This window comes from Aegilops tauschii, chromosome 3, assembly GCF_002575655.3.
Source record: "Aegilops tauschii subsp. strangulata cultivar AL8/78 chromosome 3, Aet v6.0, whole genome shotgun sequence".
Taxonomy (NCBI): domain Eukaryota; kingdom Viridiplantae; phylum Streptophyta; class Magnoliopsida; order Poales; family Poaceae; genus Aegilops; species Aegilops tauschii.
This window is the reverse complement of record NC_053037.3, coordinates 607,686,620-607,758,708: the sequence shown is the minus strand read 5'-3', so window position 1 is coordinate 607,758,708 and position 72,089 is coordinate 607,686,620.

Below are 72,089 nucleotides of genomic sequence, written 5' to 3'. Positions count from 1 at the left end.
GGCTAGCATGCCGCCAAATCTTGCGTAGGCGGCCTCTCACAAGTCTGGAAGTGTTGTGGCGGGTGCAAATGCCCGGCACGCGTCTCCGGGGTGCCCCCCTCACAGACGGCGCCGCCGCCGGCACCTGGATGGGGGAAACGGACGCGTCGGGTCTACACGGAGGGGATCTTGCTGTGGGTCTGGCCCGGATGTTGGTCCAAAGTGTTCCTATGGGCTTACCTAACACAACCGGGTGGATAGGTCCACTGCTCAAAGCCCGTCCGTGCAAAGTCAAAGGGCTAGATTCCGTGGTTAAACGCTACAGGGTTTGGCGGGACGAGGGGCCTGGGGGGGTAGCAATGCCACTCGAGCGTCGCACCGGGCCCTCATACATGCGGAGTGGTGTGGTGGCATGTCCGAAGAGGCGGCATGCGTCTCCGGGGTGTGCCCCCCCTCACGAACGGCGATGACATGGTAGTAGACGTTCTACGGTAACGATACGGCGTGAATATTATTAAATACTCGGAGCGCGATAAAATCATGAGATTTTTACACGACGCGGGCACATGTGTTGTAGGACTGATGGTAATTTTTCATAATTGTTCGTGATGGAGTAGTATCTGAACAATTCCCTCTATGCGGATTGCTCTTCGCGTGTCTACGACTGTGGCCGGCAGCCTCCGGGGGCTAGCATGCCGCCAAATCTTGCGTAGGCGGCCTCTCACAAGTCTGGAAGTGTTGTGGCGGGTGCAAACGCCCGGCACGCGTCTCCGGGGTGTGCCCCCCCTCACGGACGGCGCCGCCGCCGGCACCTGGAGGGGGGAAACGGACGCGTCGGGTCTACACGGAGGGGATCTTGCTGTGGGTATGGCCCGGATGTTGCTCCAAAGTGTACCTATGGGCTTACCTAACACAACCGGGTGGATAGGTCCACTGCTCAAAGCCCGTCCGTGCAAAGTCAAAGGGCTAGATTCCGTGGTCAAACGCTACAGGGTTTGGCGGGACGAGGGGCCTGGGGGGGTAGCAATGCCACTCGAGCGTGGCACCGGGCCCTCATACATGCGGAGTGGTGTGGTGGCATGTCCGAAGAGGCGGCATGCGTCTCCGAGGTGTGCCCCCCCTCACGAACGGCGATGACACGGTAGTAGACGTTCTGCGGTAACGATGCGGCGTGAATATTATTAAATACTCGGAGCGCGATAAAATCATGAGTTTTTTACACGACGCGGGCACATGTGCTGTAGGACTGATGGTAATTTTCATAATTGTTCCTGATGGAGTAGTATATGAACAATTCTCTCTACGCGGATTGCTCTTCGCGTGTCTACGACTGTGGCCGGCGGCCTCCGGGGGCTAGCATGCCGCCAAAGCTTGCGTAGGCGGCCTCTCACAAGTCTGGAAGTGTTGTGGCGGGTGCAAATGCCCGGCACGCGTCTCCGGGGTGTGCCCCCCTCACGGACGGCGCCGCCGCCGGCACCTGGAGGGGGGAAACGGACGCGTCGGGTCTACACGGAGGGGATCTTGCTGTGGGTCTGGCCCGGATGTTGGTCCAAAGTGGTCCTATGGGCTTACCAAACACAACCGGGTGGATTGGTCCACTGCTCAAAGCCCGTCCGTCCAAAGTCAGAGGGCTAGATTCCGTGGTCAAACGCTACAGGGTTTGGCGGGACGAGGGGCCTGGGGGGGTAGCAATGCCACTCGAGCGTGGCACCGGGCCCTCATACATGCGGAGTGGTGTGGTGGCATGTCCGAAGAGGCGGCATGCGTCTCCGAGGTGTGCCCCCCCTCACGAACGGCGATGACACGGTAGTAGACGTTCTGCGGTAACGATGCGGCGTGAATATTATTAAATACTCAGAGCGGGATAAAATCATGAGTTTTTTACATGACGCGGGCACATGTGCTGTAGGACTGATGGTAATTTTTCATAATTGTTCGTGATGGAGTAGTATCTGAACAATTCCCTCTATGCGGATTGCTCTTCGCGTGTCTACGACTGTGGCCGGCAGCCTCCGGGGGCTTGCATGCCGCCAAATCTTGCGTAGGCGGCCTCTCACAAGTCTGGAAGTGTTGTGGCGGGTGCAAACGCCCTGCACGCGTCTCCGGGGTGTGCCCCCCCTCACGGACGGCGCCGCCGCCGGCACCTGGAGGGGGGAAACGGACGCGTCGGGTCTACACGGAGGGGATCTTGCTGTGGGTCTGGCCCGGATGTTCCTCCAAAGTGTTCCTATGGGCTGACCAAACACAACCGGGTGGATAGGTCCACTGCTCAAAGCCCGTCCGTGCAAAGTCAAAGGGCTAGATCCCGTGGTCAAACGCTACAGGGATATGCGGGACGGGGGCCCTGGGGTGGTAGCAATGCCACCCGAGCATCGCACCGGCCCCCATACATGCGGGGTGGTGTGGTGGCATGTCTGAAGAGGCGGCACGCGTCTCCGGTGTGTGCCTCCCCTCACGAACGGCGATGACACGGTAGTAGACGTTCTGCGGTCACGATGCGGCGTGAATATTATTAAATACTCGGAGCGCGCTAAAATCATGAGTTTTTTACACGACGCGGGCACATGTGCTGCAGGACTGATGGTAATTTTTCATAATTGTTCGTGATGGAGTAGTATATGAACAATTCTCTCTACGCGGATTGCTCTTCGCGTGTCTACGACTTTGGCCGGCGGCCTCCGGGGGCTAGCATGCCGCCAAATCTTGCGTAGGCGGCCTCTCACAAGTCTGGAAGTGTTGTGGCGGGTGCAAACGCCCGGCACGCGTCTCCGGGGTGTGCCCCCCCTCACGGACGGCGGCGCCGCCGGCACCTGGATGGGGGAAACGGACGCGTCGGGTCTACACGGAGGGGATCTTGCTGTGGGTCTGGCCCGGATGTTGCTCCAAAGTGTTCCTATGGGCTGACCAAACACAACCGGGTGGATAGGTCCACTGCTCAAAGCCCGTCCGTGCAAAGTCAAAGGGCTAGATCCCGTGGTCTAACGCTACAGGGTTTGGCGGGACGAGGGGCCTGGGGGGGTAGCAATGCCACTCGAGCGTCGCACCGGGCCCTCATACATGCGGAGTTGTGTGGTGGCATGTCCGAAGAGGCGGCATGCGTCTCCGGGGTGTGCCCCCCCTCACGAACGGCGATGACACGGTAGTAGACGTTCTGCGGTAACGATGCGGCGTGAATATTATTAAATACTCGGAGCGCGATAAAATCATGAGTTTTTTACACGACGCGGGCACATGTTCTGTAGGACTGATGGTAATTTTTCATAATTGTTCGTGATGGAGTAGTATCTGAACAATTCCCTCTATGCGGATTGCTCTTCGCGTGTCTACGACTGTGGCCGGCAGCCTCCGGGGGCTAGCATGCCGCCAAATCTTGCGTAGGCGGCCTCTCACAAGTCTGGAAGTGTTGTGGCGGGTGCAAACGCCCGGCACGCGTCTTCGGGGTGTGCCCCCCCTCACGGACGGCGCCGCCGCCGGCACCTGGAGGGGGGAAACGGACGCGTCGGGTCTACACGGAGGGGATCTTGCTGTGGGTCTGGCCCGGATGTTGCTCCAAAGTGTTCCTATGGGCTTACCTAACACAACCGGGTGGATAGGTCCACTGCTCAAAGCCCATCCGTGCAAAGTCAAAGGGCTAGATTCCGTGGTCAAACGCTACAGGGTTTGGCGGGACGAGGGGCCTGGGGGGAGGGGGTAGCAATGCCACACGAGCGTCGCACCGGGCCCTCATACATGCGGAGTGGTGTGGTGGCATGTCCGAAGAGGCGGCATGCGTCTCCGGGGTGTGCCCCCCCTCACGAACGGCGATGACACGGTAGTAAACGTTCTGCGGTAACGATGCGGCGTGAATATTATTAAATACTAGGAGCGCGATAAAATCATGAGTTTATTACACGACGCGGGCACATGTGCTGTAGGACTGATGGTAATTTTCATAATTGTTCGTGATGGAGTAGTATATGAACAATTCTCTCTACGCGGATTGCTCTTCGCGTGTCTACGACTGTTGCCGGCGGCCTCCGGGGGCTAGCATGCCGCCAAATCTTGCGTAGGCGGCCTCTCACAAGTCTGGAAGTGTTCTGGCGGGTGCAAATGCCCAGCACGTGTCTCCGGGGTGTGCCCCCCTCACGGACGGCGCCGCCGCCGGCACCTGGAGCGGGGAAACGGACGCGTCGGGTCTACACGGAGGGGATCTTGCTGTGGGTCTGGCCCGGATGTTGGTCCAAAGTGTTCCTATGGGCTTACCTAACACAATCGGGTGGATAGGTCCACTGCTCAAAGCCCGTCCGTGCAAAGTCAAAGGGCTAGATTCCGTGGTCAAACGCTACAGGGTTTGGCGGGACGAGGGGCCTGGGGGGTAGCAATGCCACTCGAGCATCGCACCGGGCCCCCATACATGCGGGGTGGTGCGGTGGCATGTCCGACGAGGCGGCACGCGTCTCCGGGGTGTGCCCCCCCCCTCACGAACGGCGATGACACGGTAGTAGACGTTCTGCGGTAACGATGCGGCCTGAATATTATTAAATACTCGGAGCGCGATAAAATCATGAGTTTTTTACACGACGCGGGCACATGTGCTGCAGGACTGATGGTAATTTTTCATAATTGTTCGTGATGGAGTAGTATATGAACAATTCTCTCTACGCGGATTGCTCTTCGCGTGTCTACGACTGTGGCCGGCGGCCTCCGGGGGCTAGCATGCCGCCAAATCTTGCGTAGGCGGCCTCTCACAAGTCTGGAAGTGTTGTGGCGGGTGCAAACGCCCGGCACGCGTCTCCGGGGTGTGCCCCCCCTCACGGACGGCGGCGCCGCCGGCACCTGGATGGGGGAAACGGACGCGTCGGGTCTACACGGAGGGGATCTTGCTGTGGGTCTGGCCCGGATGTTGCTCCAAAGTGTTCCTATGGGCTTACCTAACACAACCGGGTGGATAGGTCCACTGCTCAAAGCCCGTCCGTGCAAAGTCAAAGGGCTAGATTCCGTGGTCAAACGCTACAGGGTTTGGCGGGACGAGGGGCCTGGGGGGGTAGCAATGCCACTCGAGCGTCGCACCGGGCCCTCATACATGCGGAGTGGTGTGGTGGCATGTCCGAAGAGGCGGCATGCGTCTCCGGGGTGTGCCCCCCCTCACGAACGGCGATGACACGGTAGTAGACGTTCTGCGGTAACGATGCGGCGTGAATATTATTAAATACTCGGAGCGCGATAAAATCATGAGTTTTTTACACGACGAGGGCACATGTGCTGTAGGACTGATGGTAATTTTTCATAATTGTTCGTGATGGAGTAGTATCTGAACAATTCCCTCTATGCGGATTGCTCTTCGCGTGTCTACGACTGTGGCCGGCAGCCTCCGGGGGCTAGCATGCCGCCAAATCATGCGTAGGCGGCCTCTCACAAGTCTGGAAGTGTTGTGGCGGGTGCAAACGCCCGGCACGCGTCTTCGGGGTGTGCCCCCCCTCACGGACGGCGCCGCCGCCGGCACCTGGAGGGGGGAAACGGACGCGTCGGGTCTACACGGAGGGGATCTTGCTGTGGGTCTGGCCCGGATGTTGCTCCAAAGTGTTCCTATGGGCTTACCTAACACAACCGGGTGGATAGGTCCACTGCTCAAAGCCCATCCGTGCAAAGTCAAAGGGCTAGATTCCGTGGTCAAACGCTACAGGGTTTGGCGGGACGAGGGGCCTGGGGGGAGGGGGTAGCAATGCCACACGAGCGTCGCACCGGGCCCTCATACATGCGGAGTGGTGTGGTGGCATGTCCGAAGAGGCGGCATGCGTCTCCGGGGTGTGCCCCCCCTCACGAACGGCGATGACACGGTAGTAAACGTTCTGCGGTAACGATGCGGCGTGAATATTATTAAATACTCGGAGCGCGATAAAATCATGAGTTTATTACACGACGCGGGCACATGTGTTGTAGGACTGATGGTAATTTTCATAATTGTTCGTGATGGAGTAGTATATGAACAATTCTCTCTACGCGGATTGCTCTTCGCGTGTCTACGACTGTTGCCGGCGGCCTCCGGGGGCTAGCATGCCGCCAAATCTTGCGTAGGCGGCCTCTCACAAGTCTGGAAGTGTTCTCGCGGGTGCAAATGCCCAGCACGTGTCTCCGGGGTGTGCCCCCCTCACGGACGGCGCCGCCGCCGGCACCTGGAGCGGGGAAACGGACGCGTCGGGTCTACACGGAGGGGATCTTGCTGTGGGTCTGGCCCGGATGTTGGTCCAAAGTGTTCCTATGGGCTTACCTAACACAATCGGGTGGATAGGTCCACTGCTCAAAGCCCGTCCGTGCAAAGTCAAAGGGCTAGATTCCGTGGTCAAACGCTACAGGGTTTGGCGGGACGAGGGGCCTGGGGGGTAGCAATCCCACTCGAGCGTCGCACCGGGCCCTCATACATGCGGAGTGGTGTGGTGGCATGTCCGAAGAGGCGGCATGCGTCTCCGGGGTCTGCCCCCCCTCACGAACGGCGATGACACGGTAGTAGACGTTCTGCGGTCACGATGCGGCGTGAATATTATTAAATACTCGGAGCGCGCTAAAATCATGAGTTTTTTACACGACGCGGGCACATGTGCTGTAGGACTGATGGTAATTTTTCATAATTGTTCGTGATGGAGTAGTATATGAACAATTCTCTCTACGCGGATTGCTCTTCGCGTGTCTACGACTGTGGCCGGCGGCCTCCGGGGGCTAGCATGCCTCCAAATCTTGCGTAGGCCGCCTCTCACAAGTCTGGAAGTGTTGTGGCGGGTGCAAACGCCCGGCACGCGTCTCCGGGGTGTGCCCCCCCTCACGGACGGCGGCGCCGCCGGCACCTGGATGGGGGAAACGGACGCGTCGGGTCTACACGGAGGGGATCTTGCTGTGGGTCTGGCCCGGATGTTGCTCCAAAGTGTTCCTATGGGCTTACCTAACACAACCGGGTGGATAGGTCCACTGCTCAAAGCCCGTCCGTGCAAAGTCAAAGGGCTAGATTCCTTGGTCAAACGCTACAGGGTTTGGCAGGATGAGGGGCCTGGGGGGGGTAGCAATGCCACTCGAGCGTCGCACCGGGCCCTCATACATGCGGAGTGGTGTGGTGGCATGTCCGAAGAGGCGGCATGCGTCTCCGGGGTGTGCCCCCCTCACGAACGGCGATGACACGGTAGTAGACATTCTGCGGTAACGATGCGGCGTGAATATTATTAAATACTCGGAGCGCGATAAAATCATGAGTTTTTTACACGACGCGGGCACATGTGCTGTAGGACTGATGGTAATTTTTCATAATTGTTCGTGATGGAGTAGTATCTGAACAATTCCCTCTATGCGGATTGCTCTTCGCGTGTCTACGACTGTGGCCGGCAGCCTCCGGGGGCTAGCATGCCGCCAAATCTTGCGTAGGCGGCCTCTCACAAGTCTGGAAGTGTTGTGGCGGGTGCAAACGCCCGGCACGCGTCTTCGGGGTGTGCCCCCCCTCACGGACGGCGCCGCCGCCGGCACCTGGAGGGGGGAAACGGACGCGTCGGGTCTACACGGAGGGGATCTTGCAGTGGGTCTGCCCCGGATGTTGCTCCAAAGTGTTCCTATGGGTTGACCTAACACAACCGGGTGGATAGGTCCACTACTCAAAGCCCGTCCGTGCAAAGTCAAAGGGCTAGATCCCGTGGTAAAACGCTACAGGGTTAGGCGGGACGGGGGCCCTGGGGTAGCAATGCCACCCGAGGGTCGCACCGGGCCCCCATACATGCGGGGTGGTGCGGTGGCATGTCCGAAGAGGCGGCACGCGTCTCCGGGGTGTGCCCCCCCCTCACGAACGGCGATGACACGGTAGTAGACGTTCTGCGGTAACGATGCGGCCTGAATATTATTAAATACTCGGAGCGCGATAAAATCATGAGTTTTTTACACGACGCGGGCACATGTGCTGTAGGACTGATGGTAATTTTTCATAACTGTTCGTGATGGAGCAGTATCTGAACAATTCTCTCTACGCGGATTGCTCTTCGCGTGTCTACGACTGTTGCCGGCGGCCTCCGGGGGCTAGCATGCCTCCAAATCTTGCGTAGGCGGCCTCTCACAAGTCTGGAAGTGTTGTGGCGGGTGCAAATGCCCGGCACGTGTCTCCGGGGTGTGCCCCCCTCACGGACGGCGCCGCCGCCGGCACCTGGAGCGGGGAAACGGACGCGTCGGGTCTACACGGAGGGGATCTTACTGTGGGTCTGGCCCGGATGTTGGTCCAAAGTGTTCCTATGGGCTTACCTAACACAATCGGGTGGATAGGTCCACTGCTCAAAGCCCGTCCGTGCAAAGTGAAAGGGCTAGATTCCGTGGTCAAACGCTACAGGGTTTGGCGGGACGAGGGGCCTGGGGGGGTAGCAATGCCACTCGAGCGTCGCACCGGGCCCTCATACATGCGGAGTGGTGTGGTGGCATGTCCGAAGAGGCCGCATGCGTCTCCGGGGTCTGCCCCCCCTCACGAACGGCGATGACACGGTAGTAGACGTTCTGCGGTCACGATGCGGCGTGAATATTATTAAATACTCGGAGCGCGCTAAAATCATGAGTTTTTTACACGACGCGGGCACATGTGCTGCAGGACTGATGGTAATTTTTCATAATTGTTCGTGATGGAGTAGTATATGAACAATTCTCTCTACGCGGATTGCTCTTCGCGTGTCTACGACTGTGGCCGGCGGCCTCCGGGGGCTAGCATGCCTCCAAATCTTGCGTAGGCCGCCTCTCACAAGTCTGGAAGTGTTGTGGCGGGTGCAAACGCCCGGCACGCGTCTCCGGGGTGTGCCCCCCCTCACGGACGGCGGCGCCGCCGGCACCTGGATGGGGGAAACGGACGCGTCGGGTCTACACGGAGGGGATCTTGCTGTGGGTCTGGCCCGGATGTTGCTCCAAAGTGTTGCTATGGGCTTACCTAACACAACCGGGTGGATAGGTCCACTGCTCAAAGCCCGTCCGGGCAAAGTCAAAGGGCTAGATTCCGTGGTCAAACGCTACAGGGTTTGGCGGGATGAGGGGCCTGGGGGGGGTAGCAATGCCACTCGAGCGTCGCACCGGGCCCTCATACATGCGGAGTGGTGTGGTGGCATGTCCGAAGAGGCGGCATGCGTCTCCGGGGTGTGCCCCCCCTCACGAACGGCGATGACACGGTAGTAGACGTTCTGCGGTAACGATGCGGCGTGAATATTATTAAATACTCGGAGCGCGATAAAATCATGAGTTTTTTACACGACGCGGGCACATGTGCTGTAGGACTGATGGTAATTTTTCATAATTGTTCGTGATGGAGTAGTATCTGAACAATTCCCTCTATGCGGATTGCTCTTCACGTGTCTACGACTGTGGCCGGCAGCCTCCGGGGGCTAGCATGCCGCCAAATCTTGCGTAGGCGGCCTCTCACAAGTCTGGAAGTGTTGTGGCGGGTGCAAACGCCCGGCACGCGTCTTCGGGGTGTGCCCCCCCTCACGGACGGCGCCGCCGCTGGCACCTGGAGGGGGGAAACGGACGCGTCGGGTCTACACGGAGGGGATCTTGCTGTGGGTCTGGCCCGGATGTTGCTCCAAAGTGTTCCTATGGGCTGACCTAACACAACCGGGTGGATAGGTCCACTACTCAAAGCCCGTCCGTGCAAAGTCAAATGGCTAGATCCCGTGGTAAAACGCTACAGGGTTAGGCGGGACGGGGGCCCTGGGGTAGCAATGCCACCCGAGCGTCGCACCGGGCCCCCATACATGCGGGGTGGTGCGGTGGCATGTCCGAAGAGGCGGCACGCCTCTCCGGGGTGTGCCCCCCCCTCACGAACGGCGATGACACGGTAGTAGACGTTCTGCGGTAACGATGCGGCGTGAATATTATTAAATACTCGGAGCGCGATAAAATCATGAGTTTTTTACACGACGCGGGCACATGTGTTGTAGGACTGATGGTAATTTTTCATAACTGTTCGTGATGGAGCAGTATCTGAACAATTCCCTCTATGCGGATTGCTCTTCGCGTGTCTACGACTGTGGCCGGCGGCCTCCGGGGGCTAGCATGCCGCCAAATCTTGCGTAGGCGGCCTCTCACAAGTCTGGAAGTGTTGTGGCGGGTGCAAACGCCCGGCACGCGTCTTCGGGGTGTGCCCCCCCTCACGGACGGCGCCGCCGCCGGCACCTGGAGGGGGGAAACGGACGCGTCGGGTCTACACGGAGGGGATCTTGCTGTGGGTCTGGCCCGGATGTTGCTCCAAAGTGTTCCTATGGGCTTACCTAACACAACCGGGTGGATAGGTCCACTGCTCAAAGCCCATCCGTGCAAAGTCAAAGGGCTAGATTCCGTGGTCAAACGCTACAGGGTTTGGCGGGACGAGGGGCCTGGGGGGAGGGGGTAGCAATGCCACACGAGCGTCGCACCGGGCCCTCATACATGCGGAGTGGTGTGGTGGCATGTCCGAAGAGGCGGCATGCGTCTCCGGGGTGTGCCCCCCCTCACGAACGGCGATGACACGGTAGTAAACGTTCTGCGGTAACGATGCGGCGTGAATATTATTAAATACTAGGAGCGCGATAAAATCATGAGTTTATTACACGACGCGGGCACATGTGCTGTAGGACTGATGGTAATTTTCATAATTGTTCGTGATGGAGTAGTATATGAACAATTCTCTCTACGCGGATTGCTCTTCGCGTGTCTACGACTGTTGCCGGCGGCCTCCGGGGGCTAGCATGCCGCCAAATCTTGCGTAGGCGGCCTCTCACAAGTCTGGAAGTGTTCTGGCGGGTGCAAATGCCCAGCACGTGTCTCCGGGGTGTGCCCCCCTCACGGACGGCGCCGCCGCCGGCACCTGGAGCGGGGAAACGGACGCGTCGGGTCTACACGGAGGGGATCTTGCTGTGGGTCTGGCCCGGATGTTGGTCCAAAGTGTTCCTATGGGCTTACCTAACACAATCGGGTGGATAGGTCCACTGCTCAAAGCCCGTCCGTGCAAAGTCAAAGGGCTAGATTCCGTGGTCAAACGCTACAGGGTTTGGCGGGACGAGGGGCCTGGGGGGTAGCAATGCCACTCGAGCATCGCACCGGGCCCCCATACATGCGGGGTGGTGCGGTGGCATGTCCGACGAGGCGGCACGCGTCTCCGGGGTGTGCCCCCCCCCTCACGAACGGCGATGACACGGTAGTAGACGTTCTGCGGTAACGATGCGGCCTGAATATTATTAAATACTCGGAGCGCGATAAAATCATGAGTTTTTTACACGACGCGGGCACATGTGCTGCAGGACTGATGGTAATTTTTCATAATTGTTCGTGATGGAGTAGTATATGAACAATTCTCTCTACGCGGATTGCTCTTCGCGTGTCTACGACTGTGGCCGGCGGCCTCCGGGGGCTAGCATGCCGCCAAATCTTGCGTAGGCGGCCTCTCACAAGTCTGGAAGTGTTGTGGCGGGTGCAAACGCCCGGCACGCGTCTCCGGGGTGTGCCCCCCCTCACGGACGGCGGCGCCGCCGGCACCTGGATGGGGGAAACGGACGCGTCGGGTCTACACGGAGGGGATCTTGCTGTGGGTCTGGCCCGGATGTTGCTCCAAAGTGTTCCTATGGGCTTACCTAACACAACCGGGTGGATAGGTCCACTGCTCAAAGCCCGTCCGTGCAAAGTCAAAGGGCTAGATTCCGTGGTCAAACGCTACAGGGTTTGGCGGGACGAGGGGCCTGGGGGGGTAGCAATGCCACTCGAGCGTCGCACCGGGCCCTCATACATGCGGAGTGGTGTGGTGGCATGTCCGAAGAGGCGGCATGCGTCTCCGGGGTGTGCCCCCCCTCACGAACGGCGATGACACGGTAGTAGACGTTCTGCGGTAACGATGCGGCGTGAATATTATTAAATACTCGGAGCGCGATAAAATCATGAGTTTTTTACACGACGAGGGCACATGTGCTGTAGGACTGATGGTAATTTTTCATAATTGTTCGTGATGGAGTAGTATCTGAACAATTCCCTCTATGCGGATTGCTCTTCGCGTGTCTACGACTGTGGCCGGCAGCCTCCGGGGGCTAGCATGCCGCCAAATCATGCGTAGGCGGCCTCTCACAAGTCTGGAAGTGTTGTGGCGGGTGCAAACGCCCGGCACGCGTCTTCGGGGTGTGCCCCCCCTCACGGACGGCGCCGCCGCCGGCACCTGGAGGGGGGAAACGGACGCGTCGGGTCTACACGGAGGGGATCTTGCTGTGGGTCTGGCCCGGATGTTGCTCCAAAGTGTTCCTATGGGCTTACCTAACACAACCGGGTGGATAGGTCCACTGCTCAAAGCCCATCCGTGCAAAGTCAAAGGGCTAGATTCCGTGGTCAAACGCTACAGGGTTTGGCGGGACGAGGGGCCTGGGGGGAGGGGGTAGCAATGCCACACGAGCGTCGCACCGGGCCCTCATACATGCGGAGTGGTGTGGTGGCATGTCCGAAGAGGCGGCATGCGTCTCCGGGGTGTGCCCCCCCTCACGAACGGCGATGACACGGTAGTAAACGTTCTGCGGTAACGATGCGGCGTGAATATTATTAAATACTCGGAGCGCGATAAAATCATGAGTTTATTACATGACGCGGGCACATGTGTTGTAGGACTGATGTTAATTTTCATAATTGTTCGTGATGGAGTAGTATATGAACAATTCTCTCTACGCGGATTGCTCTTCGCGTGTCTACGACTGTTGCCGGCGGCCTCCGGGGGCTAGCATGCCGCCAAATCTTGCGTAGGCGGCCTCTCACAAGTCTGGAAGTGTTCTCGCGGGTGCAAATGCCCAGCACGTGTCTCCGGGGTGTGCCCCCCTCACGGACGGCGCCGCCGCCGGCACCTGGAGCGGGGAAACGGACGCGTCGGGTCTACACGGAGGGGATCTTGCTGTGGGTCTGGCCCGGATGTTGGTCCAAAGTGTTCCTATGGGCTTACCTAACACAATCGGGTGGATAGGTCCACTGCTCAAAGCCCGTCCGTGCAAAGTCAAAGGGCTAGATTCCGTGGTCAAACGCTACAGGGTTTGGCGGGACGAGGGGCCTGGGGGGTAGCAATCCCACTCGAGCGTCGCACCGGGCCCTCATACATGCGGAGTGGTGTGGTGGCATGTCCGAAGAGGCGGCATGCGTCTCCGGGGTCTGCCCCCCCTCACGAACGGCGATGACACGGTAGTAGACGTTCTGCGGTCACGATGCGGCGTGAATATTATTAAATACTCGGAGCGCGCTAAAATCATGAGTTTTTTACACGACGCGGGCACATGTGCTGTAGGACTGATGGTAATTTTTCATAATTGTTCGTGATGGAGTAGTATATGAACAATTCTCTCTACGCGGATTGCTCTTCGCGTGTCTACGACTGTGGCCGGCGGCCTCCGGGGGCTAGCATGCCTCCAAATCTTGCGTAGGCCGCCTCTCACAAGTCTGGAAGTGTTGTGGCGGGTGCAAACGCCCGGCACGCGTCTCCGGGGTGTGCCCCCCCTCACGGACGGCGGCGCCGCCGGCACCTGGATGGGGGAAACGGACGCATCGGGTCTACACGGAGGGGATCTTGCTGTGGGTCTGGCCCGGATGTTGCTCCAAAGTGTTCCTATGGGCTTACCTAACACAACCGGGTGGATAGGTCCACTGCTCAAAGCCCGTCCGTGCAAAGTCAAAGGGCTAGATTCCTTGGTCAAACGCTACAGGGTTTGGCGGGATGAGGGGCCTGGGGGGGGGTAGCAATGCCACTCGAGCGTCGCACCGGGCCCTCATACATGCGGAGTGGTGTGGTGGCATGTCCGAAGAGGCGGCATGCGTCTCCGGGGTGTGCCCCCCCTCACGAACGGCGATGACACGGTAGTAGACATTCTGCGGTAACGATGCGGCGTGAATATTATTAAATACTCGGAGCGCGATAAAATCATGAGTTTTTTACACGACGCGGGCACATGTGCTGTAGGACTGATGGTAATTTTTCATAATTGTTCGTGATGGAGTAGTATCTGAACAATTCCCTCTATGCGGATTGCTCTTCGCGTGTCTACGACTGTGGCCGGCAGCCTCCGGGGGCTAGCATGCCGCCAAATCTTGCGTAGGCGGCCTCTCACAAGTCTGGAAGTGTTGTGGCGGGTGCAAACGCCCGGCACGCGTCTTCGGGGTGTGCCCCCCCTCACGGACGGCGCCGCCGCCGGCACCTGGAGGGGGGAAACGGACGCGTCGGGTCTACACGGAGGGGATCTTGCAGTGGGTCTGCCCCGGATGTTGCTCCAAAGTGTTCCTATGGGTTGACCTAACACAACCGGGTGGATAGGTCCACTACTCAAAGCCCGTCCGTGCAAAGTCAAAGGGCTAGATCCCGTGGTAAAACGCTACAGGGTTAGGCGGGACGGGGGCCCTGGGGTAGCAATGCCACCCGAGGGTCGCACCGGGCCCCCATACATGCGGGGTGGTGCGGTGGCATGTCCGAAGAGGCGGCACGCGTCTCCGGGATGTGCCCCCCCCTCACGAACGGCGATGACACGGTAGTAGACGTTCTGCGGTAACGATGCGGCCTGAATATTATTAAATACTCGGAGCGCGATAAAATCATGAGTTTTTTACACGACGCGGGCACATGTGCTGTAGGACTGATGGTAATTTTTCATAACTGTTCGTGATGGAGCAGTATCTGAACAATTCTCTCTACGCGGATTGCTCTTCGCGTGTCTACGACTGTTGCCGGCGGCCTCCGGGGGCTAGCATGCCTCCAAATCTTGCGTAGGCGGCCTCTCACAAGTCTGGAAGTGTTGTGGCGGGTGCAAATGCCCGGCACGTGTCTCCGGGGTGTGCCCCCCTCACGGACGGCGCCGCCGCCGGCACCTGGAGCGGGGAAACGGACGCGTCGGGTCTACACGGAGGGGATCTTACTGTGGGTCTGGCCCGGATGTTGGTCCAAAGTGTTCCTATGGGCTTACCTAACACAATCGGGTGGATAGGTCCACTGCTCAAAGCCCGTCCGTGCAAAGTGAAAGGGCTAGATTCCGTGGTCAAACGCTACAGGGTTTGGCGGGACGAGGGGCCTGGGGGGGTAGCAATGCCACTCGAGCGTCGCACCGGGCCCTCATACATGCGGAGTGGTGTGGTGGCATGTCCGAAGAGGCCGCATGCGTCTCCGGGGTCTGCCCCCCCTCACGAACGGCGATGACACGGTAGTAGACGTTCTGCGGTCACGATGCGGCGTGAATATTATTAAATACTCGGAGCGCGCTAAAATCATGAGTTTTTTACACGACGCGGGCACATGTGCTGCAGGACTGATGGTAATTTTTCATAATTGTTCGTGATGGAGTAGTATATGAACAATTCTCTCTACGCGGATTGCTCTTCGCGTGTCTACGACTGTGGCCGGCGGCCTCCGGGGGCTAGCATGCCTCCAAATCTTGCGTAGGCCGCCTCTCACAAGTCTGGAAGTGTTGTGGCGGGTGCAAACGCCCGGCACGCGTCTCCGGGGTGTGCCCCCCCTCACGGACGGCGGCGCCGCCGGCACCTGGATGGGGGAAACGGACGCGTCGGGTCTACACGGAGGGGATCTTGCTGTGGGTCTGGCCCGGATGTTGCTCCAAAGTGTTGCTATGGGCTTACCTAACACAACCGGGTGGATAGGTCCACTGCTCAAAGCCCGTCCGGGCAAAGTCAAAGGGCTAGATTCCGTGGTCAAACGCTACAGGGTTTGGCGGGATGAGGGGCCTGGGGGGGTAGCAATGCCACTCGAGCGTCGCACCGGGCCCTCATACATGCGGAGTGGTGTGGTGGCATGTCCGAAGAGGCGGCATGCGTCTCCGGGGTGTGCCCCCCCTCACGAACGGCGATGACACGGTAGTAGACGTTCTGCGGTAACGATGCGGCGTGAATATTATTAAATACTCGGAGCGCGATAAAATCATGAGTTTTTTACACGACGCGGGCACATGTGCTGTAGGACTGATGGTAATTTTTCATAATTGTTCGTGATGGAGTAGTATCTGAACAATTCCCTCTATGCGGACTGCTCTTCACGTGTCTACGACTGTGGCCGGCAGCCTCCGGGGGCTAGCATGCCGCCAAATCTTGCGTAGGCGGCCTCTCACAAGTCTGGAAGTGTTGTGGCGGGTGCAAACGCCCGGCACGCGTCTTCGGGGTGTGCCCCCCCTCACGGACGGCGCCGCCGCTGGCACCTGGAGGGGGGAAACGGACGCGTCGGGTCTACACGGAGGGGATCTTGCTGTGGGTCTGGCCCGGATGTTGCTCCAAAGTGTTCCTATGGGCTGACCTAACACAACCGGGTGGATAGGTCCACTACTCAAAGCCCGTCCGTGCAAAGTCAAATGGCTAGATCCCGTGGTAAAACGCTACAGGGTTAGGCGGGACGGGGGCCCTGGGGTAGCAATGCCACCCGAGCGTCGCACCGGGCCCCCATACATGCGGGGTGGTGCGGTGGCATGTCCGAAGAGGCGGCACGCCTCTCCGGGGTGTGCCCCCCCCCCCTACGAACGGCGATGACACGGTAGTAGACGTTCTGCGGTAACGATGCGGCGTGAATATTATTAAATACTCGGAGCGCGATAAAATCATGAGTTTTTTACACGACGCGGGCACATGTGTTGTAGGACTGATGGTAATTTTTCATAACTGTTCGTGATGGAGCAGTATCTGAACAATTCCCTCTATGCGGATTGCTCTTCGCGTGTCTACGACTGTGGCCGGCGGCCTCCGGGGGCTAGCATGCCGCCAAATCTTGCGTAGGCGGCCTCTCACAAGTCTGGAAGTGTTGTCGCGGGTGCAAATGCCCGGCACGCGTCTTCGGGGTGTGCCCCCCTCACGGACGGCGCCGCCGCCGGCACCTGGATGGGGCAAACGGACGCGTCGGGTCTACACGGAGGGGATCTTGGTGTGGGTCTGGCCCGGATGTTGGTCCAAAGTGTTCCTCTGGGCTTACCTAACACAACCGGGTGGATAGGTCCACTGCTCAAAGCCCGTCCGAGCAAAGTCAAAGGGCTAGATTCCGTGGTCAAACGCTACAGGGTTTGGCGGGACGAGGGGCCTGGGGGGGGGGTAGCAATGCCACTCGAGCATCGCACCGGGCCCTCATACATGCGGAGTGGTGTGGTGGCATGTCCGAAGAGGCCGCATGCGTCTCCGGGGTCTGCCCCCCCTCACGAACGGCGATGACACGGTAGTAGACGTTCTGCGGTCACGATGCGGCGTGAATATTATTAAATACTCGGAGCGCGCTAAAATCATGAGTTTTTTACACGACGCGGGCACATGTGCTGCAGGACTGATGGTAATTTTTCATAATTGTTCGTGATGGAGTAGTATATGAACAATTCTCTCTACGCGGATTGCTCTTCGCGTGTCTACGACTATGGCCGGCGGCCTCCGGGGGCTAGCATGCCTCCAAATCTTGCGTAGGCCGCCTCTCACAAGTCTGGAAGTGTTGTGGCGGGTGCAAACGCCCGGCACGCGTCTCCGGGGTGTGCCCCCCCTCATGGACGGCGGCGCCGCCGGCACCTGGATGGGGGAAACGGACGCGTCGGGTCTACACGGAGGGGATCTTGCTGTGGGTCTGGCCCGGATGTTGCTCCAAAGTGTTCCTATGGGCTTACCTAACACAACCGGGTGGATAGGTCCACTGCTCAAAGCCCGTCCGTGCAAAGTCAAAGGGCTAGATTCCGTGGTCAAACGCTACAGGGTTTGGCGGGACGAGGGGCCTGGGGGGGTAGCAATGCCACTCGAGCGTCGCACCGGGCCCTCATACATGCGGAGTGGTGTGGTGGCATGTCCGAAGAGGCGGCATGCGTCTCCGGGGTGTGCCCCCCTCACGAACGGCGATGACACGGTAGTAGACGTTCTGCGGTAACGATGCGGCGTGAATATTATTAAATACTCGGAGCGCGATAAAATCATGAGTTTTTTACACGACGCGGGCACATGTGCTGTAGGACTGATGGTAATTTTTCATAATTGTTCGTGATGGAGTAGTATCTGAACAATTCCCTCTATGCGGATTGCTCTTCGCGTGTCTACGACTGTGGCCGGCAGCCTCCGGGGGCTAGCATGCCGCCAAATCTTGCGTAGGCGGCCTCTCACAAGTCTGGAAGTGTTGTGGCGGGTGCAAACGCCCGGCACGCGTCTTCGGGGTGTGTCCCCCCTCACGGACGGCGCCGCCGCCGGCACCTGGAGGGGGGAAACGGACGCGTCGGGTCTACACGGAGGGGATCTTGCTGTGGGTCTGGCCCGGATGTTGCTCCAAAGTGTTCCTATGGGCTGACCTAACACAACCGGGTGGATAGGTCCACTACTCAAAGCCCGTCCGTGCAAAGTCAAATGGCTAGATCCCGTGGTAAAACGCTACAGGGTTAGGCGGGACGGGGTCCCTGGGGTAGCAAAGCCACCCGAGCGTCGCACCGCGCCCCATACATGCGGGGTGGTGCGGTGGCATGTCCGAAGAGGCGGCACGCGTCTCCGGGGTGTGCCCCCCCCCCCTCACGAACGGCGATGACACGGTAGTAGACGTTCTGCGGTAACGATGCGGCGTGAATATTATTAAATACTCGGAGCGCGATAAAATCATGAGTTTTTTACACGACGCGGGCACATGTGCTGTAGGACTGATGGTAATTTTTCATAACTGTTCGTGATGGAGCAGTATCTGAACAATTCCCTCTATGCGGATTGCTCTTCGCGTGTCTACGACTGTGGCCGGCGGCCTCCGGGGGCTAGCATGCCGCCAAATCTTGCGTAGGCGGCCTCTCACAAGTCTGGAAGTGTTGTGGCGGGAGCAAACGCCCGGCACGCGTCTTCGGGGTGTGTCCCCCCTCACGGACGGCGCCGCCGCCGGCACCTGGAGGGGGGAAACGGACGCGTCGGGTCTACACGGAGGGGATCTTGCTGTGGGTCTGGCCCGGATGTTGCTCCAAAGTGTTCCTATGGGCTGACCTAACACAACCGGGTGGATAGGTCCACTACTCAAAGCCCGTCCGTGCAAAGTCAAAGGGCTAGATCCCGTGGTAAAACGCTATAGGGTTAGGCGGGACGGGGGCCCTGGGGTAGCAATGCCACCTGAGCGTCGCACCGCGCCCCATACATGTGGGGTGGTGCGGTGGCATGTCCGAAGAGGCGGCACGCTTCTCCGGGGTGTGCCCCCCCCCCTCACGAACGGCGATGACACGGTAGTAGACGTTCTGCGGTAACGATGCGGCGTGAATATTATTAAATACTCGGAGCGCGATAAAATCATGAGTTTTTTACACGACGCGGGCACATGTGCTGTAGGACTGATGGTAATTTTTCATAACTGTTCGTCATGGAGCAGTATCTGAACAATTCCCTCTATGCGGATTGCTCTTCGCGTGTCTACGACTGTGGCCGGCGGCCTCCGGGGGCTAGCATGCCGCCAAATCTTGCGTAGGCGGCCTCTCACAAGTCTGGAAGTGTTGTGGCGGGTGCAAATGCCCGGCACGCGTCTCCGGGGTGTGCCCCCCTCACGGACGGCGCCGCCGCCGGCACCTGGAGGGCGTAAACGGACGCGTCGGGTCTACACGGAGGGGATCTTGGTGTGGGTCTGGCCCGGATGTTGGTCCAAAGTGTTCCTATGGGCTTACCTAACACAACCGGGTGGATAGGTCCACTGCTCAAAGCCCGTCCGTGCAAAGTCAAAGGGCTAGATTCCGTGGTGAAACGCTACAGGGTTTGGCGGGACGAGGGGCCTGGGGGGGGTAGCAATGCCACTCGAGCGTCGCACCGGGCCCTCATACATGCGGAGTGGTGTGGTGGCATGTCCGAAGAGGCGGCATGCGTCTCCGGGGTGTGCCCCCCCCTCACGAACGGCGATGACACGGTAGTAGACGTTCTGCGGTCACGATGCGGCGTGAATATTATTAAATACTCGGAGCGCGCTAAAATCATGAGTTTTTTACACGATGCGGGCACATGTGCTGCAGGACTGATGGTAATTTTTCATAATTGTTCGTGATGGAGTAGTATATGAACAATTCTCTCTACGCGGATTGCTCTTCGCGTGTCTACGACTGTGGCCGGCGGCCTCCGGGGGCTAGCATGCCTCCAAATCTTGCGTAGGCCGCCTCTCACAAGTCTGGAAGTGTTGTGGCGGGTGCAAACGCCCGGCACGCGTCTCCGGGGTGTGCCCCCCCTCACGGACGGCGGCGCCGCCGGCACCTGGATGCGGGAAACGGACGCGTCGGGTCTACACGGAGGGGATCTTGCTGTGGGTCTGGCCCGGATGTTGCTCCAAAGTGTTCCTATGGGCTTACCTAACACAACCGGGTGGATAGGTCCACTGCTCAAAGCCCGTCCGTGCAAAGTCAAAGGGCTAGATTCCGTGGTCAAACGCTACAGGGTTTGGCGGGATGAGGGGCCTGGGGGGGGGGGTAGCAATGCCACTCGAGCGTCGCACCGGGCCCTCATACATGCGGAGTGGTGTGGTGGCATGTCCGAAGAGGCGGCATGCGTCTCCGGGGTGTGCCCCCCCTCACGAACGGCGATGACACGGTAGTAGACGTTCTGCGGTAACGATGCGGCGTGAATATTATTAAATACTCGGAGCGCGATAAAATCATGAGTTAATTACACGACGCGGGCACATGTGCTGTAGGACTGATGGTAATTTTCATAATTGTTCGTGATGGAGTAGTATATGAACAATTCTCTCTACGCGGATTGCTCTTCGCGTGTCTACGACTGTGGCCGGCGGCCTCCGGGGGCTAGCATGCCGCCAAATCTTGCGTAGGCGGCCTCTCACAAGTCTGGAAGTGTTGTGGCGGGTGCAAATGCCCGGCACGCGTCTCCGGGGTGTGCCCCCCTCACGGACGGCGTCGGCGCCGGCACCTGGAGGGGGGAAACGGACGAGTCGGGTCTACACGGAGGTGATCTTGCTGTGGGTCTGGCCCGGATGTTGCTCCAAAGTGTTCCTATGGGCTGACCTAACACAACCGGGTGCATAGGTCCACTACTCAAAGCCCGTCCGTGCAAAGTCAAAGGGCTAGAGCCCGTGGTAAAACGCTACAGGGTTAGGCGGGACGGGGGCCCTGGGGTAGCAATGCCACCCGAGCGTCGCACCGGGCCCCCATACATGCGGGGTGGTGCGGTGGCATGTCCGAAGAGGCGGCACGCGTCTCCGGGGTGTGCCCCCCCCTCACGAACGGCGATGACACGGTAGTAGACGTTCTGCGGTAACGATGCGGCCTGAATATTATTAAATACTCAGAGCGCGATAAAATCATGAGTTTTTTACACGACGCGGGCACATGTGCTGTAGGACTGATGGTAATTTTTCATAACTGTTCGTGATGGAGCAGTATCTGAACAATTCCCTCTATGCGGATTGCTCTTCGCGTGTCTACGACTGTGGCCGGCGGCCTCCGGGGGCTAGCATGCCGCCAAATCTTGCGTAGGCGGCCTCTCACAAGTCTGGAAGTGTTGTGGCGGGTGCAAATGCCCGGCACGCGTCTCCGGGGTGTGCCCCCCTCACGGACGGCGCCGCCGCCGGCACCTGGAGGGGGGAAACGGACGCGTCGGGTCTACACGGAGGGGATCTTGCTGTGGGTCTGGCCCGGATGTTGGTCCAAAGTGTTCCTATGGGCTTACCTAACACAACCGGGTGGATAGGTCCACTGCTCAAAGCCCGTCCGTGCAAAGTCAAAGGGCTAGATTCCGTGGTCAAACGCTACAGGGTTTGGCGGGACGAGGGGCCTGGGGGGGTAGCAATGCCACTCGAGCGTCGCACCGGGCCCTCATACATGCGGAGTGGTGTGGTGGCATGTCCGAAGAGGCGGCATGCGTCTCCGGGGTGTGCCCCCCCTCACGAACGGCGATGACACGGTAGTAGACGTTCTGCGGTCACGATGCGGCGTGAATATTATTAAATACTCGGAGCGCGCTAAAATCATGAGTTTTTTACACGACGCGGGCACATGTGCTGCAGGACTGATGGTAATTTTTCATAATTGTTTGTGATGGAGTAGTATATGAACAATTCTCTCTACGCGGATTGCTCTTCGCGTGTCTACGACTATGGCCGGCGGCCTCCGGGGGCTAGCATGCCGCCAAATCTTGCGTAGGCGGCCTCTCACAAGTCTGGAAGTGTTGTGGCGGGTGCAAACGCCCGGCACGCGTCTCCGGGGTGTGCCCTCCCTCACGGACGGCGGCGCCGCCGGCACCTGGATGGGGGAAACGGACGCGTCGGGTCTACACGGAGGGGATCTTGCTGTGGGTCTGGCCCGAATGTTGCTCCAAAGTGTTCCTATGGGCTTACCTAACACAACCGGGTGGATAGGTCCACTGCTCAAAGCCCGACCGTGCAAAGTCAAAGGGCTAGATTCCGTGGTCAAACGCTACAGGGTTTGGCGGGACGAGGGGCCTGGGGGGGGGTAGCAATGCCACTCGAGCGTCGCACCGGGCCCTCATACATGCGGAGTGGTGTGGTGGCATGTCCGAAGAGGCGGCATGCGTCTCCGGGGTGTGCCCCCCCTCACGAACGGCGATGACACGGTAGTAGACGTTCTGCGGTAACGATGCGGCGTGAATATTATTAAATACTCGGAGCGCGATAAAATCATGAGTTTTTTACACGACGCGGGCACATGTGCTGTAGGACTGATGGTAATTTTCATAATTGTTCGTGATGGAGTAGTATATGAACAATTCTCTCTACGCGGATTGCTCTTCGCGTGTCTACGACTGTGGCCGGCGGCCTCCGGGGGCTAGCATGCCGCCAAATCTTGCCTAGGCGGCCTCTCACAAGTCTGGAAGTGTTGTGGCGGGTGCAAACGCCCGGCACGCGTCTCCGGGGTGTGCCCCCCTCACGGACGGCGCCGCCGCCGGCACCTGGAGGGGGGAAACGGACGCGTCGGGTCTACACGGAGGGGATCTTGCTGTGGGTCTGGCCCGGATGTTGCTCCAAAGTGTTCCTATGGGCTTACCTAACACAACCGGGTGGATAGGTCCACTGCTCAAAGCCCGTCCGTGCAAAGTCAAAGGGCTAGATTCCGTGGTCAAACGCTACAGGGTTTGGCGGGACGAGGGGCCTGGGGGGGTAGCAATGCCACTCGAGCGTCGCACCGGGCCCTCATACATGCGGAGTGGTGTGGTGGCATGTCCGAAGAGGCGGCATGCGTCTCCGGGGTGTGCCCCCCCTCACGAACGGCGATGACACGGTAGTAGACGTTCTGCGGTAACGATGCGGCGTGAATATTATTAAATACTCGGAGCGCGATAAAATCATGAGTTTTTTACACGACGCGGGCACATGTGCGGTAGGACTGATGGTAATTTTTCATAATTATTCGTGATGGAGTAGTATCTGAACAATTCCCTCTATGCGGATTGCTCTTCGCGTGTCTACGACTGTGGCCGGCAGCCTCCGGGGGCTAGCATGCCGCCAAATCTTGCGTAGGCGGCCTCTCACAAGTCTGGAAGTGTTGTGGCGGGTGCAAACGCCCGGCACGCGTCTCCGGGGTGTGCCCCCCCTCACGGACGGCGCCGCCGCAGGCACCTGGAGGGGGGAAACGGACGCGTCGGGTCTACACGGAGGGGATCTTGCTGTGGGTCTGGCCCGGATGTTGGTCCAAAGTGTTCCTTTGGGCTTACCTAACACAACCGGGTGGATAGGTCCACTGCTCAAAGCCCGTCCGTGCAAAGTCAAAGGGCTAGATTCCGTGGTCAAACGCTACAGGGTTTGGCGGGACGAGGGGCCTAGGGGGGGTAGCAATGGCACTCGAGCGTCGCACCGAGCCCTCATACATGCGGAGTGGTGTGGTGGCATGTCCGAAGAGGCGGCATGCGTCTCCGGGGTGTGCCCCCCCTCACGAACGGCGATGACACGGTAGTAGACGTTCTGCAGTAATGATGCGGCGTGAATATTATTAAATACTCGAAGCGCGATAAAATCATGAGTTTTTTACACGACGCGGGCACATGTGCTGTAGGACTGATGGTAATTTTTCATAATTGTTCGTGATGGAGTAGTATATGAACAATTCTCTCTACGCGGATTGCTCTTCGCGTGTCTACGACTGTGGCCGGCGGCCTCCGGGGGCTAGCATGCCGCCAAATCTTGCGTAGGCGGCCTCTCACAAGTCTGGAAGTGTTGTGGCGGGTGCAAATGCCCGGCACGCGTCTCCGGGGTGTGCCCCCTCACGGACGGCGCCGCCGCCGGCACCTGGAGGGGGGAAACGGACGCGTCGGGTCTACACGGAGGGGATCTTGCTGTGGGTCTAGCCCGGATGTTGGTCCAAAGTGTTCCTATGGGCTTACCTAACACAACCGGGTGGATAGCTCCACTGCTCAAAGCCCGTCCGTGCGAAGTCAAAGGGCTAGATTCCGTGGTCAAACGCTACAGGGTTTGGCGGGACGAGGGGCCTGGGGGGGGTAGCAATGCCACTCGAGCGTCGCACCGGGCCCTCATACATGCGGAGTGGTGTGGTGGCATGTCCGAAGAGGCGGCATGCGTCTGCGGGGTGTGCCCCCCCCCCTCACGAACGGCGATGACACGATAGTAGACGTTCTGCGGTAACGATGCGGCGTGAATATTATTAAATACTCGGAGCGCGATAAAATCATTAGTTTTTTACACGACGCGAGCACATGTGCTGTAGGACTGATGGTAATTTTTCATAATTGTTCGTGATGGAGTAGTATCTGAACAATTCCCTCTATGCGGATTGCTCTTCGCGTGTCTACGACTGTGGCCGGCAGCCTCCGGGGGCTAGCATGCCGCCAAGTCTTGCGTAGGCGGCCTCTCACAAGTCTGGAAGTGTTGTGGCGGGTGCAAACGCCCGGCACGCGTCTCCGGGGTGTGCCCCCCCTCACGGACGGCGCCGCCGCCGGCACCTGGAGGGGGGAAACGGACGCGTCGGGTCTACACGGAGGGGATCTTGCTGTGGGTCTGGCCCGGATGTTCCTCCAAAGTGTTCCCATGGGCTGACCAAACACAACCGGGTGGATAGGTCCACTGCTCAAAGCCCGTCCGTGCAAAGTCAAAGGGCTAGATCCCGTGGTCTAACGCTACAGGGTTTGGCGGGACGAGGGGCCTGGGGGGTAGCAATGCCACTCGAGCGTCGCACCGGGCCCTCATACATGCGGAGTTGTGTGGTGGCATGTCCGAAGAGGCGGCATGCGTCTCCGGGGTGTGCCCCCCCCCCTCACGAACGGCGATGACACGGTAGTACACGTTCTGCGGTAACGATGCGGCGTGAATATTATTAAATACTCGGAGCGCGATAAAATCATGAGTTTTTTACACGACGCGGGTACATGTGCTGTAGGACTGATGGTAATTTTCATAATTGTTCGGGATGGAGGAGTATATGAACAATTCTCTCTACGCGGATTGCTCTTCGCGTGTCTACGACTGTGGCCGGCGGCCTCCGGGGGCTAGCATGCCGCCAAATCTTGCGTAGGTGGCCTCTCACAAGTCTGGAAGTGTTGTGGCGGGTGCAAATGCCCGGCACGCGTCTCCGGGGTGCCCCCCTCACGGACGGCGCCGCCGCCGGCACCTGGAGTGGGGAAACGGACGCGTCGGGTCTACACGGAGGGGATCTTGCTGTGGGTCTGGCCCGGATGTTGGTCCAAAGTGTTCCTTTGGGCTTACCTAACACAACCGGGTGGATAGGTCCACTGCTCAAAGCCCGTCCGTGCAAAGTCAAAGGGCTAGATTCCGTGGTCAAACGCTACAGGGTTTGGCGGGACGAGGGGCCTGGGGGTAGCAATGCCACTCGAGCGTCGCACCGAGCCCTCATACATGCGGAGTGGTGTGGTGGCATGTCCGAAGAGGCGGCATGCGTCTCCGGGGTGTGCCCCCCCTCACGAACGGCGATGACACGGTAGTAGACGTTCTGCAGTAACGATGCGGCGTGAATATTATTAAATACTCGGAGCACGATAAAATCATGAGTTTTTTACACGACGCGGGCACATGTGTTGTAGGACTGATGGTAATTTTTCATAATTGTTCGTGATGGAGTAGTATATGAACAATTCTCTCTACGCGGATTGCTCTTCGCGTGTCTACGACTGTGGCCGGCGGCCTCCGGGGGCTAGCATGCCGCCAAATCTTGCGTAGGCGGCCTCTCACAAGTCTGGAAGTGTTGTGGCGGGTGCAAATGCCCGGCACGCGTCTCCGGGGTGTGCCCCCTCACGGACGGCGCCGCCGCCGGCACCTGGAGGGGGAAAACGGACGCGTCGGGTCTACACGGAGGGGATCTTGCTGTGGGTCTGGCCCGGATGTTGGTCCAAAGTGTTCCTATGGGCTTACCTAACACAACCGGGTGGATAGCTCCACTGCTCAAAGCCCGTCCGTGCGAAGTCAAAGGGCTAGATTCCGTGGTCAAACGCTACAGGGTTTGGCGGGACGAGGGGCCTGGGGGGGGGGGGGTAGCAATGCCACTCGAGCGTCGCACCGGGCCCTCATACATGCGGAGTGGTGTGGTGGCATGTCCGAAGAGGCGGCATGCGTCTCCGGGGTGTGCCCCCCCTCACGAACGGCGATGACACGGTAGTAGACGTTCTGCGGTAACGATGCGGCGTGAATATTATTAAATACTCGGAGCGCGATAAAATCATTAGTTTTTTACACGACGCGAGCACATGTGCTGTAGGACTGATGGTAATTTTTCATAATTGTTCGTGATGGAGTAGTATCAGAACAATTCCCTCTATGCGGATTGCTCTTCGTGTGTCTACGACTGTGGCCGGCAGCCTCCGGGGGCTAGCATGCCGCCAAATCTTGCGTAGGCGGCCTCTCACAAGTCTGGAAGTGTTGTGGCGGGTGCAAACGCCCGGCACGCTTCTCCGGGGTGTGCCCTCCCTCACGGACGGCGCCGCCGCCGGCACCTGGAGGGGGGAAACGGACGCGTCGGGTCTACACGGAGGGGATCTTGCTGTGGGTCTGGCCCGGATGTTCCTCCAAAGTGTTCCTATGGGCTGACCTAACACAACCGGGTGGATAGGTCCACTGCTCAAAGCCCGTCCGTGCAAAGTCAAAGGGCTAGATTCCGTGGTCAAACGCTACAGGGTTTGGCGGGACGAGGGGCCTGGGGGGGTAGCAATGCCACTCGAGCGTCGCACCGAGCCCTCATACATGCGGAGTGGTGTGGTGGCATGTCCGAAGAGGCGGCATGCGTCTCCGGGGTGTGCCCCCCCTCACGAACGGCGATGACACGGTAGTAGACGTTCTGCAGTAATGATGCGGCGTGAATATTATTAAATACTCGAAGCGCGATAAAATCATGAGTTTTTTACACGACGCGGGCACATGTGCTGTAGGACTGATGGTAATTTTTCATAATTGTTCGTGATGGAGTAGTATATGAACAATTCTCTCTACGCGGATTGCTCTTCGCGTGTCTACGACTGTGGCCGGCGGCCTCCGGGGGCTAGCATGCCGCCAAATCTTGCGTAGGCGGCCTCTCACAAGTCTGGAAGTGTTGTGGCGGGTGCAAATGCCCGGCACGCGTCTCCGGGGTGTGCCCCCTCACGGACGGCGCCGCCGCCGGCACCTGGAGGGGGGAAACGGACGCGTCGGGTCTACACGGAGGGGATCTTGCTGTGGGTCTAGCCCGGATGTTGGTCCAAAGTGTTCCTATGGGCTTACCTAACACAACCGGGTGGATAGCTCCACTGCTCAAAGCCCGTCCGTGCGAAGTCAAAGGGCTAGATTCCGTGGTCAAACGCTACAGGGTTTGGCGGGACGAGGGGCCTGGGGGGGGGGGGGTAGCAATGCCACTCGAGCGTCGCACCGGGCCCTCATACATGCGGAGTGGTGTGGTGGCATGTCCGAAGAGGCGGCATGCGTCTGCGGGGTGTGCCCCCCCTCACGAACGGCGATGACACGGTAGTAGACGTTCTGCGGTAACGATGCGGCGTGAATATTATTAAATACTCGGAGCGCGATAAAATCATTAGTTTTTTACACGAGGCGAGCACATGTGCTGTAGGACTGATGATAATTTTTCATAATTGTTCGTGATGGAGTAGTATCTGAACAATTCCCTCTATGCGGATTGCTCTTCGCGTGTCTACGACTGTGGCCGGCAGCCTCCGGGGGCTAGCATGCCGCCAAGTCTTGCGTAGGCGGCCTCTCACAAGTCTGGAAGTGTTGTGGCGGGTGCAAACGCCCGGCACGCGTCTCCGGGGTGTGCCCCCCCTCACGGACGGCGCCGCCGCCGGCACCTGGAGGGGGGAAACGGACGCGTCGGGTCTACACGGAGGGGATCTTGCTGTGGGTCTGGCCCGGATGTTCCTCCAAAGTGTTCCTATGGGCTGACCAAACACAACCGGGTGGATAGGTCCACTGCTCAAAGCCCGTCCGTGCAAAGTCAAAGGGCTAGATCCCGTGGTCTAACGCTACAGGGTTTGGCGGGACGAGGGGCCTGGGGGGGTAGCAATGCCACTCGAGCGTCGCACCGGGCCCTCATACATGCGGAGTTGTGTGGTGGCATGTCCGAAGAGGCGGCATGCGTCTCCGGGGTGTGCCCCCCCTCACGAACGGCGATGACACGGTAGTACACGTTCTGCGGTAACGATGCGGCGTGAATATTATTAAATACTCGGAGGGCGATAAAATCATGAGTTTTTTACACGACGCGGGTACATGTGCTGTAGGACTGATGGTAATTTTCATAATTGTTCGGGATGGAGGAGTATATGAACAATTCTCTCTACGCGGATTGCTCTTCGCGTGTCTACGACTGTGGCCGGCGGCCTCCGCATGCCGCCAAATCTTGCGTAGGTGGCCTCTCACAAGTCTGGAAGTGTTGTGGCGGGTGCAAATGCCCGGCACGCGTCTCCGGGGTGCCCCCCTCACGGACGGCGCCGCCGCCGGCACCTGGAGTGGGGAAACGGACGCGTCGGGTCTACACGGAGGGGATCTTGCTGTGGGTCTGGCCCGGATGTTGGTCCAAAGTGTTCCTTTGGGCTTACCTAACACAACCGGGTGGATAGGTCCACTGCTCAAAGCCCGTCCGTGCAAAGTCAAAGGGCTAGATTCCGTGGTCAAACGCTACAGGGTTTGGCGGGACGAGGGGCCTGGGGGTAGCAATGCCACTCGAGCGTCGCACCGAGCCCTCATACATGCGGAGTGGTGTGGTGGCATGTCCGAAGATGCGGCATGCGTCTCCGGGGTGTGCCCCCCCTCACGAACGGCGATGACACGGTAGTAGACGTTCTGCAGTAACGATGCGGCGTGAATATTATTAAATACTCGGAGCGCGATAAAATCATGAGTTTTTTACACGACGCGGGCACATGTGTTGTAGGACTGATGGTAATTTTTCATAATTGTTCGTGATGGAGTAGTATCTGAACAATTCCCTCTATGCGGATTGCTCTTCGCGTGTCTACGACTGTGGCCGGCAGCCTCCGGGGGCTAGCATGCCGCCAAGTCTTGCGTAGGCGGCCTCTCACAAGTCTGGAAGTGTTGTGGCGGGTGCAAACGCCCGGCACGCTTCTCCGGGGTGTGCCCTCCCTCACGGACGGCGCCGCCGCCGGCACCTGGAGGGGGGAAACGGACGCGTCGGGTCTACACGGAGGGGATCTTGCTGTGGGTCTGGCCCGGATGTTCCTCCAAAGTGTTCCTATGGGCTGACCAAACACAAGCGGGTGGATAGGTCCACTGCTCAAAGCCCGTCCGTGCAAAGTCAAAGGGCTAGATCCCGTGGTCAAACGCTACAGGGTTAGGCGGGACGGGGGCCCTGGGGGGGGTAGCAATGCCACCCGAGCATCACACCGGCCCCCCATACATGCGGGGTGGTGTGGTGGCATGTCTGAAGAGGCGGCACGCGTCTCCGGTGTGTGCCTCCCCTCACGAACGGCGATGACACGGTAGTAGACGTTCTGCGGTCACGATGCGGCGTGAATATTATTAAATACTCGGAGCGCGCTAAAATCATGAGTTTTTTACACGACGCAGGCACATCTGCTGTAGGACTGATGGTAATTTTTCATAATTGTTCGTGATGGAGTAGTATATGAACAATTCTCTCTACGCGGATTGCTCTTCGCGTGTCTACGACTGTGGCCGGCGGCCTCCGGGGGCTAGCATGCCGCCAAATCTTGCGTAGGCGGCCTCTCACAAGTCTGGAAGTGTTGTGGCGGGTGCAAACGCCCGGCACGCGTCTCCGGGGTGTGCCCCCCCTAACGGACGGCGGCGCCGCCGGCACCTGGATGGGGGAAACGGACGCGTCGGGTCTACACGGAGGGGATCTTGCTGTGGGTCTGGCCCGGATGTTGCTCCAAAGTGTTCCTATGGGCTGACCTACCACAACCGGGTGGATAGGTCCACTGCTCAAAGCCCGACCGTGCAAAGTCAAAGGGCTAGATCCCGTGGTCAAACGCTACAGGGTTAGGCGGGACGGGGGCCTTGGGGGGTAGCAATGCCACCCGAGCGTCACACCGGGCCCCCATACATGCGGGGTGGTGTGGTGGCATGTCCGAAAAGGCGGCTCGCGACTCTGGGGTTTGGCCCCCTCCAAGTGACGGCGGCACTGCCTTCTGTGCAGCGGGGCACACCGCGGAGCCCCAAGACGGGCGTCTACGCATGCCTGAACACTTTCACATATGCATCGGGACCCGTGCGATGTTTCGGTGACATAGCTACACCCCGAATCACCCCACCAACCAGAATTCCCTCCGTGTCGACAGTTTCCCCCCTCCATGACACGGCGATAGCGACGTTCGTAACAGGGGGCAATCGATATACCATCGGGGTACGTTTTTTTAGATAAGGCATAATTATCTTATGGAAAAACAAAAATTAAAATAAAGTAAAAATAACAAAATAAAGTAAAAATAAAAAATAAAGTAAAATAAATGTATGCCGACGGCAAGGCCATCGGCATATCTGTGCACACACGGAGATGCAGTCCCACGGATCGATGACGTGGCATGGCACACGGATCGATGACGTGGCAGAGCGGCCTATGCCGTAGGCATACCTTTGCCATAGATAGTATAAAGCAAAATTAAAAATAAAACTAAATAAATATATGCCGACGGCAAGGCCGTCGGTATAGCTGCACACACGGATCGATTACGTGGCAGAGGGGCATGGGCCAGGTCTATGCCGACGGCTATGCCGTAGGCATACCTCTGCCATAGATTTGCCGACGGCCACCGTTACCTCCCGTCGGCGTAGTTTCAACGCCGTCAAACGGTCAGCGCTGACCGGGTAGGTGGGCCCGCGCTATGCCGACGACCGCGCCTATGCCGACGGTCCCCGTAGGCATATCTCGAGCGGTCCCGACGGCCACGTCTATGCCGACGGCCCCGTCGGCATAGATGTATGTACGCCGACGGCTTTTCTACGCCTACGGCCTGTTCTTGGCCGTCGGCATAGGTCCATCTATGCCGACGGGGGCCGTCGGCATAGATGAGGCCGTCGGCGCAAGCATTTATTCTAGTAGTGGTTAGCACATATACGAGTTACTAATGAAGAACTTGAGAGTCTGCCGTGACTGTCATTTAGCTATGAAATAGATATCGAACAGTGAAAACAAAGAAATAATCTTGAGAGACGCGGTTCACTTCCACCACTTCAGAGATGGCACATGTTCTCGTGCAGATTACTGGCAGTGTGTACCACTGCAAGTGGTTCCGATGGTGAATTTTGAAGATAAACCTGGCACATTGTCATGCTTGTTGAGTTACCGCAGCTAGTAGTGATAAACATTTTTCAGTGTTGAAAGGGATGCCGAGCAGAGGCCTAGGGAACGGGAACGTAACCTTCTAGCTTCATCGCCTATAAGTTATCAGGGTACACTGTCCCCCGTGGTATTCTGATTCAGGCATTTCTCTGTGTAGCTTTTGCTCCCATTTAGGATTAAAATCTGCAGGTGTATATTATAGCCTTGTGATGTTAATGTCCTGTTACATATCTTCCAGCAGCATCTCCACGACCAAGAAGAAAGCCACCTTCATCTCCGTAAAAGTGGTCTCCTCCAAATCGAAGGGTTGAGTCACACAGGGGTCCATCTCCAAGGTGTCGTTCTTCGTCCACACGATCCATCCCCTGTTAGGCGTGATGACAGAAGGCCAGGATCTCCAATAAGAAGACATTCTCTCCTTGCTACATTTTGAGTCAATAAAATCGCCCTTTATCAAAAAAAGAAGACATTCTCTCCTTTAGCACCTAGAAGGCATATAGGTCATCAATGCGGTAAGTTTTCTAAATTTTCTTGTATCTAGCCTGAGGAGTTGCTGACACTAGTCTCACAACTGTCACCTAGGAGGGTTCGTGGCTGCCCATCACCGCGTAGAAACTCACCTGGGCCTCCTAGAGGGCGGTAAGTCAATTTAAGCTTGTTGTATTTGTTAGAAGTATAAACACGTTTAAGATAAGAGTTAGGAGTTAGATGTGTATTTTCACTGGCCTCTTTATAGTGTATTTTCACTGGCCTGATGTGCATGTATCAGGAGGCATTGCCTTCAGTTATGGCCAGCGTTGCTATATTTATACTTAACTATACATTTTTGGTCACGATCATGTCATTAATTGTGTTAGAGCTGATTGCTAGAACCTGGACATTTGGTTTGGGCAAGTCCATATATATTACCATGTGCCAGTTAAATTTTTTTTTAAATGTAGGCAAAAGCTTTGCCTCATCCATTGAATAAGAGAGAATATAGTTTGTTACAAGCAACACGATTTCACGGCATGGAAATTACTCTTGCAATATTATGGACCCTAATTTTTTTGCACCGGCGATGATCCAGAGGCTAGCCTCGGTCGTGATGGAGGCAAGCAATGTAGTCGGTGGCGCGCTCTTCTACTTGAACACTTTCGCGTTTCTCTCGTTCCAAATAGTCCATGAGACAAGGATGGTGAGGGATGCCTTGGCTTGTCTGAATGGCGTGGCGCTGTCTTGAGTACTTGCCCACCAAGCCTCAACCGAGTCAAACAAGGGCCAAGTATTTGTGTCGAGCCCGAGAATGTGGTATTTGTCAATGACCAAAGACCACAGCCTTCTCGTGTAGCGGCACTTGTAGGGGAGGTGAGTCCCGCTTTCTTGCACCCTCTTGCAAAGAGGGAACATGTCACAATTTGGCCATCCATGCTTTGCCGATCTATCGGTGGTCCAAATTCTATCTTGCAGAGCTAACCAAACAAAGAACTTGACTTTTGAAGGAGCCCAAGCCTTCCAAATGATTTTATCCGTGGGTGAGAGAACCATCCCTAAAAATTGTGCCTTGTATGCGGATGCCGCCGAATATTGCCCACTAGTCGTGTTCTTCCATAGGATGTCGTCCTCGGTGAGTTCATCGAGTTCGACCTCGTGCAAGAGCATCTAAAGAGTGAAAAACTGCGAGATGTGCTCGGCGGAGACGTTGTTTGGTGGCTTGATCTTGAGAATCCATGCTTTATGCTTGAGGGCCTCCCGCACCTTCCAATTCTTTCTCGTGGAAGCCTTGTGAATGAGTGGGGCAATGTCCTTTGGCATGCGCCCAAGGAGCCAAGGCGAGTCCCAGAAAGGGGTCTTCGCACCATTACTGACTGTGATAATGGTGGATGCATAGAAGAAGTTGAGGTCCTCCACGTCACACGGGTTTCCCAATCCCACCCACATCTTGGTGGGCTTCTTCCATTCATAACACGGCCAGCGCAACCGGAGAGCACGCGTAAACTTGTCGGTGTTGAGCACCCCAAGACCCTCATACTCGAGAGGCCGGCAGACAATCTTCCAATTTACCTTGCATTCTGCCCCTGTCGTCTGTTGGGGCAGCTCTCTCTCTAGACGGAGGTAGAAGACGCACAGTTTTTTTTCCGGCCGCACGTACAGCCTTTTCTTCTTATCTCAAACTGGCTAGCACTTGCCCCGCTGATAAACAGGATTACAGCCGGCTTTATAGTCTTAGCAGCAAACGCACCGCCCACGCTTCCGCCAAGACGCAGCCCACTCCACCCTGCTGCATGCACGGGCGCTATCCGCATGCCCACGACGTGCTCAACGCGCACGCCGCGTCCGGCTCGCAACGGATCAACAGCCTAGCCTGTCTACCGTGGCCACTACGACACATATACATGCGCACACACGCACACCACACACACACTCGTCACGCTTCCGCTGCGTCCCGCGCGTACCCGACGCGCCCGACGAGCCTGCCTGCACCAGTGCGCCCCGCACATCCCGCGCGCATCCGTCGCGCCCGACGAGCCCTCCCACACACGCCGTGGCTTATTCCAACATCGTCTTGTCCGCACCGGACCAAAGAAAAGCTCTCTCAAGCTTGTTTACATTGTGAAGGATGGTTTGCGGAATGACCTGACGGGGTAGACGAGTTGGGAGGTGATTACAGACTTGACAAGAGCCGTTCGTCCAATGGTTGTGATATTTTGTCTCTCATAAGTTCTTAGCTTGCTTGCAACCTTATCCACCAGGAATTGAAGATCCACCAACTTTAGCTTCCAAACAGATAGGGGCAGTCCCACGTAGCGCAAAGGGAAGGACGTCCTTGTTGCCGGCAAACTTTGGGTTAAATTACCCAAATCGAGATGGTTGCAATGGATGGGCACAAACGAACTCTTGTGGAAGTTGGTGCAAAGGCCCGTGACCTCCCCGAAGCCACGCACATAGTTTGGCACGTGCCAGTTATTTCTTGAACTAGCGCGGATGCGATCGACCCAGGCTCCCGCTCTCTGCTGTGTTGCTGCTTGTTCCTACTGTAGTCGATTGCTTGGTTGTTTCCTCTTCTGTTTTCCCTTGTTTTCGCTTGTGTACTTGTACTCTTTTCTTTGAGCTGCGAGCGGTCAAGTCTCGTACGGCGTTATCACCTGACTTAGACTCCTCCCTTGTCCCCCGTTCCTCCCCCGTGCGGCGGCGCCGCCCCGCACCGGGGAGCCCCCACCCTCCTCCTACAGCCTCGCCCCACCTCCGCTCCCCTCCGCCACTGTCGCCCGGGGCGTCACAGGGCAAAGCCCTTGTGGCGTGGCGCCGGCGGCGGTTTTCTCCTCGGATCCCGATCTGGTTGGGAGGCGGTGCTCCTTTCCTGCCAGATCGGCGGCGGTGGCGCAGATCGGAGCGGCATGGAAGTGGTGCGGCGGCGGCGGGGGAGGACGGCACCAGCAACAACGGATCTGGCTTTGACTCTTGTCGGGCTAATTCGTTGTGCTACCGATCTCAATCGCCGTCGGCGGTGCACTGCTCCTGGACTTTATCTGCAACACGAGGATGTCTGGGGCGCCGGCCCTAGGCTTGGTGGTGGTGGCCTTCTTCTTCGTCGGAGTTGGTCGGCCGGCTGGCTGTGCTCGCATGGTCATGCAGTGACCGGCGGCTTGGCCGGTCGGCGGCGGCGGAACTTGGCCGGTGGCAGGGGCAATGTTTTGTCTTGATCCCGGGGCGGCGGCCCTGGAGGGTGGTGGCCGGTGAAGCTAGGGCTTCCCGCGGCGGCATGGCGTGGTGCAGTCCCTGTCCAAGGCGGATCTGTGACGGCGATCTGCTATGGATTGGTTCGGATCAGAGATGGTAACGAGCGCGCGGGGTCCTTCTCGGCGGCTCTCGCGGCTTGGCGAGGCGGGGTGGGAGCCCTCCTCCTAGGCTCCAGTGGCGGCACACTCAGGCAGTGGCCGGTGCGCCAGGGATCCCACGGTGGCACTGTTGCTGCGGTTGGTCGACGGATCTAGGCGGCTGGATCTAGGGCTTTGAAGGCGGTCGAGACGGTGCACAGGTTGCTGGGTGGATTTCATGGGACGGATCCGGGTGAAAACCTGGTCTTCGGTCGATGGCCGGTGCCGGTGATGACGATGCCCTTATCATCGTTTCCTTCATAAAGGCATCATCGAGGTTAAGCTCCCAACTCCACTCAATACCTCCGGGGGAAACCCTAGATCAGCTGATCGGATATTGGTGGCAATCATGTGTCGTAACCCCCTTGGGGGCGGCATTCTTGGAGGTGCACTCGGCTTCACGGGACCAACAGACGGCTTCTTTGGTGGAGCGGTGCTTCATCCATACATTTATGGCGACGGATCTTGACGGCGTGGCGCAGTGCAGATTCGGAGTTTGATGTGGGAGGATGGACTCGCGCAGGAGGACGATGCTGTCTGGCGTCGTGGTGGCGTCGATGGCAGTGAGACCTGGCACGGTAGATGCAACAGTACAGCTTTGAAAATGGACTCGTGGCAGGTGGCTGCGGCGGCCTCATACCCGGCAGGCGTCTTGGTTGAGAAGTGCGCCGGACTGGTAGGTGCCCCATACCAGGCAGGCGGCCTGGTTGGGACCTCAGGTCCTAGATGTTTAGGTTTGGCTACGATGTCTGTTTGGTATTAGGCCGATGCTATCAGCGCCCCTTCATTAATTGGATAGGTGTAGCGACAGTTGTTGCTTAGATGGTGGCTTCAGTATTGCTGTTGTATGACTTTATAAGGTCTTGTGAGAATAATTAATAAAGTGGCCGCATGCATCGCGGGTCATCCTCCTTTTCTAAAAAAAAAAAGTTGTACTCGTTTCTCCTTCTATTTCAATGGAAAATGCAGCGCTCATTGCGTTTCGTCAGTGAATCTGAATATAATTCTGTCACGTTTGAGATGAGCTTTTTCCTAGTTGATACATCGCCATAAGCTACACGATAGATTATATTATGATAGAGGGTGAGCTTTCTTTGCGGAATTTTATATACTAGTTTTTCTTGCGAAATTATATATACTGCCTTCTGCAGAATACTACAGAATGTGTTCTGTAGAATGCACCGTTGATCTTTCGAACACTAAGTACTCCAGCTGATCGCGGCCTACCTGACGAGTGACGAACCCTTGCCAACTTCACGGACTGTGCAACACATGACTATCATCAGCGTGTCAGACCACCAAAAGCTCGTACGGCTTAGCTACGACGCAATTTTTACTCCACCCACCTAACATGACAAGATTATTCCTAATTGCACTGCCCCCTTGCTGGACAATCACTCGTGTCACCAGCTACTCGCAGTAGGCCGCTTGCGTCGTCGAGGAAAACAAGAAAATCCGTGCACCTCACATCCTAACGCACGGCTTTCCTGCTGCGCGTGCACGTAAGAGGGCGCTGTTGACTGCGGAACGAGCGGCTGAACCATGGATGCTGCCGGCGAGGGTGACAGCGGTGGCATGTGTTTCCCTACGGCGTGCTCCTCGACATCCTCCGACGTCTGCCTTGGCGCGACGTTGCTGCGTCGAAGTGCGTCTGCCGGTTGTGGCGCGACATCCTGGACGACCATGGGCTCTCCCTCGAGCGCTGCTTCCCCCGGCGATCCTTTCCCGGCCTCTTCATTAACAAGTTCGGGTGTGGGTCTGATACGTCCTTCTTCGCCCCGTCGTCTACACGCTTTCGACTCCCCATCGATCCGGACGACGTCGCCACCGTATGCCAGTCCTGCAACGGCCTCCTGCTTCTCGACAAGTGGGGCCACTACTACGTGCTCAACCCGGCGACGACACGGTACACACATCTGCCGCGCCCGACAACTCCGTGGTGCAGCTTTGCCGCATCCCTCGCCTTCGACCCGGCCGTGTCGCTGCATTACCATGTGTTCCTCTTCCAGAAGGGCGGCATGCTCAAGGTGGAGAAGCAAGCCGAGGAGGTTCTGCCGCGGAAGGGGTCGAGGAGCCAACGGAAAAGGTGATGTCTATGCTAGTGTACTCATCCCGTACATGTCATTGGGAGAACCGAGAGTTCGCGCCTGGACGCTGCGCCCCGGGGCACCTCGACGACGTGGTGGCCAAACCACCCAAGAGCTACGGGGGAGCGTTCTGTTCATGTGAATACTGGCGTGGGTCACTGTACATGCACTGCCACAACAGCGTCCTCTTGATTCTACGCCCTTCAGAGGGGACTTATGATATGGTCCAGCTCCCGAAGAGCTTGTACGACCTGCCTAGAAATTCCGTCTTAGCAAGCTATGAGAGAGGGATACACTACGTGGCGTCCAGCGGTTCACTACTCCGTTTATGGATGCTAACCGAATCAGTGGATGGTCAACTAAGCTGGACATTAGCACATGACGCCAGCCTCAACCTGCACGCCCATATGATTAGGACTATTAAAATACAATTCGAGGTGACATGGGCGATTGTTGAAAGCACCAATGGGCCAGTCAGTTTGACCGACGATGACGTGGAGGATGAAGAGGAGAACGAAATCGATGGAGATGATTCTGAATATTCATGGGACTCCGACGAGGACAATTTTATCGATGTGGTCCAAGGTGCTGGCCACCATGATATGTCCACAAGGGCTGTCTCCTGCGATATCATGGGATTCCACCCATATAAGAATGCACACATTCTCATGCTTAACGGCGCGGCGGTAGTGTACCATCTCGACACCTTAAGGATGCAGTATCTAAGCAACTATTACCAGCTCATCAAAGACACGGTGCAAGCAGGTTGCGGTGTCTACGATTCATTTACTTATCGACCTTGCTATGAGGACGTGCTCCAGGAGTCTGCCATGGCGGTGCTACGCGCTTTATCATCTTCTCCTCCGCCACTGGGGGGAGGGGCGCCGGCTGCCGGACTTGAGGAGGCTGAGGAGCAGCCTCCACTATCTTCTTCTTCATCGCTGCAGCAGCCTTCTACACCTATCGGAGTCGGTGAGACGGGCTCCGAGGCCGATGTTACTCCTTCGCCGCTGAGGCGCAGCAGGCGTCATCATGTCGGGACTGACGGATCAGCAGCCACAGACGAGGACACTATGGTGAAGGCCATGCGTAGGACTGCTGCACGCAACCTCGACTTTGAAGGTACTCCCTCTCGCAAATCTTTTATGTCTTTTGATAATTCCAAAGTATCTTCACATATCACTAGACTTGGGGTGTCACTAGGACGTAATGCGAATGAGATAGATTTTTCGGTCAAGTCTCTAAAACAAGTGGAGTTCGACCGGCTTACGGTTGCTCCCAAGTCTTCGAGCTTTGTCGACCCTCTCGTGTCAGATGAGGAGGATGAGGACCCTGATGCCAATCATGAAGGCAAGCTTCTCTCTCATCTGGTTAAAGAGACGACTGAAGTAGACCTTGACAATACTGTACGCGACACTACGCTTTTTGAGCTTGTCGCATCGGTGCGCAAGAATAAGTCTAACTCAGCAAAGAAAAGAGGGCGCTCTTCTAAGAAAGTAAATGTCTCTAAACATAAAGTTGGTTCATCATGAGAGGCATGTTCTGGAATAGTAGAGGTCTTGGTGACTTGGCTAAACACAAACACATTGCCGATTGTGTAAAGGATCATACGTTGGACTTTGTGGCTATCACTGAGTCGGGTAAACGTGATTTTCCAACAGGTGATCTGGACCACTTTTCATGTGGTTTTGATTACGAATGGCACGTCTTACCGCCGACCGGGAGGTCCGGGGGAATATTGCTAGGTATTAACTCTACATACTTACAATTATTGTCCATGACAAAGGGGGAGTATCATATTAAATTCCACCTTCGAAATAAGTCCGACAACTTCATCTGGAGTCTGGTGGCTGTATATGGCGCCGCTCAAGAGGAGTTTAAGTCTGCATTTCTAAAAGAGCTGGTTAATACATGTCGAAACAATCCCCATCCCATGTTAATCGGGGGGGATTTTAATATCCTTCGATGTCAGCAGGAAAAAAACAACGATCGGTTTGACACTAGGTGGCGTTTCCTCTTTAATGTTGTTATTGACAGCCTTGATCTGAGGGAGATCACGATGTCTGGTCGTCAGTATACCTGGGCCAACAACCGATCGGTGCCGACATATGAAAAACTGGACCGGTTGCTAGTTACCACCGATTGGGAATACAAATATCCCCTAGCATCGGTTCGGGCACTAGAAAGAATTGAGGCATTATCGGATCACGCTCCGTTGCTAACCGATTTTGGACAACCAATCCCAAGTTCTAATCGCCACCAGTTTAAATTTGAACTGGGATGGCTCACTAGAGAGGGATTTCAGGAGCTGGTTAAGAAGGTGTGGACGCGCCAGCCCCGTGGTAACACACCCATTCAAAGAAGGAATAATCAAATCCGCGCCTTGCGTCATTCCTTCGAGGATGGGCCAAGCATACTGCTGGCATTTGCAAAAAAGAAAAACTGCGTTTGTCTACCCTAATTGATTCCCTTGATAAAATAGCGGAGGTGAGGCCTCTGTCTGCTGTTGAGATCGAGCAAAAAAGCAATCTTAACGAGCAGATTGCCCGCCTACTATGTGAGGAAGAGATTAAATGGTACCAACGTAGCAAGGCGGATTCGTTAGTGCAAGGTGATGATAATAGGAAATACTTTAAGATGCTAGCCAATGGCAGGCATAGAAAGAAGCGTATATTCGCCCTTGACCAAGAGGAAGGCCGAATAGAGGGGGACGTACCACTTAGAAATTTTATCACTAAGTTTTACAAAGACCTTTTTGGGCCTTCAGCTGAGACTAATTTTCAGTGGGACGAATCCGTTACTCATGACATTACTCAAGTTACGAAAGCGGAAAATGAATTCCTAACCTCTCCGTTTTCTGAGGAGGAAATTCGAACTGCTGTGTTTCAGATGGAACACAACAAGGCGCCGGGACCGGATGGCTTTCCCGCAGAGTTCCATCAATGCTTTCTGGACGTGATTAAGGCAGACTTGGTTCAGTTGTTTAACCAACTGCATTCCGAGGACCTTGATATTTCTCGTTTAAACTTTGGGGAAATTATCCTATTGCCTAAGATTAAGGAGGCTAGTCGTATTCAACAATATCGACCGATTTGCCGTCTCAATGTAAGTTTTAAATTTTTTACGAAGGTAGCGACTAATCGGTTGAACGGTGTAGCTGACCATGTCGTAAAACCCACTCAAACAGCATTTATGCAAGGTCACAACATATTAGATGGAGTGGTGGTCCTGCACGAAATTGTACATAAACTGCACAGGGAAAAAATGAACGGTGTCATTCTTAAAATTGATTTTGAGAAAGCCTACGACAAAGTTAAGTGGCCCTTCCTGTTGCAAACCTTGCGCATGAAAGGGTTTTCACAAAAATGGTGCCGCTGGGTAGAGAGCTTTGTCTCTGGCGGTAGTGTGGCCATAAAAGTTAATGATGACGTTGGCAACTATGTTCAGACCAGGAAGGGGCTTCGTCAGGGCGACCCCGCATCTCCTATTCTGTTTAACATTGTGGCCGACATGCTAGCTACCCTTGTGGAGCGGGCTAAGCTGGATGGTCAAATTAGTGGGGTCATTCTACACTTGGTAGAAGATGGTCTATCCATTCTACAATATGCGGATGACACGATTCTATTTATGGATCATGAGCTAGATAAGGCAAGAAATCTCAAGCTGCTCTTATGTGCCTTTGAGAAACTTTCTGGTCTCAAAATTAATTTTCATAAGAGTGAACTTTTTTGCTTTGGAGATGCTGCAGAATCAGCACCCGAGTATGCCGAGATTTTTAGATGCCAGCTCGGGCAGTTTCCGATTAGGTATTTGGGTATCCCCATACACTATCGACATTTAACTATCGCTGAATGGAAGCATGTGGAACAGAGACTTGAGAAATGATTAGCCAGTTGGAAGGCCAAACTCTTGTCTTATGGGGGCGATTGATCTTGATCAATTCTGTCCTAAGCAACATGGTTTTATATATGTTATCATTCTTCCACCTGCCGAAAGTGGTTCTACAGCATCTAGACTACTTTAGATCCAGATTTTTTTGGCAGTGTGATAACGAAACCAAGAAATATAGGCTAGCTAGGTGGAGCGTATTATGCAGACCTAAAAGTCAAGGGGGCCTGGGTATCCAAGACCTTGAGATTAAAAACATCGCTCTTCTCAGCAAGTGAGTTTATAAACTACTCACTGAGAATGGAGTATGGCAGGAAATCATTCGCAACAAGTATGTGGGATCCAATGCCATTTCTCAAATTCATTGAAAACTTGGGGATTCACATTTTTGGAGTGGTGTCATGAAGGCCAAGGAATTCTTCTTCCAATTTGGGACCTTCTTGTTTAGGGATGGTGCTCAGGTTCGTTTCTGGGAAGATGCCTGGCTAGGGAACACTCCATTAATGGTGCAATATCCGAGCTTGTACCGGATCGTCAGACATAAATTTGTCACGATCAAACATGTCTTAGGACAGGAAAACCCCGATATTTCTTTCCGTAGGGATCTTTTGGGCACTCGTCTGGCAGCATGGAATGAATTACTCACTCGCCTAGAGGACATTCAACTGTCAGATGAGACGGGCACTTTTCGATGGAACTTGCATCAGAATGGCAAATTTTTGGTCAAATCCATGTATGATGCAATGGTTCATTGTGATGTTCCAGTAGATAACAGGAAATTGTGGAAGCTAAAAATTCCCCTAAGAGTGAAGATTTTCCTCTGGTTTCTTAACAAAGGAGTCATCCTAACTAGAGATAATCTGGCATGGCGAAACTGGCATGGTTCCAAGACATGTGTCTTTTGCCAACATGACGAGTCTATCAAACACTTATTTTTTGAGTGCAAGTTCGCTCGTGCAGTTTGGGCTATGGTCCAAGTAGCTTCGAATTTATACCCACCACATAGTGCACGGAATATGTTCGGCAACTGGTTGTGGGGTGTTGATAAACAATTTTTTGCACATATTCTTGTGGGAGCGGCGGCCTTATGCTGGGCAATGTGGCTTACCAGGAATGATGTGGTTTATAACAATAAATGTGCCTCATCTCCTATGCAGGTTATTCACGTTTGTACACGATGGCTCCGTACTTGGTCTATCCTGCAGAAGCTGGAGGACGGGGACCTTTTTATGATGGCGTCTACACGGCTGGAGCGTACGGCCAGGGAGGTTTTCTACCCCCATGGATGGCGGTGTGATTTACGGATAGGATCTACCGCTCCTTAGGTTGGACACGATTTATTGCTTAGCATTGTATCGAATTATTTTATTTTTAGGGTGCTCTCGACTTTTTGGCTGTGTGTATCTAGCTATGCAGAGGCCGGGCTTTCTTTCGATACGATTGTATCACCTCGATATATCTATTCAATGAAAAATTCTTTATCGAAAAAATGAGGACGTGCTCACTGAGAGATTTTCCATGTCATCTTAGATCGACTTTGCTCTTAATTAGGCTTACCATTGCTACTCTCCTAAATCACCACGTGCGTGTGTGTTATTTCCTAATGAACCGGCAAGTGTTCTATTTATTTACTATTTCAGAAGAGAAAAATAACTTGGTTGCTTTCATGCGTGTATCCGCGGCTACGCCGTACAGATAATTGTGTTACAAACATTCACGTGCCCCCACCACTTGTTGATCTCCTCGTGTCCACCTATCACACACCATATGCACGAAAGACAACGTGTGCGATAGGGAGAGCAACCACAAGCACTGAGGCGTAACTAAACGTGTGACATCTGTACAGGGTATTACACATGATATTGCACCAAAAACCATATGGGATATACTGATCCACAGAAACGGTACGGGATATGCTGATCATTGCACATGCTTTTCCTGTTAGAAACATTTGCGTCCTGGCAGCGTACCGGACGCGGTTGTGGACAAACAATTGTGTAGGATTGCATCGTCCATGGCACACGATGTGATGCCGGCTGCGTTTGGGTTACTTCGTGCATCACAACACGTGGTTGTGGACAAACAATTGTGTAGGATTGCATCGTCCATCGCACACGATGTGATGCCGGCTGCATGTGGGTTACTTCATGCATCACAGTCGTTGTCTAGGACTGAATCGTGTGTGGCGATTCTTTGATCTCACACGCTCATTTTGTAGCATCTGTGTGTGTTGCAAGTGGCGATCATACGTGGAATTTAATAAGTAACCATGTGCAATGCAATGTCCCAATAAGCAGGTTTATTAGCCACTAATAGAAAAAGGGTCAAATGTTCAGCTCATTAGTCCCGTTTTGAATTTGAGCCGGCACTAATGTGACCATTAGTGCCGTTCCAACGGCTAGGCGGGCCGTTCTCATTAGTACCGGTTCGTGCCGAACTTTTAGCACCGGTTCGTGCCACGAGCCGGTACTAAAGAGAGTGGTGGCAGGATGTTGCCAGACTGAGGCCCCTCCAGCACCTTTAGTACCGGTTCGTGCCACGAACCGGTACTAAAGGTCGTCCTATATAAACCCTTCGTCCACCCGCACTCTGTTCTTCCCCCTTTTCCCTCTCCCTCTCCTCTGTTCTTCTCTTCTTCCTCTCGAGCTCATCACAAATTTTGCCCAAAATTTGTCAAGATTTGCAGGCCCCCATCCATTCAAATGATCACATAGGTTAGCAACTTTGTCCTTTCATCTCTCATTGCTAGATTAGCTCTTGCATTGGTTTATATAGTGATTAATTGTGGATTTTAGTAATTTGTGAGGAATTATATGTGGTAGTATTTGATTTATATGCAATTTGAGGTCGAAATAACACTTAGTTTGCATATGTAGGTGTGGTTTACTTAGTGCCTTCTAAATCTCCGTCGTAACCACCGTCGATCGCCCGCACCGTCCCGTCGCCGGCACCACCTTGTGGTGAGCCTATTGTTCTTATCTTTTTTATATAAAAAAATCATGTTTGTGTGATTTGGATATATAGTTACTCATATAATTATCTTACCCGTACGTTGTTTGTTATACATAGTGTCATGGTTTTGATATCTGTCCCCGTCGGCCCTCGTCCGTGTTATGATTCGGATGTGGTATATTCTCTTTTAAAACTATTTGTTGCATTTTGTGTTTATGACAAATTATGCCCATCAAGTTGACATAGATATTTTTATCTAGGAGGTATGTCAACCGAAAATTTCAACCGACCCTATTGTCGAGAGGTTAAATTTAGTTGAAAGAGAAAACGAGTATCTGAAAGAAAAATTGAAAAGAATGGGGGAGAAGATGGAATTGGAGTTGCATGTTGCCGATGTCGTCGATGATACAAGATCAAGATGAAGAAAATGCGCTTGAAGATTAGAAAGATTAGAAAATATGCCATTGATAGTGAGGCTTGGTATCATTATGTTGTTGGATCAATTGTTACCTTAGTTGCGATCTTGATCGCATTTGTTGTTGCATTTAAATGCTTTAGCTAGAGAGTTATTTGTTTGTTGCATTTAAGTGTTGTATGAACTTTATGTATGAACTTGTATTAATTTGGTCTTTTCGGTGTTGTGTAATGAAGATGAGCCGACAATGGATGTACGATGACCGATGCTCTCCCCAGTTCATTAATGCGTGCATACTTTTCTACTTGCGGCTGAGGCAAACAAGCCGACGGATGGTTTTATGCCTTGTCCATGTGCTGGCTGTAAGAATGATCACAATTACTCTAACTCAAGAACCATTCACATCCACCTGTTTGATTCCGGTTTCATGCCCCACTATAATGTTTGGACCAAGCATGGAGAAAGAGGGGTTATGATGGAAGACAATGAAGAAGAAGAGGACGACGACAGCTATCCTGGCCATGGGTTCCCTGAATACGATGATACAACAATGGGGGAAGAAGCTGAGCCGGCAATGCGGGAAGAAGCTGAAGAAGAGGCATCAGATGAGCCCGCTGATGATCTAGGTCGGGCCATTGCCGATGCAAAGAGAAACTGCGCAAGTGATTTGGAGAAGAAGAAGTTGCAGCGCATGTTAGAGGATCACAAGAAATTGTTGTACCCGAATTGTGAAGCTGACAAGAAAAAGCTGGGCACCACACTGGAATTACTGCAATGGAAGGCAGAGAATGGTGTATCTGACAAGGGATTTGGAAAGTTGCTGGTAATGTTAAAGAAGATGCTTCCAAAGAACAACGAATTGCCCGAGAGTACGTACGAAGCAAAGAAGGTTGTCTGCCCTCTAGGGTTAGAGGTGCAGAAGATACATGCATGCCCTAATGACTGCATCCTCTACCGTGGTGAGTACACGGATTTGAACGCGTGCCCGGTATGCGGTGCATTGCGCTATAAGATCAGCCGCGATGACCCTGGTGATGTCGAGGGCGAGCGCCCCAGGAAGAAGATTCCTGCCAAGGTGATGTGGTATGCTCCTATAATACCACGGTTGAAACTTTTGTTCCAAAACAAAGAGCATGCCAAGGCGATGCGATTCCACAGTGAAGACCATAAGAAAGACGGAAAGTTGAGAGTACCCGCTGACGGGTCGCAATTGGCACACGTTTTCGTCTTGATTCTCCGGTAGAAACTTTGGGGCACTCTTTGAGGCTCTATGTGTTGGTTGAATAGATGAATCTGAGATTGTGTGATGCATATCGTATAATCATACCCACGGATACTTGAGGTGACATTGGAGTATCTAGGTGACATTAGGGTTTTGGTTGATTTGTGTCTTAGGTGTTATTCTAGTATGAACTCTAGGGCTGTTTGTGAGACTTATAGGAATAGCCCAACTGATTGATTGGAAAGAATAACTTTGAGGTGGTTTCGTACCCTACCATAATCTCTTCGTTTGTTCTCCGCTATTAGTGACTTTTAAGTGACTCTTTGTTGCATGTTGAGGGATAGTTATATCATCCAATTATGTTATTATTATTGAGAGAACTTGCACTAGTGAAAGTATGAACCCTAGGCCTTGTTTCCTAGCATTGCAATACCGTTTACGCTCACTTTTATCATTAGTTACCTTGCTGTTTTTATATTTTCAGATTACAAAAAACTCATATCTATCATCCATATTGCACTTGTATCACCATCTCTTCGCCGAACTAGTGCACCTATACAATTTACCATTGTATTGGGTGTGTTGGGGACACAAGAGACTCTTTGTTATTTGGTTGCAGGGTTGCTTGAGAGAGACCATCTTCATCCTACGCCTCCCACGGATTGATAAACCTTAGGTCATCCACTTGAGGGAAATTTGCTACTGTCCTACAAACCTCTGCACTTGGAGGACCAACAACGTCTACAAGAAGAAGGTTGTGTAGTAGACATCAACCTCTTTTCTGGCGCCGTTGCCGGGGAGGTTAGTGCTTGAAGGTATATCTTTAGATCTTGCAATCGAATCTTTTAGTTTCTTGTTTTATCACTAGTTTAGTCTATAAAAGAAAACTACAAAAAAAATGGAATTAAGGGTGCCTCATACGCTTCATCTTTTTAATATCTTTCGTGAGTATGATGGAAAGGAAAATTGTGCCAAAGTGTTAGAAGAAGAATGCATTAAAATGTTTGGCACTAAATCTTTGAATGATGAGCATGATTGCAATGTTGTTAGTATGAACTCCTTGAATATCCATGGTACTAATGATGATTGCACTAGTTATGATGAAAATGTCTCCTATAAACATGTCAATTTTTGTGGAGTGCATTGGGTTTTCAAGACTGAATTGGGAAGATAGATATTGCAAGAGGCATAAGCATTTAGAAACTAAATTTTTGCAAGAAAGGCTAGATGTTTGCGCTGAAAATTTCAATTCTTGGCCGTACTTGTGAACCTTGCAATGAAAGTGGTCATTTAGCTATCCGATGCAAATTGTTTCATGATCTAATCGTGTCCAAAAATTGTGATGAGTTGATTTCCCTTGCACATTATAATGAACTTAGCTTGCTCATGGGTTGCGAAGAAATGAAACATATAACTAGGCATCTTCCAGAATTTCCACGTTATAAACTTCTTGGTTTTGATTTAGAGGAAATTTATATGTATTGTGCGATGAATTGCATTGAAAATCCTTATATTTCCAATTACATAAAGAAAAGAAAACAAATAGAGGATGAAGAGAATACTAACGAAAGGGAGACTTCCCAATATCCTCCTATTATTTCTTATGATGAATCAGGTAACGAAGAGGAGCCTTCTATTCAACCTATCTCATTAATAAGGAGCTCCAAAAAGAGGATTGAACCCACACATGATGTGGTGAAGAAGAAGAAAAGAAAAAGGAAGAGAGGTAAAAAGATATCTCTCCCAAATAATGTTGCTCCTATTATTGTTGTGCCTCATGAAAATGAATCAAAAATAATTGTGGAAGATGATGCACTTGATGATGATCTCGTTATGCCTATTGCTTGTTGTGATGATTATGATTGGGAAGATAATGATACTTCTTATGATCTTGAAAATCTTTTTGGCACTTTCTTGGAAGAATATGATAATAATGTTTGCTATACTATTGGTGCTATCCATACTATTAATGATGAGAGTGATTATGCTTATGATATGAAAAGGCCCAAGCTTGGGGAAGCTATGCTTGATGAGTATGACATATTTGAGAATATATTTGCTGAAATTAATGTTTGTCCCAAGCTTGGGGATTCTATGTTTAATGAAGATGATGTTATTAGCCTCCCAAGTTTTGATATGCAAATTTATAATGATGATAGCATGCCTCCTACTTATGATGATTATATTGATGAAAGTGGGTTTGGAAGAGTGTCAACTTTAGGAAGTAATGATCCCACTATTTTGGAGGATGTTGAATCTTATAATATTTATAAAAGAGGATTTGGAGAGGTCATGACTTTATTTAGTGATGTATCCACTATTTCGGAAGAGGTTTCAATCGATTATGATGAGAACAAAGTTGCTACTTATGATGATTATTGTGATAAAACTTATGCTATAAAGACTAGTGATGATTATATTTATAAAACTTGTCATGATTATGAGTACCCTTTCTCTGAACATTACTCTTTTAATGTGGAAACAATTTATAGTATTCAAGTCTCTTATGATACTCCCACCATTCCGAATGAGAAGAATTTTGCTTACGTGGAGAGTAATAAAATTTCTATGCTAGTAGATCATGAAAAGAATGCTTTAGGTGCTGGTTATATTGTTGAATTCATTCATGATGCTACTGAAAATTATTATGAGGGAGGAATATATGCTTGTTGGAATAGCAATAATATCAAGCTTCCTCTCTATGTGCTTAAAGTTTTAAAGTTATGCTTGTTTTGCATTCCTATGCTAGTTGATTATTGTTCCCATAAGTTGTTTGCTCACAAAATCCCTATGCATAGGAAGTGGGTTAGACTTAAATGTGCTAGTCATATTCTTCATGATGCTCCCTTTATGTTTCAACTCTTATCTTTTATGTGAGCATCATTGAAATCATCATGCCTAGCTAGGGGCGTTAAACGATAGCGCTTGTTGGGAGGCAACCCAATTTTATTTTAGTTTCTTGCTTTTTGGTTCTGTTTAGGAATAAATAATCCATCTAGCTTCTGTTTAGATGTGGTTTTATGTTTTAATTAGTGTTTGTGCCAAGTACAACCTTTGGGAAGCCTTGGGTGAAGTCTTTATGATCATGCTGTAAAAAACAGAAACTTTAGCGCTCACGAGATTAGCTTCAACTTTTTACTGGAGAGTTCTATGTAGTTGATTCTTTTTGCAGATGATTACTAGACAAATTCCTCAGGTCCACAAATTTATTTTAGAATTTTTGGAGTTCCAGAAGTTTGCGTTAGTTACAGATTACTACAGACTGTTCTGTTTTTGACAGATTCTGTTTTCATTGTGTTGCTTGCTTATTTTGATGACTGTATGGATAGTAAAATAGTTTATAAACCATAGAGAAGTTGGAATACAGTAGATTTAACACCAATATAAATAAAGAATGAGTTCATTACAGTACCTTGAAGTGGTGTTTTGTTTTCTTTCGCTAACGGAGCTTACGAGTTTTCTGTTAAGTTTTGTGTTGTGAAGTTTTCAAGTTTTGGGTAAAGATTCAATGGACTATGGAATAAGGAGTGGCAAGAGCCTAAGCTTGGGGATGCCCAAGGCACCCCAAGGTAATATTCAAGGATAAGAAAGAGCCTAAGCTTGGGGATGCCCCGGAAGGCATCCCCTCTTTCGTCTACTTCCATCGGTAACTTTACTTGGAGCTATATTTTTATTCACCACATGATATGTGTTTTGCTTGGAGCGTCATTTTATTTTCTTTAGCTTTGCTTGCTGTTTGAATAAAATACCAAGATCTGAAATTATTAAATGAGAGAGAGTCTTCACATAGCTACATAATTATTTAACTACTCATTGATCTTCACTTATATCTTTTTGGAGTAGTTTGTCATTTACTCGTGTGCTTCACTTATATCCTATGAGTAAATGGTTGAATGATTTGAATGTCATAAATCTGAAATTATATATGTTTCATATGCCTTTCCCATGGGGAGTAATGCCTTCACATATAAGAAGTAGAGGTGGTAAATTTATTGAAGGTTAGCAAACATTGTATTGGTCACTTGAACAATTCATGAATGAATATTGAAGGAAGTGAGATTTCACATATAATACTATCTTGGACATCTTCTATGATTGTGATCCCCATTAATTATTTTCATACCTGAGCAAATTAGTTGAAGTTGGACAAGGAAGACAACATAATGAGTTATGCTTGGGTATATTTGTATAAGTTATATTGTTTTGGATCCTCTAACATGTGGTGCTTGCTATTTAGAATCCTTTGCTAGCCAAAATATTTGTACTAAGCGGGAATACTGCTTGTGCATCCAAATTCCTTGAACCAAGTTTCTTCCATGAGTGTCCACCATATCTACCTATATGCGGTATTTACCTGCCGTTCCAAGTAAATTTGCATGTGCCAAACTCTAAACCTTCAAATAATAATCTGTTTTGTATGCCCGAATCGCTCATGTAGCGACTACGGGTTAGCAGTATCTTCCATGCTAGGTGGGTTATTCTCACGATGAGTGGACTCCGCTCATCATTCACGAGAAAATGGCTGGTAACTGGGATGCCCAGTCCCATGATCAAAAAGATCAAAATCAAATCAAAAATAATTGCAAACAAAACTCCCCCAGGTTTGATGTTAGTTGGAGGCACCTGTTGTTTCGGGCAAGCCATGGATTGATGATTGTTGGTGGAGGGGGAGTAAAAATCTTTACCTTTCTGTTTGGGAACCGCCTATAATGTATGTAGTATGGAAGATATTGGGAACTCTTGGTCGTTATGTTGACAATGAAAGCATACCTCTCAAAATTATTTTCATCTCTGTTTTTGCTTCGAGCTCTGGCACCTCTGCAAATCCCTGCTTCCCTCTGCGAAGGGCCTATCTTTTACTTTTATGCAAGAGTCAGTAGTATTCCTTCTCATTCCAACCTACTCTTTAGTTGGCAAGCATCATGTGATGGAAAGATCTAAGCATATATGGCCATTCAAATATATTTGAGCATGAATTATTATTGTTGACATTACCCTTGAGGTAAAAGGTTGGGAGGCGAAACATTAAGCCCCTATCTTTCTCTGTGTTCGATGAATACTATTTGTTCTAAAAATATGCTTTGAGTGGTAGAAATCATGGAAGACTAAATGATAGTTGAGTATGTGAAGTTTGCTGAATCAAAGCTCTGACATAGACTCTTCCTGAAAATAAGATGAATTGCAATTGTTTGATGACTAATAACATGGTTTGTTGGTTTTCAAGAAAGTTTATGACATATACTTTAACATGTGAATAGTTTGTTACTTGATCATGCAAAGTTCTATGAGTTGAGCTACTGTTATGACATATAATGATGCTAGAAAAGGTGATTGAAATTATCATTGATCAAACTTATGCACATGCTAGCATTCACACTTCATAAATTCTTTATTTTATCATTTACCTACTCGAGGATGAGCAGGAATTAAGCTTGGGGATGCTGATACGTCTCCAACGTATCTATAATTTATGAAGTATTCATGCTATTATATTGTCCGTCTTGGATGTTTATGGGCTTTATTATGCACTTTTATATTATTTTTGGGACTAACCTATTGACCCAGAGCCCAGTGCCAGTTCTTGTTTTTTCCCTTGTTTCAGTGTTTCGAAGAAAAGGAATATCAAACGGAGTCGAAACGGAATGAAACCTTCTGGAGAAGTTATTTTTGGAAGGAAAGCAACCTAATAGACTTGGAGTGCACGTCAGGAAAGAAACGAGGGAGCCACGAGGTAGGGGGCGCGCCCACCCCCCCTAGGGAACAGAATAGATCGGGAGTTCCGCCGCCGCAAGCCTCTGTAGCCACCAAAAACCAATCGGGACACTGTTCTGGCACCCTGCCGGAGGGGGGAACCCTCACCGGTGGCCATCTTCATCATCCCGGCGCTCTCCATGACGAGGAGGGAGTAGTTCACCCTCGGAGCTGAGGGTATGTACCAGTAGCTATGCGTTTGATCTCTCTCTCTCTCTCGTGTTCTTGATTTGGCACGATCTTGATGTATCGCGAGCTTTGCTATTATAGTTGGATCTTATGTTGCTTCTCCCCCTCTACTCTCTTGTAATGGATTGAGTTTTCCCTTTGAAGTAATCTTATCGGATTGAGTCTTTAGTGATTTGAGAACACTTGATGTATGTCTTGCCGTGCGTATCTGTGGTGACAATGGGATATCACGTGATTCACTTGATGTATGTTTTGGTGATCAACTTGCGGGTTCCGCCCATGAACCTATGCATAGGGGTTGGCACACGTTTTCATCTTGATTCTCCGGTAGAAACTTTGGGGCACTCTTTGAGGTTCTATGTGTTGGTTGAATAGATGAATCTGAGATTGTGTGATGCATATCGTATAATCATACCCACGGATACTTGAGGTGACATTGGAGTATCTAGGTGACATTAGGGTTTTGGTTGATTTGTGTCTTAAGGTGTTATTCTAGTACGAACTCTAGGGCTATTTGTGACACTTATAGGAATAGCCCAACAGATTGATTGGAAAGAATAACTTTGAGGTGGTTTCGTACCCTACCATAATCTCTTCGTTTGTTCTCCGCTATTAGTGACTTTGGAGTGACTCTTTGTTGCATGTTGAGGGATAGTTATATGATCCAATTATGTTATTATTGTTGAGAGAACTTGCACTAGTGAAAGTATGAACCCTAGGCCTTGTTTCCTAGCATTGCAATACCGTTTACGCTCACTTTTATCATTAGTTAACTTGCTGTTTTTATATTTTCAGATTACAAAGAACTCATATATGTCATCCATATTGCACTTGTATCACCATCTCTTCACCGAACTAGTGCACCTATACAATTTACCATTGTATTGGGTGTGTTGGGGACACAAGAGACTCTCTGTTATTTGGTTGCAGGGTTGTTTGAGAGAGACCATCTTCATCCTACGCCTCCCACGGATTGATAAACCTTAGGTCATCCACTTGAGGGAAATTTTCTACTGTCCTACAAACCTCTGCACTTGGAGGCCCAACAATGTCTACAAGAAGAAGGTTGTGTATTAGACATCAACGTTCGATTAGCCATTGTGAAGCTATGTGCATTCCTCAATGCAATCTCTCAGAAGGTAATCGATCCAGAAATCATACCAAGGTTAGAGAATGATTTGGTGCAATGTCTTGTCAATTTTGAGTTGGTGTTCCCACCATCCTTCTTCAACATCATGACGCACGTCCTAGTTCACCTATGCAAAGAGATTAACGTTTTGGGTCCTGTATTTCTACACAATATGTTCCCCTTTGAGAGGTTCATGGGAGTCTTAAAGAAATATGTTCATAACCGTGCTAGGCCAGAAGGAAGCATCTCGAAGGGCCATGAAAATGAGGAGGTCATTGAGTTTTGTATTGACTTTATTCCTAACCTTAAGCCGATTTGTGTTCCTGAACCACGGCATAAGGGAAGACTGGATGGAAAAGGCACGCTAGGAGGGGATCAAATAATATGTATGGACGGGCATTCTCTCACTCAGGCACACTACACAGTTCTACAAAATTCCGCCTTGGTGGCTCCGTATATGGAGGAACACAATAATTTTCTACGCTCCAAACACCCGGAGCAGTCTGACGACTGGATTACACGTGCCATGCATGACGCCGCTATTGAAGATGACTTGTACTTGCTGTCCCAGTTACCATCTTCGAATATAATGACTTTCAAAGGGTACGAGATAAATGGAAATACATTTTACACGATCGCCCAAGATAAGAAGAGCACCAACCAAAATAGCGGTGTCCACTTTGATGCACCAACCAAGACACGAAAGGAAACATATTATGGTTATATAGAGGACATATGGGAACTTGACTATCGACGTGGTTCGAAGGTCCCTTTGTTTCGATGCAAATGGGTCAATATGACACGAGGCGGGGTAACAAAAGACCCGCAGTACGGAATGACAACAGTGGATCTCAACAATCTTACGTATGCAGATGAACCATTCGTCCTAGCCAATGATGTGGCACAGGTTTTCTATGTGAAGGACATGTCTACCAAGCCGAGAAAAAGAAAAGATAAGGAAGCGAATGCATCATACGATGAGCCAAAGCGCCACATAGTTCTTTCTGGGAAAATAAACATCGTGGGAGTGGATGACAAGACAGACATGTCATAAGATTATGAAAAGTTTGATGAAATTGCTCCATTCACAGTGAATATTGACCCGAGCATCCAGTTAAATGATGAAGATTGTCCATGGTTACGGCGCAAAGGGACACACGCGAAGAAAAAGTTTCACACCCAAAGATCTGGGATGTGATCCGCTTCACTATCATCACTTTCTTCTGTGTTTCACACCCAGGAGGGAATCTTTGTAATAGTTAGGGTACTTATGTGTTTTGGCATTTGAAACACGAAAAAAAATTATGCGCAAACAAATTCTTTCATGCATTTACTGATTTTTTTAGCTAAATGACCCTGAAATTGAAAAACACTTCAAATGAACTCCGAAAAGGTTGAAAGTTGGCATGGTATCATAATTTCACCCACATAGCATGTGCAAAAAAGTAGAGAGGGTTACGGCAAAAACTGGATTCACTTCGTGTACAAAATGGACAAACTCTTTCGAAGTATCAGGGTTTCGGACGAAAACTCATCTGTTACAAAGGCATTTCATTTTTTAAATAACCTAAGCATTACCAAATTGAATATAATGATAATACACACTAATATTAAACATAAGAAAAATCTATTTTTAAAGTTAAGTTATTCACAAACTAGTGATTCACACAAATTTCAAATAATTCAAAATTTAAACTATTCAAATTTGAAAACTACCGGCACTAACAGAAAGTTTGTAATTTTTTGTACCTAAAAAAATATTCACAAAGAAACTCTAAATACAGCAAAAAACAACTCAGAAATAAATAAAGCAAAAAAAAGCCCACCTACTGGGCCACAGCGGCCTGCATACGACTAGAAACCCAACCTGTTGTTGGGCCAGGATGCAGGCCCGCAAGGCCCAATAGGCCCACGGGGCAGCACAGCATAGGTAGGCCCAGAAGGCCTGCTTTGGAGAGGAGCTCGAAGGAGTAGCCGCGGCTGGGTTTATAAACCAGTGCGACTGCTCTTCGCTAGGCGAGGTGGGACTAAACTTTGCGCCCCTCGCCCGACAGCGCACCCCTTTTAGTACCGGGTTGTGGCACCGGTTGGAGCCAACACCCGGTACTAAAAGCCTGCCGTTCCCGCCGCTTGGCCTGGCCAAAACAGACCTTTAGTACCGGTTGGAGCCTCCAACCGGTACTAAAGGTGCCTCCTATATAAGAAAGACTTCAAAAAATTTCAGTTTGTCATCTCCCACTTCTCTTTGCCGCAACCCCGTCCAGCGCCGTCGCCGCCCCTGTCCCAGGCCGTCGCCGTCCACGTCGGGCCGCCGCCCCGTCCCGCGCCGTCGCCGTCCCCTCGCCTCGCTGTCGCCGTCACCTTGGATCGACCTCGCCTCGCCGTCGCCGTCGCCTGGACCTCGCCGTCGCCGTCGCCTCGACCTCGCCCCCGCGCGCTGTGAGCCCCTCCCCCGGCCTCTCCTCCCTCCAATCCACCGCGCCGCCGCCGGCGCCGGCCGTGCGCGCGCACACACACACTACACGCGCACACACACACACTCACACTACACGCGCGCGCACACACACACACACACACACAATTTTTCTGTTTTTAGTTTTTAGTTTTTTCTGTTTTTCATACAAAGTTTTAGATGAATTAATTAATTAGATTAGATTAATGTCAAATAGTATATAGAAATGTTAGTTATAATATAATGTCAAAGGTTTTTTCTGCTTTTTCTGTTTTTTATACAAATGTTATAAATTTTAGTATATAGAAATGTTAGAAATTTTAGAAATGTTAGTTTTAGCTAGATGAATTAGATTAATTTCAAATTGTTAGACGATGATCAATGTTTTTTTAGTTTCTTATAATTTTAGTTATAGAAATTTAAAATTTGTATGTAAGATATCACAATCCAATAATTTAAAAAATGTTACATTTGCATATAGTACTTGTTTTTGACGATGCCCGGCCCTCATCCTCGCCGTCGACCCGTTCGCAACGACGTCCTGCTTCAGAGGACCCATGTCCGGGACTGGGCTCCGCCAGGCTGGCACTGGGAGGTGCTACCTTCAGGGGCGCGCCGCTTTGTGAGGAACCCAGCCCCGGGTTGTTGGAAATATGCCCTAGAGGCAATAATAAAATGGTTATTATTATATTTCCTTGTTCATGATAATTGTCTATTGTTCATGCTATAATTGTATTAACTGGAAACCGTAATACATGTGTGAATACATAGACCACAACATGTCCCTAGTAAACCTCTAGTTGACTAGCTCATTGATCAATAGATGGTTATGGTTTCCTGACCATGGACATTGGATGTCATTGATAACGGGATCACATCATTAGGAGAATGATGTGATGGACAAGACCCAATCCTAAGCATAGCACAAGATCGTGTAGTTCGTTTGCTAAGAGCTTTTCTAATGTCAAGTATCGTTTCCTTAGACCATGAGATTGTGCAACTCCCGGATACTTTAGGAATGCTTTGGGTGTACCAAACGTCACAACGTAACTGGGTGGCTATAAAGGTGCACTACAGGTATCTCCTAAAGTGTCTATTGGGTTGGCACGAATCGAGACTGGGATTTGTCACTCCGTATGACGGAGAGGTATCTCTAGGCCCACTCGGTAATGCATCATCATAATGAGCTCAATGTGACTAATGAGTTAGCCACGGGATCATGCGTTACGGAATGAGTAAAGAGACTTGCCGGTAACGAGATTGAACGAGGTATTGGGATACCGACGATCGAATCTCGGGCAAGTAACATACTGATAGACAAAGGGAATTGTATACGGGATTGATTGAATCCCCGACATCATGGTTCATCCGATGAGATCATCGTGGAACATGTAGGAGCCAATATGGGTATCCAGATCCCGCTATTGGTTATTGGCCGGAGAGGTGTCTCGGTCATGTCTGCATGGTTCTCGAACCCGTAGGGTCTACACACTTAAGGTTCGGTGACGCTAGAGTTGTTATGGGAAATAGTATGTGGTTACCGAAGGTTGTTCGGAGTCCCGGATGAGATCCCGGACATGGCGAGGAGCTCCGGAATGGTCTGGAGGTGAAGATCGGTATATTGGACGAAGGGTATTGGAGTCCAGAATTGTTCCGGGGGTTCCAGGCAATGGCCAGCATGGAAAGGGGTTTCGGAGGCCCCGACAAGCGTTGGGGGGCTTATGGGCCAAGGGAAAGGGGCAAACCAGCCCACTAAGGGGCTGTGCGCCCCTCCCAACCCCTCTCACGTAACTAGGAGAGGTGGGGGCGCCACCCCTAGGGCAGCCGCCCCTCCCGGCTTGGGGGGCAAGTTTCCTCGGGGGTGGGGGCGCCCAAACCCATCTAGGGTTTCCCCTGGCCGCCGCCTCCTCCTCTAGATCCATCTAGAGGAGCCGGCCCCCTCTACCCTTCCCCCTATATATAGTGAGGGGGTGGGAGGGCAGCCACACCCTTCCCTTGGCGCAGCCCCTTCCTTCTCATACATCTCCTCCTCCTCCGTAGTGCTTGGCGAAGCCCTGCCGGAGAACCACGAGCTCCATTGCCACCACGCCGTCGTGCTGCTGGAGTTCTCCCTCAACTTCTCCTCTCCCCTTGCTGGATCAAGAAGGAGGAGACGTCCCCGGGCTGTACGTGTGTTGAACGCGGAGGCGCCGTCCATTCGGCGCTAGATCGGATCTTCCGCGATTTGAATCGCCGCGAGTACGACTCCATCAACCACGTTCTTGTAACGCTTCCGCTTAGCGATCTTCAAGGGTATGAAGATGCACTCCCTCTCTCTCGTTGCTAGCATCTCCTAGATTGATCTTGGTGACACGTAGGAAAATTTTGAATTATTGCTACGTTACCCAACAGTGGCATCATGAGCTAGGTCTATGCGTAGATTCTATGCACGAGTAGAACACAAAGTAGTTGTGGGCGATGATTTGTTCAATTTGCTTACGTTACTAGTCTTATCTTGATTCGGCGGCATTGTGGGATGAAGCGGCCCGGACCGACCTTACACGTACTCTTACGTGAGACAGGTTCCACCGACTGACATGCACTTGATGCATAAGGTGGCTAGCGGGTGTCTGTCTCTCCCACTTTAGTCGGATCGGATTCGATGAAGAGGGTCCTTATGAAGGGTAAATAGCAATTGGCATATCATCGTTGTGGCTTTTGCGTAGGTAAGAAACGTTCTTGCTAGAAACCCATAGCAGCCACGTAAAACATGCAACAACAATTAGAGGACGTCTAACTTGTTTTTCCAGGGTATGCTATGTGATGTGATATGGCCAAAAGGATGTGATGAATTATATATATGTGATGTATGAGAATGATCATGTTCTTGTCATAGGAATCACGACTTGCATGTCGATGAGTATGACAACCGGCAGGAGCCATAGGAGTTGTCTTAATTTATTGTATGACCTGCGTGTCAATGAAAAACGCCATGTAATTACTTTACTTTATTGCTAACCGTTAGCCATAGTAGTAGAAGTAATAGTTGGCAAGACAACTTCATGAAGACACGATGATGGAGATCATGATGATGGAGATCATGGTGTCATGCCGGTGACGAAGGTGATCATGCCGCGCCTCGAAGATGGAGATCAAAAGGTGCAAGATGATACTGGCCATATCATGTCACTTTATGATTTGCATGTGATCTTTGTCATGTTTACATCTTATTTGCTTAGAACGACGGTAGCATAAATAAGATGATCCCTCACTAAAATTTCAAGAGATGTGTTCCCCCTAACTGTGCACCGTTGCGAAGGTTCGTTGTTTCGAAGCACCACGTGATGATCGGGTGTGATAGATTCTAACGTTCGCATACAATGGGTGTAAGCCAGATTTACACATGTGAAACACTTAGATTGACTTGACGAGCCTAGCATGTACAGACATGGCCTCGGAACACAAGAGACCGAAAGGTCGAACATGAGTCGTATAGTAGATACGATCAACATGAAGATGTTCACCGATGATGACTAGTCCGTCTCACGTGATGATCGGACACGGCCTAGTTGACTCGGATCATGTATCACTTAGATGACTAGAGGGATGTCTATCTAAGTGGGAGTTCATTAAATAATCAGATGAACTTAATTATCATGAACATAGTCAAAAGGTCTTTGCAAATTATGTCATAGCTTACGCTTTGGTTCTACTGTTTAAGATATGTTCCTAGAGAAAATTTAGTTGAAAGTTGATAGTAGAAATTATGCGGACTGGGTCCGTAAACTGAGGATTATCCTCATTGCTGCGCAGAAGGCTTATGTCCTTAATGCACCGCTCGGTGTGCTGAACCTCGAGCGTCGTCTGTGGATGTTGCGAACATCTGACATACACGTTTTGATGACTACGTGATAGTTCAGTGCGTAATGCTAACGGTGTAGAATTGAGGTGCCAAAGACGTTTTTGAAACGTCGCAGAACATATGAGATGTTCCAAAGACTGAAATTGGGATTTCAGACTAGTGCCCACGTCAAAAGGTATGAGACCTCTGACAAGTTTCTTAAGCCTGCAAACTAAGGGAGAAAAGCTCAATCGTTGAGCATGTGCTCAGATTGTCTGAGTACTACAATCGCTTGAATCGAGTGGGAGTTAATCTTCCAGATGAGATAGTGATGGTTCTCCATAGTCACTGCCACCAAGCTATTAGAGCTTCGTGATGAACTATAACATATCAGGGACAGACATGATGATCCTTGAGCAACTCGCGATGTTTGACACCGCGAAAGTAGAAATCAAGTAGGAGCATCAATTGTTGATGGTTAGTAAAACCACTAGTTTCAAGAAGGGCAAGGGAAAGAAGGGATACTTCATGAAATGGCAAATCAGTTGCTGCTCTAGTGAAGAAACCCAAGGTTGAACCCAAACCCGAGACTAAGTGCTTCTGTAATGAGGGGAACGGTCACTGAAGCAGAACTACCCTAGATACTTGGTAGATGAGAAGGCAGGCAAGGTGGACAGAAGTATATTGGATATACATTATATTAATGTGTACTTTACTAGTACTCCTAGTAGCACCAGGGTATTAGATACCGGTTTGGTTGCTAAGTGTTGGTAACTCGAAATAAAAGGCTACGGAATAAACGGAGACTAGCTAAAGGTGAGATGACGATATGTGTTGGAAGTGTTTCCAAGGTTGATGTGATCAAACATCGCACGCTCCCTCTACCATCGAGATTGGTGTTAAACCTAAATAATTGTTATTTGGTGTTTGCGTTGAGCATAGACATGATTGGATTATGTTTATCGCAATACGGTAATTCATTTAAGGAGAATAATGGTTACTCTGTTTATTTGAGTAATACCTTCAATGGTCTTGCACCTAAAATGAATGGTTTATTGAATCTCGATCGTAGTGATACACATGTTCATGCCAAAAGATATAAGAAAGTAATGATAGTACCACATACTTGTGGCACTGCCATTTGAGTCATATTGGTATAAAACGCATGAAGAAGCTCCATGTTGATGGATCTTTGGACTCACTCATTTTTGAAAAGATTGAGACATGCGAACCATGTCTATTGGGAGATATGCATGAAGAAACTCCATACAGATGGATCGTTTGGACTCGCTTGATTTTGAATCACTTGAGACATGCAAATCATACCACATGGGCAAGATGACTGAAAGGCCTCGTTTTCAGTAACATGAAACAAGAGAGCAACTTGTTGGAAGTAATACATTTGATGTGTGCAGTCCAATGAGTGCTGAGGCACGCAGTGGATATCGTTATGTTCTTACTTCACAGATGATTTGAGTAGATGCTAAGAATATTTACTTGATGAAACACAAGTCTGAATTATTGAAAGGTTCAAGTAATTTCAGAGTGAAGTTGAAGATCGTCGTGACAAGAGGATAAAATGTCTATGATATGATCATAGAGATATCTGAGTTACGAGTTTGGCACACAATTAAGACATTGTGGAAATTGTTTCACAACTAATACCGCCTGGAACACCATAGTGTGATGGTGTGTCCGAACATCATAACTGCACCCTATTGGATATGGTGCATACCATGATGTCTCTTATCGAATTACCACTATCGTTTATGGGTTAGGCATTAGAGACAACCACATTCACTTTAAATAGGGCACCACGCAATTCCGTTGAGACGACACCGTATGAACTATGGTTTAGAGAAACCTAAGTTGTCTTTTCTTAAAAGTTTGGGGCTGCGACGCTTATGTGAAAAAGTTTCAGGATGATAAGCTCGAACCCAAAGCGGATAAATGCATCTTCATAGAATACCCAAAACAGTTGGGTATACCTCCTATTTCAGATCTGGAAGCAAAAGTGATTGTTTCTAGAAACGGGTCCTTTCTCGAGGAAAAGTTTCTCTCAAAAGAATTGAGTGGGAGGATGCTGGAGACTTGATGAGGTTATTGAACTATCACTTCAACTAGTGTGTAGCAGGGCACAAGAAGTTGTTCCTGTGGCACCTACACCAATTGAAGTGGAAGCTTATGATAGTGATCATGAAACTTCGGATCAAGTCACTACCAAACCTCGTAGGACGACAAGGATGCGTACTACTTCAGAGTGGTACGTAATCCTGTCTTGGAAGTCATGTTGCTAGACAACAATGAACCTACGAGCTATGGAGAAATGATGGTGGGCCCAGATTCCGACGAATGGCTCGAGGCCATTAAATCCGAGAGAGGATCCATGTATAAAAACAAAGTATAGATTTTGGAAGAACTACTTGATGGTCGTAAGGCTGTTGGGTGCAGATGGATTTTAAAATGAAGACGGACAATGATGGTAAGTGTCACCATTAAGAAAGCTCGACTTGTCGTTAAAATGTTTTCTGACAAGTTCAAGGAGTTGACTACGATGAGATTTTCTCAATCGTAGCGATGCTAAGAGTCCGTTGGAATTATATTAGCAGTTACTGCATTATTTATGAAATCTTGCAGATAGGATGTCAAAAAACATTGTTTCCTCGACGATTTTCTTGAGGAAAGGTTGTATGTGATACAACCAGAAGGTTTTGTCAATCCTGAAAGATGCTAACAAGTATGCAAAGCTCCAGCAATCCTTCTAAGGACTGGAGTAAGCATCTCGGAGTTGGAATGTACGCTTTGATGAGATGATCAAAGATTTTGGGTTTATACAAAGTTTATGAGAAACTTGTATTTCCAAAGAAGTGAGTGGGAGCACTATAGAATTTTTGATGAGTATATGTTGTTAACATATTGTTGATCAGAAATGATGTAGAATTTCTGGAAAGCATACAGGGTTATTTGAAAAGTGTTTTTCAATGGAAAACCTAGATTAAGCTACTTGAACATTGAGCATCAAGATCTATAAGGACAGATCAAAAACGCTTAATAATACTTTCAAATGAATACATACCGTGACAAGATTTTGAAGGAGATCAAAATAGGTCAGTTCTTGGCTGTGTTACAAGGTGTGAGTATTGAGTAAGACTCAAGACCTGACCATGGCAGAAGAGAGAGAAAGGACGAAGGTCGTCCCCTATGCTTTAGACGTAGGCTCTAAAGTATGCTATGCTGTGTACCGCACCTGAAGTGTGCCTTGCCATGAATTAGTCAAGGGGTACAAGAGTGATCCAGGAATGGATCACATGACAGCGGTCGAACTTATCCTTAGTAACTAGTGGACTAAGGAATTTTCTCGATTATGGAGGTGGTAAAAGAGTTCGTCGTAAAGGGTTTCGTCGATGCAAACTTTGACACTAATTCGGATGACTCTGAGTACTAAACCGGATTCGTATAGTAGAGCAGTTATTTGGAATAGCTCCAAGTAGCGCGTGGTAGCTGCATCTACAAGATGACATAGAGATTCGTAAAGCACACACGGATCTGAAAGGTTCAGACCCGTTGACTAATAACCTCTCTCACAAGCAAGATATGAACAAACCCCATGGGTGTTGGATTCATTACAATCACATAGTGATGTGAACTAGATTATTGATTCTAGTGCAACTGGGAGACTGTTGGAAATATGCCCTAGAGGCAATAATAAAATGGTTATTATTATATTTCCTTGTTCATGATAATTGTCTATTGTTCATGCTATAATTGTATTACCTGGAAACCGTAATACATGTGTGAATACATAGACCACAACATGTCCCTAGTAAGCCTCTAGTTGACTAGCTCGTTGATCAATAGATGGTTATGGTTTCCTGACCATGGACATTGGATGTCATTGATAACGGGATCACATCATTAGGAGAATGATGTGATGGACAAGACCCAATCCTAAGCACAGCACAAGATCGTGTAGTTCGTTTGCAAGAGCTTTTCTAATGTCAAGTATCGTTTCCTTAGACCATGAGATTGTGCAACTCCCGGATACTGTAGGAATGCTTTGGGTGTACCAAACGTCACAACGTAACTGGGTGGCTATAAAGGTGTACTACAGGTATCCCTGAAAATGTCTGTTGGGTTGGCACGAATCGAGACTGGGATTTGTCACTCCGTATGACGGAGAGGTATCTCTAGGCCCACTCGGTAATGCATCATCATAATGAGCTCAATGTGACTAACGAGTTAGCCACGGGATCATGCGTTACGGAACGAGTAAAGAGACTTGCCGGTAACGAGATTGAACGAGGTATTGGGATACCGACGATCGAATCTCGGGCAAGTAACATACCGATGGACAAAGGGAATTGTATACGGGATTGATTGAATCCCCGACATCGTGGTTCATCCGATGAGATCATCGTGGAACATGTGGGAGCCAATATGGGTATCCAGATCCCGCTATTGGTTATTGGCCGGAGAGGTGTCTCAGTCATGTCTGCATGGTACTCGAACCCGTAGGGTCTACACACTTAAGGTTCGGTGACGCTAGAGTTGTTATGGGAAATAGTATGTGGTTACCGAAGGTTCTTCGGAGTCCCGGATGAGATCCTGGACATGACGAGGAGCTCCGGAATGGTCCGGAGGTGAAGATCGGTATATTGGACGAAAGGTATTGGAGTCCGGAATTGTTCCGGGGTTACCAGGCTATGGCCAGCATGTCCGAAAGGGGTTTCGGAGGCCCCGGCAAGCGTTGGGGGCCTTATGCGCCAAGGGGAAGGGGCAAACCAGCCCACTAACGGGCTGTGCGCCCCTCCCAACCCCTCTCACGTAACCAGGAGAGGTGGGGGCGCCAACCCTAGGGCAGCCGCCCCTCCCGGCTTGGGGGGCAAGTTTCCTAGGGGGTGGGGGCGCCCAAACCCATCTAGGGTTTCCCCTGGCCGCCGCCTCCTCCTCTAGATCCATCTAGAGGGGCCGGCCCCCTCTCCCCTTCCCCCTATATATAGTGAGGGGGTGGGAGGGCAGCCACACCCTTCCCTTGGCGCAGCCCCTTCCTCCTCATACATCTCCTCCTCCTCCGTAGTGCTTGGCGAAGCCCTGCCGGAGAACCACGAGCTCCATTGCCACCACGCCGTCGTGCTGCTGGAGTTCTCCCTCAACTTCTCCTCTCCCCTTGCTGGATCAAGAAGAAGGAGACGTCTCCGGGCTGTACGTGTGTTGAACACGGAGGCGCCGTCCGTTCGGCGCTAGATCGGATCTTCCGCGATTTGAATCGCCGCGAGTACGACTCCATCAACCGCGTTCTTGTAACGCTTCCGCTTAGCGATCTTCAAGGGTATGAAGATGCACTCCCTCTCTCTCGTTGCTAGCATCTCCTAGATTGATCTTGCTGACACATAGGAAAATTTTGAATTATTGCTACGTTACCCAACACGGGTCCCGTCGTCGACCCTGATCTCCTTTGGTGGCGTTCGCGTGGGCCACATTCGGTGCAGAGGGAGCTGACCCCGCCGGAGGTGGTGCGTCGCCGTGTCAGGGAGGAGGACGAGCACGTCCGTCGCTACATGGCGTCTATGGACATCAGGTTCTCCAATATCTGGCAGGTTCTTTGGGCAGATGACCGGAGATATGATCCTGTGATGGTTCCTTCTCTTTGGGTGTCCACCGCCCGCGCCTCAGGAACCGCGAGTGGCCTAGATTCTTCTGTAGTATTCGATCTTTATTAGATAGCTAGCTAGTGATGTATTCGATATATAATATTTGAGATGATGTATTCGAGATTATATATATTATTAGAGACGATGTATTCGAGATTATATATTATTCGAGACGATGTATTCAAGATTATATATTATTCGAGACGATGCATATTATGTACTATGATTCAGTTTTTCCTTATTGATTGCATCCATGCATTGTAATTTGAATACTAAATTGTTTTATATTTCTTCTGGATTAGTTAAATAAAAGCTATGGCGGACAATACCGGCAGAGAGGGAGAAGAGACCCTGTTCGAGATCATACGCAGCCCGCGGGCCAGATGATCAGAATGAAGACTATGACGGCTCCGAATATCTGAACAATACCGGGGAGGGTGATGATATGATATTCGATCGCGATGACCGAATTGATGAAGTCATGAACTATGATTATGATTATGACACCGACAATGTTGATCTTGAAATAACAGAGACCGGCGAGGTATATTTATATAAGAAGGCATCTGGTGATCATCACATATTTTATTTATTTGAAGATATATTAACGAATCGATCTTTCTTCTTTCAGCCCTCCGGATCGAGCAAATCTGCTTCTACAGGCAGCAGGACAAAGCGAGGCCCGGGCAAAAAGTTGAAGGAGGGTGTAAAGTACAACATCGATGCCATCAAAGCTAATGACGAACCAAGCATGCCTAAGAACATTGCGAACAAGTTCATTCGTCAATGCGGAGTTCTTGTGAGGGACCAACTCCCTATCTCCATTCAAGAATGGAAAGAGCCAACAAAGAAACGTCCAGATCTTACTTCCATCGATGACAGAGCAAAAAAATGCTTTGGGAATCTCTCATGGAACATTTCACCCTACCAGATCATTTCACTGATGCAGATGTGCAGAAAGTTAAGGACGCTACTCTTAGGAAGATGGCAATTGCATTCAACACCCACAAGAAAACTTTATGGGCCAACTACGTCGAAGGAGGAAAGAAGACTCCAGAATTCAAGGGAACACTGGAGAAGCAAAGAGAACACTGGCCCGCTTTCGTGAAATTCAAGGAATCAGAATTATCTAAGGAACGGTCGAGAAAAAAACAAGGCCAATGCCGCAAAAAAGAATCAGTTCCATAGGCTGGGGCCAGGTGGCTACACGGTGGTAATGCCTAAGTGGGATAAGTCTGAGCAAGAGATGCTGGATGCAAAGGTCACTCCAGTTACTAGGAGCTGGCCCCCCAGGTGCAGAACTTGGTTCTATGCGCATGGGGGCGTTGGACCCGAAGACAGGCCTGGTTTCGAAGAAGGCAAGTCTAAAAGGAGCCGAAGATAAGTTACTTCAAGCAATAGAAGATGCTCGAATGGGGGTGTTCACACCCAACAGAGAGAACGACGAGCTTACGCGCGCCCTGGGAAATCCTGAACACCCGGGAAGAACACGAGGCAAGGGCGTTGTTCCGTGGTATGAGGGCTTTTCGGACTGGAACGCCGACTATAGAAGCCGTGCAAGAAGGAAGATGGAGGAGGAGAAGAAGAGGAAGCTGGAGGACGAGCAGAGGAAGCAGGAAGCAGAGCGCCTTCAAGGCCTAGAATCAGCGCACGCGGACTTGGCACTCAAATTCCAGCGGCAGCAGCAGCAGATCGACTCACTTAGCCAGGAAAGGGGGTCTCAGCAGCGGCAGCAGCTAGCGGATGATCCAGCATTGGATAGCACCGTCCCATCCATGCCGAGAAGCAGCGTTGGTTCCGTCCCGGGCGACACACTGCTGGATAGTTACCCTGTGGATGACATCATGGAGAACACTAACTGTGAGCTACACTTCAAAATGAAGAACATATCCATGAAGGTGGCGGACGCCATTGCTTATACAAATCACCCCGATGCAACCCGATTCTAGCCGGCTATGCTCGTGTCGTGGTTGATGAGGTGGTGGACCAATATTCGGGGCTAGAGCTTGACATTCCTGGAGGTGACGAGGAGCACACACGGGGAGAGGCGATACATCATATCATCCTATGGAGAAAGGATTGCATCATCTTTCGAAGGCCACCGACACCGCGTCGTCATCCGACTCCTCCTCGATGTGAGGCCACTCCTCCTCCTCCAAGTCCGGCACAGCAGCAGGCCACTCCTCCTGCTTCAAGTCCAGCACAGTGTGAGGCCACTCCTCCTGCTTCAAGTCCGACACCGCGTGAGCCACTCCTGCTTCAAGTCTGGCACAGCGTAAGGCCACTCCTCCTGCTTCAAGTCCGACACCGCGTGAGGCCACTCCTCCTGCTTCAAGTCCGGCATAGCGTCAGGCCACTCCTCCTGCTCCAACTAAGCCACGTCAGCCGTCTCCGCTGCCTCAGCAATCGCGGAAGAGAGCCGACGCAGCTATGGTGCGTAGCGGTACGAGTCGAGGTAGTACAGGAGGTACAGGCGGAGGCAAGCGATATAAATATGGTCCAAGCCTCACTCCTCTTCCTCAGAGGCCTTACGACATGACCGAGGAGCAAAATGAAGCCATAGTGAAGGCCCAAGTGGACGCCCATTTTGGACCGAAACCGGCACCGCCGCCAAGGGAGAAAGTGCCTGGGGAAAAGATTGACCTCTTTATTCGTATGGCTAGACCACCAGCTCCCAAGCCTGTTGACTCAGACTATGAGTGCCAAATCAGGAAGGCACATCGAGCACGAGTACAGAAGGAGTCGAGCTCGAGCCAAGCAGCTGGCAAAAAATGCGGGAAAACCGTTCCCCAGCTGGGAGAACAGGCGGCGCAATCGATCCCCCCGCTTGTTGTGCCAATCGATCCCCTATATATATGTGGGAAAACCATTCCCCAGCTGGGCAATCTGGTAATAGCCGAGGAGCATATAATGCAGGCTGAAATGCTCAATATCATTGTTGGACAACTCCTCGAGATCAAGCCCATGTCTCCGCTTAGAAGCCGAGAAATAAAACGGAAATATGTCCGCGGCGAACCTTTGGTCGAGCCCGAGAACGTCAAGAACCTCCCAACGAGAATGTATGAATTGCATGATTGGTACATGAAAATTACCAAGAGTTCCAATCGAGAGTCCCTCATAGTGCAAGTCAAGGAAGAGCATTACTTCCATAAGAAAGCTCTGTCCATTGAGTATTCAGAACTATTTTAGTTATTCAATTAAGAAGCACTCGACAAATCTATCGTCAGTTGCTATTGTCTGTAAGTGATTTCTTTCTATAATTTAAGTCTCAAGCTAGTTGTAGTGCTCATTGATCGATCATTACCTGTAACTATCCTCACTATATATTCTTTTCTGTGGTATTATGCAGGATGAAGATGTATGAAATGAAAAAAGCTGGACGCTATGGCATTGGGTTCATTGACCCAAATACCATTAATGAACACACATGGAAATTGGAATGGTGTAAAGCAGATGTAGAGAATAAAATGCTAGAGTTCTTGAAGCGCCTCAATACCAATGAAGATATACTACTTCCTTACAACTTCCTGTGAGTCACACTGTCTTGTACTACAAATTCTGTTTTTGCTTACTAGCTAGCTAGATGTTGATTAGTGTTATGCACATGCCCGCTTAATTAAGACATGCAAACGTGTGCGCATGCAGTTACCACTGGATCTTGTTAATCATTAAAGTTGAAGAAGAAACAGTTGAAGTACTGGACTCACTACTTGAAAAAGAAAGTGACTTCACCATCTTGAAGGGGATAGTCGACAGGTAATTTCAATCATTATTAACTATATCTCGGCCTATTTAGTTCGTCATTTTCCCGATATCAACTATTTAATAACCCTTATTCATTTTCTTTGCCGGCGGGCAGGGCTTGGGCAAAGTTCATCAAGGTAACTCCAGGCAAATGGCGACAAAAACTGTTTTGGTATCGACCCAAGGTAAGTAATTAAGTAGTACTAGCTAGCTACCATCTCTTTAATTCTTGTTTCAATACCATTAATTAATTATTATGCTTGATTAATTATTACCTGATTAAATTCTATTCTCGTAAAGGCCCTGAAGCAGGCGCCGGGGACTGAAGTGTGTGCATACTACGTTTGCGAGAATATTCGCATGATGGCGTCCGAAAGGAGCAAATCTGATAGACAGCAATGGGTACGTTTGACAGAACACTATTCACAATTTTTACATGGTTATCGATATTAGTCACACAACTAATACACATGCATATTGATCTCCTTCTTAACAGTTCAAAAACGTGCGGGAGAAGCTCCTATCAACGGAGCGCATACGAGCACTTCAGGAGGAAATAGCGGGATTTTTGCTCGACCAGGTCATAGATCCCAAAGGAGAATACTATTACCCGCTACCGCCCCCATGAACCACTCCCAATTGTCATCGTGCTCCGAAGGCACCAAGGCAATATATGCATAACGTGTACAATATGTAGTATCGTAAAATATCAGCAAATGAAAAATAAATAAATGGAAAACACAAAATTAAAGAAAAAGAAATCATGAATCCAACCCCCCCCCCCCCCCCAACATTTTAGTACCGGTTGGTGTTACCAACCGGTACTAAAGTGCTCCCCGCCCCCGGCGCTAGCTCGTGCCACGTGGTGGCCCTTTAACGGCGGTTCGTGCAGAACCGGGTTATAGCACCGGTTCGTAAGGGCCTTTAGAACCGGTGCTATAACCCGGTTCTGCACTAGTGAGCCCACTATTTTTAATTCTATAATAAGCAATTAACTTTTCATATCGAACAAATGTTCGCAGGATTTCATATCGAACACATTATATATTTCATATCCATCAAATGGCACAGTTTATTTTCCCAATGATAATTTTCTGGATGCAGCTATTGGAACACATCCATCCCAGATCTGGCATTCTCTTGTGAAAGGACGAGACGGGATGAAGCAAGGTCTTATAAAAAGAATAGGTAACGGGATTAGCACTCAAATCTGGAATACAAACTGGATACCACGACCGGAGAATATGCGGCCGATGGTTTTATTGGTTGCCGATACACCTTAGGTGGTGTCGGAGCTGATGATTCCCATGGAGGCTCATTGGGGCTGCGAACTGATTGGACAAGTATTTCTCCCTTATGATGCAGAAGCTATTTTACAAGTACCTATCTGTACACGGAATATTGACAATTTCTGGTCTTGGAACTTTGAAACATCCAGAAGGTCTACGGTGCGGTCGGCATACAGGATGATAGTTGAAACAAAGAAGCAAAGAGAGGATTGGTTCGAGGAGAGAGCTGGTGGTTCTAATACTTCTGTTATGGAAAAATCATGGGCCACTTTGTGGAAGGTTGCAGTTCCAGCAAAGTAAATGTTCTTGCGGAGGCTAGCCCAACATTCTCTCCCTATAGAGGATGTACGAAAGCATAGAAACAAGTCGGTGGGAGATCAGTGTTGCGTTTGTGGCATGCATGACTCATGGAGGCACAACCTGGTTGAATGTACTATGGCAAGGTGTGTGTGGGCGCTCATGGACCCCATTCTGTTGGAGCATATGATTGCCACAACCGAGCCAATGGCGAGAATCTGGTTGTTTTCTACGATAGAAGTGTTATGAATGATGAACTTACAAGGATGTCAGTAACCTTATGAGTAATATGGACGGCAAGAAGAAAGTAAATTCACGAGGGCATTCACTAGAGTCCCCTCTCTACTCATTTGTTCATTAACAGGTTCATATCGGAGCTTGATCAGATCACCCCACCTAAAGCACGAGTTCCTATAGCACCGGTGGTGAGCAGGAACAAATGGCTACCCCCACCTATGGGGTGCATCAAGATGAACGTTGACGCGGGCATTTTTGTGGATCATAATGTTGGCTCTGCTGCAGCGGTTTGTCGTGATAGGGACGGCACATATTTAGGCTCCTCGTTATTGGTAGTTCATGGGTCGATCGATCATTCATCGCTGGAAGCTATAGCCTGCAGAGAGGCTCTCTCTCTCGTTGGCTGAAGATCTTGGAATGAGCCATCTCTATATTGCATCTGATAGCATATAAGTGTTCAATGGCATTCACAACAACAATGCTGGATCATATGGGGGATCATAAAAAAAGTTAAGCAGATGGAGAAAACTTTTAGTTCTTGTACTTCTGTTCATGAATTTCGAGCATCTAATTTCGATGCTCATAAGATAGCTAGGTATGGTGTCTCCCTTTCCCCGGGAAGACATATATGGTTAGGCAATCCACATGATACTCTTGTAATACCTGTAAACATTGTTTCGTATGAATAAAGCCTAGCTATCTTTGCTCAAAAAATTATCAAATGGCACCAGAAAACCATATAGCTAGTTCACCACACCAGAATACACAAGCACCAATTTCATATGTAACATGTAAAACCTTTGAAAAATGGCACATAGTTGGTAAATAGAGAGATGAATCTCACCTAGCAAACTGTTGAAGCGGAAGGCAAGTATTGAGCCTTCGGCGAGGTTGAAGGTCCTTGCAACTTTAGTCCAGGACATGTGATGATCATCCGCCCATCCTTGGCCCTCTGGAGGAATAGTTCAATATTATGATATGGGTATTGTATGAAGACTTTCTTTGTCTTCTAAGCATACAGGTGGTTTGAGTGGTAACCATCGGTGAACTGCTTTGGAAATGACTGAATTCCCTTGTCTCTACTCCAAGAAAAGGCGGCTAGGGTTTCTGCCTCCCATCAGCGCTGCTGTGGATCTGCCACGTCACCTGTGGCTTTAGGGCTATGGGTGCGAGGTGGATATCGGCCCTTGCCGGCGGGAGGGCTCTGTTTTTAGGTGCTTCTTCAAGTTTTATTGGAGTTTGTGTCCTGCTTAGGAAGATGAGATGGCGTCGGCTTCTTGAAAATGGAACAAGGTTCTCCCCGCCTAACCCTCCTCCCGATGGTGCATCTAGCATCATCGGAGGGCGTGTGAGGTGCGTCTCCGGCTGATCTCGCTGGATTTGGTCGGTAGTTCTCTTTGGTGGATCCGCTCGGATCCGGTCTTTGTTCGTCTTTGTTCATGTGTCTTCAGGTGGGTTCCTTCCGATCTAAGCATCTCTTCATCAGTGGA